Source organism: Hippoglossus stenolepis, chromosome 1 (assembly GCF_022539355.2).
Source record: "Hippoglossus stenolepis isolate QCI-W04-F060 chromosome 1, HSTE1.2, whole genome shotgun sequence".
Classification (NCBI taxonomy): Eukaryota; Metazoa; Chordata; class Actinopteri; order Pleuronectiformes; family Pleuronectidae; genus Hippoglossus; species Hippoglossus stenolepis.
Genome location: NC_061483.1, coordinates 28,412,919 through 28,485,007, shown reverse-complemented (window position 1 = coordinate 28,485,007; position 72,089 = coordinate 28,412,919).

The following is a 72,089-nucleotide window of genomic DNA, read 5'->3' as shown; positions in this document are numbered from 1 at the left end:
CTTGACTCTAGAAATGTGTTTGAGTGACTTGTGTTACAAATGTTCAATTGACCGTATGACCACCAGGGTTTATGTTTTTTTAAGTTACGCTAAACACAGGAGCTGTGTTTTTCACAGATGGAACAGATACGCTTTCATTTCAGCGCTGACACCTAAACCATACTGGACCGATTTCATATGTTTGGGGCCATGGACAAACATATAAGCAGAGGTGAATGAGGGTAATGACATTGTTTTATTTGTACATGCACTCTCAGGTCTGCTCTCCCATCAGAGCAGCCATCTATCAGGGACAGGCAGGTGAAGCATGTCCCTTATCTGTCCCTGTCAGCGTGGGTATTACTCACCCCAGGAAGTTTTCCATGGGAGAGGCTGGGCCAGTGAGGGAGAGGGGCGTCCACTGATGTCAGATGAAATTGGTGATCAATCACCAAATCAACCATCCCCCTCTTCACCCCCCACTAATTACATGCATAACAACAGAGCAGGAGCAAGTAAACGGAAGATGAAATATTTTGGAAATAAAAGGGAAGAAAAAAAAAACAGGATGTGAGGGATGATCTCAGACTGTAGTGATGATGGTTATTCAATTGATGCTTTACAGTATACGTTTCTGGTAAAGGTGGCATATGAGGAGGAGAGCGAAAAGCTGAGGGGAAATGGAGAAAAGGGCCTTAAGCAATGACTTCAGAGGGCACAGCAGAAAAGGGAAAAAAGTGTTCATTCATCATTATTGTCATGGGCTTTGGCAAATGATAACAATTTGTCTTCATCCCTATTTTTAGACAATGAGCCACAATAGCCATTTTGGCCAGATGGGAAAGAGGGCCTCTGTGAGCAATACGCTACATTTTGTTTGATGTCCTCTATATGGAATTTCTTTATTAGGACTCTGCCACTGCTGTGTCTCTGGACTATTATTAATAAAATGCACGCTATTCACTAACACATTAAGATGTATGTATCTATATATAGGGTATAGTAGTCCCATGTCTGCTGCAGCATATTTAGAAGGCAGGTTTATATTGGATGTGTGGTTGATTCTTCCCTGTCTAACTTGGTGATTTGTAGAAGCAAAATTTAAACTGAGTGTTTCTGTGCTGCGAGCAGATGCATCAGTGATGAATGAATCAATGAGTGAATTAATGGATAGGAACAATTGTGCGAATGACAGTTACAGCGGCACACAAAACTATGAATGCTTATAGTAATTGAGTCCCTGGAGCAAACTGATTTCCCAAAAGCATAGAGCATGCCTATAAACAAAAAGCTATGACAGACAGGAGAAAAATGTTGACATGGGACATGTAAGCATTATTAAAAGTCAGGTGTGTGTGTGTGTATGTGTATGTGTGTATGTGTGTGTGTGTGTGTGTGTGTGTGTGTGTGTGTGTTTGTGTGCAGTACATGAAGCCCTGATGTGTTTGTCCCTGCTGGGCCTGTAGGGAGGTCACGGTGTGAACTACGAAGGATGAAGATAAATAGTAGTAGAGCAGGACATATGGAGGAGGTATAATTGACATCTAACATGCACGGTGACCCTATGACTCCCAGGTTACTGCCAGGCCACGGCAAACACACACACACACACACACACACACACACACACACACACACACACACACACACACACACACACACACACACCTCACATTATTTGGCCCAGCTATAGATGCGATTAAATGCCTAATTTCTCAAGACTGTTTTGGCTCGATTGTAAGGACTCCATGTTCCTCTAACAAAAGGCATCAACATTTTAAAATATAGGGTTAAAATACAATTTAATGTGAACAGAACACAATAATTATTGGTTTTAAGTTTGCTTTGTCTTTGTATTAAATGGCATTATTATAATAGCAGCGTGCACAGTTTGTAAATCGCCAGCTGATGCTTTTCATCGCTGATTAGCATTTGTTTGAATGTCTAGAAGATATATTGTGGTAGTCAATCGCATCGGGATCGTAACAATGAAATAAAATGCATTTCTCTATTCTTGTGTTGTTAATATAATACTGCAATCATTTTATTTAAAACACCGTATCTAGAGTAGTTCCACAGGGTGCTTCAGTGACAACCTTGTACTCAGGAAGCAAAAACATAAAAAAAAACATTAAATAATGCAAAAATCAACAGATCCCAAACTTTTACTACATTGAAAAATAAGGATTAAAATGGTTACACATTTAAAAGCACAAAACATAAATGGATTTGAATATGGGGAAAACCTATGGTATACAATCTCAATATAATCAGTTCATGCAGTTTATTTCAGATAGCAGTGGGGGAGAAATATGAACAATCCTTGTCGCTTGTGGGGTTGCACATCTGGAACGTTCATATAGATTTTTCATGAGAAGAGAAGAGAAGAGAAGAGAAGAGAAGAGAAGAGAAGAGAAGAGAAGAGTTAGTCAGCTCTTCATCCAGATTTGTTGTTGTTTTTTAAATGGGGTCTAAACATCCTTAGGACATATTAGTCTAACTATTGTTTTTGTGGATTGGGTTTATTTTGTTTGTAGCAAAGCAGTGAGGTTTAGTGCAGAATAAAGTAAAGATACTGTACACAGACACAGCTTAACACCAATATGCAGAAGTCAGGTGAGTAGATCTCTTAGTAAAGAGATGAAGGACCAACCTGGACTGTACAAGTCCCACAGACTGAACTACCTGCTGACTCTACTACTGCCAACACTGTCACTCTAATCACTGATCTTTTTTCTGTGAAGGTTTTTTTTTTTGCTTTACCCTGTGAAAAGAATCCAGACAATTCACCAACAAATGATAATATTTCTCTTTTTTCCTCAACAGCCATTAATTCCTCAAGCTAGAATTGAAACACCAAGGCCAATTGTTCCCCTCTGAAGACAAATCCATCCTCCCTCCACGCTACAGGAGTGACATATCCCCTGTATCCCACCCCTCTCTCGCCCTCTCTCCGTCTCTGTCCACTTCTCTCTCCTCCAACATTATCCTATCGGCTGTATCGCTCTGACCAGTAATTTATAACACCTCCACTGTAGTCCCCCATTCCACGGATGTACCAAGGGCTCTTAAGATGCTATTGATTTTTATTTGATTAAATGTCCCGCTGGTTTGCAGCAAATTAGCAAGAGTTTAATCAAATCACAATCAATATCTACTTAATAATCCCCCAACACACACCTCACGCAAACTAAGGTAAAAATCACAAGTGAATAATAGGGACAAAAGAGTCAGGATGAAATGACCACGTTTGCATGGATTTAAGGAGCTTGCATGTTAAATAGTGGACATGTGTGCAACTTTATGTTTGATTAAATTACAGTTTAGGTTGATTTTTTAAAAACACCGTTCTAGAGGTCCGGTGCAGTGAATGATAAAATGCAGTAGTGGAATCTGGATGCAAGTAGGAATTGGGATTTTCAACCTACAATCTGTGACATTTTCAACAGGTAAAATCCCCAGCATGATAGAGATAACATTATATGGTAAATATGGTGAGGCTCATATAGCCTCTCAAAGCCTGGCCATCCTATTTCATATTTTATCAATCCAAAATTTTACTAATAATACGAATAACAATATCAGAACAGACTGTGTTGCTGGACCTTTTAAATTGCATTCGACATCATTTAGGGGGATACCTAGCATTTTTATTAAATAATGATTATACAATACACACTGTGAAACTGTTGGTGAATCAAAAGCCTTTGCGGTGGATTCATATTTTCTCCCGGTGACATGGTCAGTTTCATTCTTTAAATTTCCTCTCATGTACCTATTTTGATTCTGCTCAGTCAAATTCAAACATTCACTTAGGTGAAAGAACTACCGGCACACTTGACTCAATCAGTGGGTCAATAAAATGTCAGAAAAATGTCAAAAAAGTCCATTGCAGATTGCTAGAGTCCAAGGCCCTGTCATCAAATGTCTTCAACTAATAATACAAAAACCCAAAGAAATTTGGTGTATGATTGTAGTCCATTATGGAAAACTGCACTAATTCCCACTGGAGAAGCTGGAGAGAGAACGCTGTCACGTTTTTAATAAGAAAAAATGCTAAAAACTAATTGTTTTCATCACTCTCCTATTGATCTGCTTATCGATATATCAACAGCTCTTTGCAGCCTCAGTGCTCGAAGGTGTTCCTGTATCACACAGTGCTGTGTCTTAACCCTACATGAGATTCTAAGTAAATGTTTTAAACACCTTTCAGAGTAAATGCATTCAGTTCGATTCAAGACATCTCCCATTTTCACCTGATAGAAATCACAGGTGGAACCATACACACAGAAAGAAAAACTCTGTAGAAACGTAGATGTGCACACCCACACACACACACACACACACACACACACACACACACACACACACACACACACACACACCCCAACACCCTACCATGAGACCCCCTGTAGGCATCAATCATTTTTATTGGCTATCTGTGAGAAGGCCTTTTTCGAAACAGTGAAGTATCACTTTCGACATCACTACCAAAATAGTACAGGGAGAGAGGCAGTGACTGATGTTTTGGTGTCGGCTGATATGTGCCAATGCTCTTAACAAAAGCCATGTATTCTTGTATTCTTTTAATGCCAAACAGCACGAACATGATCAACCCTTAAAATGCAAAGTGTAGTGTGACGTGATGTGGATTTTTCTCCTTTGCAAGGTGAAATACTGAATATGGAATATTCCACACAACTTGTCAGGATTTCAGTAACTTGACTGTGCGGTTGGTAACATAACCTACTTTATAGGTAGGTGATAACCTACTTTATGAAATGTGTGTGTGTGTGTGTGTGTGTGTGTGTGTGTGTGTGTGTGTGTGTGTGTGTGTGTGTGTGTGTGTGTGTGTGTGTGTGTGTGTGTGCCTGGAATACATACAGACTTAACTTCAATTCAGGAAATACAACAGAACAAAAATCCTTTGTGAATATGTGTGAAACCTGAGGTTGTGTTGATGCACACGAAACAGAGAGGGACTTTGTTGTAATAGAACAACGATATTCAAGGGCACAGGCATTAGGTTCAGTATTTTCATGATTTTAAGAAGGCGAATCTTTATATCATTACATAATAACTATCTGTGCTTCTTTAACACTCTTTCTCTAATTGTCATTTTAAAAAGAGTCCTTTTTTTCCGTCCTTCCACGTTGCTCTGCTCTGCCACAGCTCCCCAGTGTCACACCAGTTCACACTGTAAGCCCATCTTTGTCTCTTATAGCTTGTAAACACAATTCATCATAATCCACAAGAATTCAACACAAGCTGTCTTCAAGGTAATGAAGGTTCAATGAAGCTAATTAAACGTGCTTTGCCCATTCCAGGCACTCTAACTGGAAATAGAGAATATTGATATTGCGATCGACAGATATTATAATGCGTTTGAAATTTGATTTCAGCCCTTGTTTTTTTGTAATTATGGTGCAATCATGTGGTATAATGTGCATTATTGGCTTGTATTTACCAGATTTGTAGGCCTGATAGTAATCAGGTCACCCCTCACCCCAACCAATGAGAATCCAAATGAGGATGGGAATGTTTGTCAAGTGCAACAAATGCACAGGGCGTTTAGTTGTTGAGGGGATGAAGCAGAGACAAAATGTTTGTCTACTCGAAAGGTCTTGAAAGTTGTGAAATAAAAAGAGTTGCAGGACATGCATAAAGAAAGGTCATTGGCAACATGAGAATTTCTGCTCTAAAAGGTCGTGGAATATTTCTTTTTTATAATTTTGTTTTGAGATATAGAATACCTCAGGACCATTTTAAGATAAGTTAAAAAATGAATGAAATGTTATGTAAATGTTACTGTTAAGTCTATCCCTTAAATCTAAGTGACACTGCTTGCATCAAAATTAAACCCCTGTCTTCTGGAAATTGGGCTGAAATGCTTCAGTTTTATTTTCAGCACAGACGACACAGACGTCAAAGGAAGGTGTTCGGGGGGGATGAGCGTAACAAGTGCTGCAATTTGAGAGTTCTGTTTGTAAAAAGCATTAGGAAAACAAAGGGTAGGGAACAATCATGATTTTAAATAATTGTCAATTAACATTTAACCCTATGGCCATTCACTAACCTTTACCCACAAATGCAGCTGTCTAACCATGGCCATACAAAGGTTTAGCAAACCCTTAGATTCTACCAGCAGACATTGTGTTGTAAAATCTCAAATTCTGTCAGAAAATAATTGGAAATACATCAAGTATGTTAGTGACACATTGATAATCAAATTTTTGCCATTTACCAAATCAAAATTAAACTTTATTATTTTGAGTAAAACATGTATTTAAATGTATTTGAGGCGACATAATGTTCCCTTCAAAACATAAGTGATGTTGCAAAATCTCTCTGGGAGACAGGGTTGCAAAAATCCCACTCAGCTCAGGACTGACTGTTGAAATCTGAGCACATAGGCACGATACACAATCTCAGCAACTTACATTCTTTATATCCATTAAAGTGCATAAATCATAGAGAAACAATGTGGTTACAACTACCATCTTTCCTAATAATCAGCATTGCTCAACGTTTTATTTCATTTGTGTCAATGTTATCCAGTAATTCATACTACATACAGTAAATAAACACTGTAATTTTACAATTTATTCTATTAAAAAAAGATTTTTAGAACTTTTACAGTAGGTTATATTAAGTATAACTTAACAAGCAGCCCTCTTGTTACAAAGGTAATATAAGGCATGATTAGCCCAGTCATTCAGGGACTTAAAAGTCAACATTGAGCAAAAAATGTTAGGGTTCAAAAAACAGCAAACAGTAAATTGACTAACTTGAAATGATCATTAAGTGCAGGGGTTGAATTTCAAACACACATATTGACCTGCTTGTTTAAATGTCATGTGTAATACTGACAATGATCCAAAAAAACCTGTGAAACTATAACCATCTGAACAAAATGCATTATGATGAGTGCTTGTGTGTCTTTATGAAGCACCTTGGGTCAATATGTAAATAAACAGTAGGTATGTTTAATTTATCTCAGAATTATACTGTTTTCTTCAGCTCTCACATCAACCTAACCTTCAGCCTTAAACAGCTGGAGTAAATATAGCAGGATAGAGGGGAAGTGCAAGATTTCCTGGTTATATTTCCTCCCTCTCATTTTTTTCCTTCCTCGCCAACAGAAGAAGCCAACCTCAATTTGTGTCAAGTGCCATTTTAAGACCCTGGGATTAAAGCTATAAAGTGGCGTCTGTCAGGGTCTTTGACGCCCTGGGGCCCCCCGCTAACATCGGAGAGCCAACGTGCCGTTGTTCGGTATCATCTCCCATCACATTATGTCAGTGGTGAGGAGACGGGCCGATAAGACAGGCAGCCGTCACAGGAGCTGACAGGGCTGATTCACGTCAAGAGCGCTTCATCCACAGCTGGGGCCAATCGAAGCTGACTTCACGCCTCTCTCAGCCAAAAGTGGATATCCCTCCAAATGTGCATCACCCAAGTGTTGTGGGAGACTGACGCTTGGCAGTTTATGATGGAGACAGGAGGATGTTAAAGAGTCTCAGTGATGGGGATGAGATGAGAAGTGAAATGCGAAAGTATACTCAGAGGTTTGATATCCAGTGACACGCAGAAAATAGTTGCTAAGGAGGAAGTTCACTTCCAATCTGATCCAGCAACAACAGGCTGAAATACCATACAATTAATGGTAATGCATGTAGGAGCCTGAGTGCAAACAGTAGCTTTAGTTGACCACAGTCAATTTTACACTTCTATGGACTAAGTGCTTTTTTTAGCATTAGACATGAGTTTAATTGCCTTTATTTTAATTTACCATCATCACACATTTTAAATGTATGAAGACACAAGAGCAGGTGTCTTCACAGTTTACACTGTGGCCATTCATTGTCAAGCTCATCACAGACAATTGATTCTGCCTGTCAGAGGTTGATCTACATCAGCAGCCTGTACATGCAGCAGGCTAGAGTCACTGTGAGAGAAAACATGGTGATTGGCTCAGTCAGTGCTGAAGCACACTGAGGCACCTGTACTCAAACTGTGGAGCCACACAGCAAAGTGAATCTAGTAGAAGATCAGAAGAGCAAACAGGGTTGCTAAGGCCAGAGAGAGGGATGGAGTCTGAAAGAGAATGAACCTTGGGAAGCTGGACTTTGGAGATTGAATCATGTACCTTTGGTTAAGAAGACAGAGGAAGGGAAAAGATGACAGATGTTGCAAGAACTTCCCGGAGCAACAATGCATAGAATAAAAAAAAAGAATTTGCCTCGCATTATTGATGTAAAATTGACTATTGTTTTTGGAGCCTGTGTTCACCAGAATGTATCAATTATATGGGAGAAGCGTTAGTTGGAGCTAACCACATGCCTTCTGTATGTGTGTGGAGTGTGTATATCCACTGTTTGTGCGACAGGAGCCTCCTCTAATTGATTACAAAACTTACCAGGAACTCCAGATCTTTCAGTTGTTTTCATTTCAGTATGTCTTCTTTTTAAATTCTCTTTATGTTTGAGATGTTTGAGATCTTTATGTTTAAATCTCACACTGAGGCAAGTTTGTGACACCGGACTAAATTGTCTTCCATTTGGTTTGCTTAGCTTGATTTCTTTCTGCAATTACACCATCTCTGAAGTTTGCTTCGCCCTCAGTCTCAATGCACCTACAGAATACATTGACTGATTAAACCTCTAGTTTCCCTTAGAATTACACCGTGTCTCAAAACACTATGGATCAAAAGGAATGATAACAGCCTCAAACTGTTGCAGCAATCTAAGAAGAAAATAAGGATTTTGTCAAACACGTCTAGTTTAGTCAAGCTGTGCATGTGCAGGGGCTTTTAAGTGTCTTTTCTTGCACATTGGATAAGTGACATTGATTGACAGTGAAACAGTCAGATTCCTTGTCTTTCTTTAAGAAAATAAACCTCAGGGATCTTTAAGCTGCAGTGGGAACACAGCCTCAGCTGGACAGAGGGAAAAGACTGACATGTGACAACCGCCACTAGCAGCAGCCACCGCATCACTTCCTCCTCCTGATTTCCCCCCATCCCTATCCATCTCCTGTCTTTTCTCTCAGTGTGTCAGCCGCCCTGGCTCCCCTTATCACTCGAGGGTCTGTTAATTCACCAGCAAGGTTGCACTGATAAGCCTCCCTCCCTCTTTTTCTCTCCCAAGTCTCTCTATCTCTCTGTCCGCAGATGGACAGGTCCCAGTGTCCCCTAACATGTGTCTGTCTGGATGTGACGGTGACACGGGGACCTGAGGGTAACAGCCCAGCTTGGCCTTGAATTAAGGAGCATTACAGATTACAGCTGATAAAGTGACACTGTCGGTGCAGAAAGGGGCATGAATAAAAGAGGAGAGACATGGGCTGAGGAAGCAGCAGAGAGGAGCAGTACTTTGGAGGAGGGATAGGAAACATTCCATGACTGTGACCGATCGGCCACATACACTCCACACAGTCTGTCCATTCAGATTTCTTTCTCTGAAGTATCCCTATATTTTCCTCTTTTCTAGTAGCTGAGTGCAGGACCTAATACTCTGTTCTCTGTGTGTTTGACTGTGCGGGCTTGCGAGAGAGAAAGCCTGCATGTGTTTGTATATGCCTGGGAGCATGTCTGTGTCTGTGACAACAGCCTCAGGCATTTTGTGTGTATTGTCTTAGAAATGGTTTGTTTGTGTGTGTGTGTGTTTGTGTGTGTGAGACTCCTCATGAATAGCACAGGTCTTTTCTGCTCTGTTTCCTTTCTGTTTCCTTCGTTTAGCCAGAGTAAGAAAATCTGTCAAGGTCGCTGCCCTCTGTTACCCAGCAGCTCCTGAATACAATAACAGAAGGTCCTTCTCATGCCGGAAGTCTAATAACATCTTGCACCACAAGATTTGAATACTAATGTCAGGAGAGGAAACTTACTCCCACTTCTATTAATAGTCAAAACATTTTAAGCAGCGGTGAGTATAACCAAACTGGTCCTTAAAGACATATAGTGCACTGAGACCTATACCAAACCTGGACATCCTACAGAAAAGGACTGATTTGCTCTCATGGAATTGACTAAAAGAAAACACATTAGACGACAGCTTGACTATGACTCGAGTTGCACTGCAATGCAACCCTTGAAAGGCACATTTCTGAATCCTTGCCAATGTAGCAAAGGCCGAAACAACGTCTATCAACACTTTTGCTCCAATTTGTGCATGAAAAGGCAAAGTAACAGGAATAATGTAAAAAACAAAATATTGGATGGAGAGATGGAGGCAAATTCTGGAGAGCAGGTCAGTGAACTCAGGTGAGGAGTAAGGCCTCTACACCCCCACTCAAAGCATCTTATTATTGTGTGTCATGTACAGTGTTAACATGTCAGCACTGACAGTCTTGCTGCTCCCTGTCAGCTCAGTGCGATGATGCTCTGACCTCACAGCCTGAGCTCATCTCCTGTGTTAAAGGGATTTTCCATCAGAAAAACAGATGAGTCCAGGGATGTTTTGATGTATCTCAATCTTCGGCAGATACTTCAGACATTAATGTTTAAGAGGACAAGAGGCATCAAATGGATAATAGAATTATAATTAACAATGTTGAATTAGGGCTGCTCCATTATGGCAAAAATCATAATCACCATTGTTTTTGGTCAATATTGTAATCATGATCACGATTACTCATTGACTTTGGAAACATCACGCATTTATTGAACTTTGAAGAAATATAAATCATTATCATGTTAACAGATAAGATTAGTGTCTACACTGTCTGAGTGAGCAGCGGAGAACTACTCTCCTGTCTGCAAGAGTGCTTGTGTGTGTGTGTGTGTGTGTGTGTGTGTGTGTGTGTGTGTGTGTGTGTGTGTGTGTGTGTGTGTGTGTGTGTGTGTGTGTGTGTGTGTGTGTCTGCTCGTTTCTGCCTCTCTTTACACAAACTGATGATCACATTTATAATCAATGATGTCAGATCATGAATCTGTATTCTTTCTGCCACTTTTACCCTGATGTCCTGGCTGTGTGTGTCACATTACATATCATGTTATGCATGTCATTTGAACTGCATGCCTGCAAAAAGCTGGACTTTTTTTCCCAATGCTTTTAAATGTGTCTTATAAACTCTCGAGCGGATCAAACAAACACAAAGTAAACCTACTGTTGAGGTCCTAATAACTTCTGATCAGTGTTTATTGTTAAAGTGTAAAGTGAGCACAGGTCAGCAGGATGGAGGACGGAGGACATGCGGCATTGTAATATGGCACCATACAAGGATACCGAGCCTATAATGTGCATCTGCCACAATCCTGAAGCAGCGGCAGCAATAATTTTGCAGTGGCGGGCCACTGTTGTGTCCTGGCAAATAAATACCGACTACCGAGAGTAAATACTGACTTTTAAATACAGTCGTTATACCAGAAACCTCACATTGTGGCTCCGCTGCAGACACGCAGTGGAAACACTGTCATAAGGCAAGACGTAACGAGAGCCTTGTCGCAAAGCAAAACATATACTTTGGTTTCATAATCATTGGAAGCCATTATCATAATCGTATAATCGTATATTAAATTAAATTAATTTCCCATTCCTATGTAAATTAGCTGTTGGTTCCGTCAAAAAGTGTTGAGTTTGTGTCTGTAAAGTTTAAAATTCTAATTCTGAAACAGGTTAGGAAAACATCTGAGGAGGTAATAGTCAGTGGTGTTTAGGCCTGAGGGACCAAAGTTACAACCCTGGATATTTTATATTTTATTACAGTCATTGGGGTTTTTATTAGGAGAATAACAAAAAATGCCCTGGATCTATTTTCACCGTGCATTAAAGCCCTAGTTGATCAAAAATGTGAGTAAAATGTGGGTCCCCTGTGTGACATTCAGTCAGCAGATCTTCATACTTGGCACATGTGCAAATTGTGTGAGCACAAGAGAGAGAAAGAGCCAGAGACAGAGAGAATCCCTGATTACAGGCCTTGTCATTGTTGGCATTTGGTGGTAGCCAGTGTGCTAATTCACTACGACAAGAAATGAAGCACATGGATATAAGAGGCTTTTTCAAAAAGAAAGCTGGAGGAAGGTGGAGGAGGTGGAGGAAGAGTTACCTCCTGTTGCTGTAGCAGAGGGTTGGTGAGGAAGATGGCTCTTTAGCTCTTTAGCTCTTTAGCTCGCTAGACCTCAGTCATTCTTAAAGCTTTGTGTCTCAAAACACACCTGGAACACAAGACACACCGACTACAGTTTTGTAAATCATCATAATGTGCGACAAATTTATGATATAATTGGCATATTCTGATTGGATCATATTTTATGAGGGGGACAAGAGAGAGCAGTGGGAAACTGGGGGAGAGAAGACAAACAGAGGAGAAACCCAAAGAGAGAGAGTGACTGTGAAGAGGAGGAGAGTGTCAGACAGACAGTTTCTCACATTCCAGGAGCCCTTATTGTACGATAGAAGCAGAAGCTAGGAGACTGTGTTTAGTGAATTTTCAAATCCAAAACAAAGAATTTTGAACATACAATCCACCAAATAACTAATTCATGAACTTCATCATTATTTTTGATTTCATGTTGTGAAAGCCAGCTTATGCACTTGACCAGAGCCTTTTTGAGTGTCTCACACCTTATACTCATTTTACTGTGACATAACCTGAAAGCGACGCAATTATCAGGTCAAAATCTGAAGATTTCTGTGCTGCCCTCAATGTTTCGAGATTCTAACAACTTCTCCACAGTTCTTAGGTTTGAGCACAGGAGTCCGTATGCAGATGGTATTAGACTGACAGCCTTGAGATAAGAAGGTGGAAACGCTTAATCAATAAAGTTTAAAAAGAGCCTCAACTTTACATTTGAGAAACACAGGCCCTTTGTGACAGACGAGATGTTACACACATTACAAAGATGTATATGCTCTCTCCATGAGTGCATCCCTCAGAACATCCATAACTCACTAGCTGAAGCAATCAGATCACTATTCTCATGCAAAGGTAACATTTGCCTTTACAAGGTATTTCTGCCTTTTCATTATATTATTGGGAAACTGAGGCTCCTCTCATCATCGTGCAGATATATAGGTTAACGTCGATGTGGCATTTTAGCGAAAGGCCACCTTGAGTACCCCTCTGCCCCAGTATGAAAAGCTGATATCATACTTCAAGACGCTGCACAGCAGAATGTCACTGCTAATGTAGCATATATATTGTTTTTTCAGATTGGCTACATATGTTAAATTGTGGAAAATAATCCAAATCACAAGTGCCTACAAATCGCAAATAAAATGGAACTTTAAATTGTCTGAACATCACAAAATCCTCATCAGATTAACAGTTGAAATAAAAAAGAAATGTCATCAATGAATCACAGATTGACATGTTACACTTTTAAACCAGTTTTTGAGCTGTATCTGATCATAATTGAATTTATTGTTTATCGGTTCAGACACATTTTACCATGATTCTGATTTAATCATGTGTCTAAAAGAGGGAGTCCCATTCTCATTCATGCTTTTTATCAGGTTCAGAAAAACTGTAAAGTAAGCAGGGAAATTAGTCCCAATCATTGGGACAAATATTTGTCACATGATCTGCAAATGAATACCCTCGGGAAATATAAAACAATTCTACAAAATAAAAATACAACACAACATAGATCTGATAAAAATATCTTCCTATGTTTATGGATGTCTTAAAACGTTGTGGAGTTCTGTTGCATTTATTTACAGGTTGTTAAATGTGTGAGTGGATCATCGGACTCTGAGTCTGACTAATGTACGCTGGCTAAAACCTCTGCTTTGTGGTTTTAGCTCAGTGGTCTGTACTCACAAAGCACACCATTCATGAACACAGGTATTAACCAAGGCACACTTCACATATAATTATAGCTTTCAAATCAACAGCAGATTAATGCTTGATTTCAAAATTGGTAGGTTTCTACTGGACAGGATAGATAGGTTGTCAGTCTGTGATCAGACAATACTAGATATATTTTTATGGAATATTTCAGCGTCATGTGACTTTAACTTTGGCAACTCTACGTTAGCCTTACTCCCCCTGTTGTTTCTGCTGTTATATGGAGCATCCAACGAATGGAATGTGCTGTCACACTAGTTTATGACACAAATCAGTGATCGCTCAGTGTTTACTCACTGCAGAGTCCACCACCCTGCGGTAGCCAGCCAGATAGAGAGATGATAGATGGATCCACTATTTTAAAATTTCTTTTTATATGATATTTTTCATTTTAATTTCTTGTTACAATGTGAATCTCATTTCATCCAATTGTCACCATCTCATGCTATAGTTTCATGTCATATCTGTGTTTATTTAGAGACGGTGTAGTCCAGCATAAAACTTGCTTCATGGCCATTTCTCTCTTTCCACTTTCAGTACTGATGTCCCTTCTTATCCTCAATGACACATCAAAATGAAGGAGAATTGCTGGCTCTGCAGTCGCTGTATACTTTGCCCACATGATTGTTGCATTAGCCTTAATCCCTCTCAGCCTTTCTGCCGTATAGGAGCTCAGCTGGATGTTTCTACTTCTGCGGTCAGTCTATTCCCATCTCATCGCCTGACTGTTTCCCTGTTGCCGCCTCCGCCACCTTTAATGAAGCTTGCTGGCCCCTTTAAGTCCCTCCGCATTTGACAGTAATGTGACACAGTAATATCCAATGATGGGCTCCTCCTCCATCCACAGCCACACATGATAAATAATATATTTATGCCACCTTATAAACATAATACATTAGTTAGAGGAACAGTGTGTGTGTGTTTCTGTGGCAGCTTGCGTGTGCAGATTAATTAAACATGAATATATGCACATTTCTACAATTCTGACTGACACTAAAGGTAAAAATAAATAGGCTATCAATGAATAATTGACTGGAGGATGGGAACATTCATGTCTCAGTCGCCCCGCTCCCCTCGCTGGAAGTGAAGTGTCCGGTAGGTCGTCTCGCTTTGTCTCCGGCAGCCGTGTTGTGCAGATTAAGGGCGAGGGGAGGGGCAGGGGGCAGGAGGGGGGGCATCATTGGGAGTGCTAATAGGCTAAGCAGTGTTTTCCCAGGCAGAAAACTGGATGGAGGAGCCCTCCACGGCACAAACTCACACACCCAGACCGCAAGCCTTCTGGGTGACAGAGGACTCCACACACTCCGCTGACTGGCATTTTGAATCATCCTCAAATACACTCAAGCTTCACGTCACATTTTTAAGGTTGCATTCAGTCTCAATATGGCCCTGTCCACACAAACCCATCCAGAGCACCCACACAGATATACACACACACACACACACACACACACACACACACACACCATTTACTAATGCGACCACACACGCCCAGCAGGGTGAGTTTATCCTTCAGCGTTTGACCGTAGTAAAGAAGCTGCCACTCATTTGTAGAGAAGCTTGTAAATCCACAGGAAGGAGGAAGTAAAAGCAGCCAATTACATCTAGATCTCTGGCCCTCTAATCAGCCTAGTGAGTCACATAAACTTTCACCTTCCAGGACCTCCATCCGTTTTACTGGGACACCTTTTTGTACGTGGAGGTGTTCAATGGAAGAGTGAATGCGTGTGTGCGTGACGGTTGTCTGGCTGCTTATGTATGTTGTCAGATCATCCCCAAGTGTGTTTTCTCCATGCATGTCTGTGGATGATCTATTTTGCGTGTTTGGGTATCTGCGGGTGTCTGTTAAATGTTTCTCCGTGAGTCTCTGTGTGGGTGGCGTGTGTGTGTGTGTGTGTGGTATGTGTGTTGTGAGTCAGACAAGCAGAGCAAAGGTGAATGAGAGAGAGAGCAGTGTGTTTTACTACAAAGTCAATCGCCAAATGAAGGAGGTGAGAGAAATTGTACTGTCAGTCAGAATCAGGCCTATATGCGGTGCAAGTGTGTGTGTGTGTGTGTGTGTGTGTGTGTGTGTGTGTGTGTGTGTGTGTGTGTGTGTGTGTGTGTTTGTGTGTGAGCAGATAGTAATCCCACGGCCCTACAACCCAAGCTTGATCATGACCTTGATGTCCACTTAACTTACTAAGTAACTTCAGGACCCACACTGTGACATGCCCTTTCCCTGATAGATGCTGCAATAGTGTGAGGTGTGTGGATTTATCTTTGCTCAGAATTCCACTCTTTATCTTTTGAGTAAAATGTATAATCGATTCCATTATGGGTCAAATATTTAGATAAAACATTTATTATTGTTCTTTATTCTTGAAAGGAGCAAAGACACAATTGCTGCATCAAAGAATCTGAAGGAGCAGACCATTAGCAATGGCCACTGCAACTTTAAGGTTAATTACAACCTCAACATTCAAAAATAGTTTTGCAATAAATTGAATTAACATTTAGCTTAAAAATATGATTCCACACATGTTGTATTTTTTTCAATGCACAATCCAGTGGCCTGGGCGCCATCCACAAAGTATTGCATTGGAATTTTGCATGTTCCTGACCATGCACCACTCCAATTATACACTGGTTCTCTCAAAAAGCAAAATGTAACGGGAAACATTTCAACATAGTGAAGAAGATCTCATTAACACCACACTGCAAACACTGGATCTATCTAGACTTTGCTCGAAAACATGACTACAAAATAAAAACATGTCGGTTGAAAGAAAGCACGGGACTGCGCCTTGAATATTGCATAAATAAAAAGGTATAGCAAACAGTATAGAGTATACAGCAATAATCCATGTTGCTTTACTCATCCATTACAATAGAGGCAGACAGTCTACATTGTTGGCTTTTCTTCGTAGGGGACACTGAACAGCAGCTCTCGTGGGCACCACAATTTTTCATGACTTTTACATGAAATTAGCACTTCATTAAGAAATCCAATTTCCTAGACACATTTCAGGGACATTCAAAAAGCCTGGTTTGAATTGCTGTTTTGGTTAATCAAGTGAACTGCTTTGTAACATGAATGGTATGTTATTTTTCAATCACACAGGAGGATCAATACTGTGCATCACACTGCTAAAAACTCTTTTGCAGTGTGAAATAGTCCGATAATCCATCATAGTCACTCTATCACTAATGTATCTGAATAATTTAAATAAATAACACAAGTAAGCGTTAATTTAGCTGCATCCATCAAACTGTTAACTTGATGCGGCTAAAATAGTCATCTACATGCATATTCGTCTAATCGTTCTGGCAACGATGAAGTTGTACATGAGAGTAAGTAGATTACAACAAGACTGAAAACAAATGGAGCACCGACAACATCTTTGACATTGACACATCACACAACAAAATGGACCAACAAGCTCCTGGCCACAGACTCCTTCTCCTCACCCAAACCCCTGGCCCGGCTCACTGAGTTCAAAGAAGAGAGCGGAAGGAATGAAATCTGAGTGCTTTTGACGCACAGCCCATCCATATCGCTGCTCTGTCACTGCCTTTCCACTCCTATTCTCATTAGAGTAATGTGATTTTACAAAGTGGCAGTAAGGAGGGGAGATGAGGCGACAAACCGAGTGGCTGCTTGACGTCTCGCCGCATCGCGACAACTCATCCCGGCGCCGGATCCCTGATTGGCGGTCCCACTGAACGCTACTGAGTCGTGAGGAAACGTGTCATTTCCGAAACATCATCTCTTGCAGTAATGTCGACTCTGTCACCCAAATACACACACACATACACACACACACACACACGTAGACACACTTATACGTACATGCTTACAAGCCAAGAAGAAGACAGCAACGGGAAAAGAATGGACACCATGTGAGAAACAGCTGCATGGAAATGCATCTAAAATTAGAAATTGAATGAAGCAGCCTTGGCGAGGTGGAATGAAATCATATGTGAAAAATAGAGAGCAGAGACTAACACACTCGAAAGGGCTTGTTTAACCTTTGCCCTTTGTTATCCCTCTGGAGGAAATGAATGCATGTAGGACTTGTAGCCGAGCCAAGTCATCTCTCCCTTGCTATCTGCTGACCTGCAGGGCTGTCAGTGTGTCTAGTATCATTTTCCAGGAAAAACTTTACAGCTTTCTCACTTGACTGGACTGCTTTTGCTCTAGATTTCACCACGGTTGTTGAATACTGTTCTGGGATCGTACAGAATCACTCAAGCGAAAATGTGTTACATCATTAGACATCGTATCTTAAAAAACGTTTATTTTATTTATACATTTAATGCGTCACTACATGATAATGGTAGTCATGCATGGCAATGACAGTCAGTCCACCGCTTTGATCCAGACTAAAATATTTAAACTATTGGATGGATTGGCTTAAAGATTTGTACTGACATTCATGATCCATCAGGTATAATTTACTTTGGTAATCCCCAACCATGAGGTTGACATTTGTGGAGTAATGTCTAGAAATCTACAGCATCGATTTTAGTTTCTAAATTCATTTCCCCATCAGGATGGATTTGCATAAACTTGCGTTGTATATTTTTCACGATTCTTTGCTGTACTTGTTTGGTAGTAATGAGCAAATTAACAAGCTAGCATGCTAATATGCCAAACTATGAGATTGAACAAGGTATACCTGCTAAACTTCAGCATGTTAGCATGCTGACTAAAGCATTTATCTCAAAGCACAGCTGTGCTTAAGTGACTGTCCTGCCATAAAAACATCCCATAGTTCATTTGTACAAGCAGATTTTATTACAACCTGATTATTAAGCAGTGTTGAACGCTGTGTTTGTGTGTCGTTTAGACAAATGCCCTGACAAAGCCATCTGGTAGTTGGAGTATTAATGACAGAGGTAAGAGGAAAGTCGGCTAACGTTGTTATAGAGCAACATTTAAAGACCAAATAGGGAAGCCAAGCCTTAACTGGAGCCTTGTCACATCAGAAAGTGGTTTATTGTTTATTTTTCAAATGGCGATTTAAACATTTAATCTGTGGCAAGTCTACTGCTGCCAAGAGGATCACTAGTTCAGGAAACACTTGAAAGATGAAAAAACCACCTATATGGTTGTTTAGGCTGGAGGACTGTGGTCCCAGTACAGCTTCAAACAACCCCTATAATGGCGGACTCTTAGTCATGGTATTTTAAGACTCATAAGACTGACACAGCAGATATTCACTATTTGTAAGATGATATTCTGACAGTTTCAGCCCGATAATGTGCTGCCATGTATTTGGGTTTATTTGTTACACAGCCACATATGGTACACATACGGTATCAATAACTACTGCTTACATCGATATATCCCTATCAAAAGTATTTATTTACTGTACAAAAACATGCCTCTTTTAGAAAATTACATGCTTATCAGGTATTATTACAAATAATTCCTCATGAAAATTGCTGTTGCTCGTATTGATGTTACTTTCACTGGGACTATTCAGGCAAAAATCACAAAAATAGGAAATGCTAGATTATGACTTCAATTGTTATGATGAAAAAGTAAATAATTTGATATGACTTTGAAACCAGATAATGAAATGAGAGACTGCATTGTCCCAACAAAAACAATAACACTATAGTGAACCCCCTAAAACCCAACAGCAGTTTCATACACTTTTAATCATGACAGACGGGACAGAGCACACGCAGCTTTGACAGCAGCGTTCGCTAATTGACAAAGACATTAAAGAAAGGATATACTAATACAGCCTGTATGTGTCCGCCATTCCGTGGGGTGCTGTGTATGTGTGCTGACGTATGGATGCATTCTGTCAGCGCTGCAGCCGTGAAAACAAAACAAACACACACACACATACACACACAAAGATGAACATGTGGACAAGCATCAAAATGTGTTGTCTCCAACCCGGGTTGACAGCCGATGTTCGAATCGCTGCGAGCGTTTCCACATCGCTTTGTGTGCATTGCAGCACAAATCTGTGCACGCTGTTGGTTTAACTTTTAATGCTTTGTCCATCAGTGAGCACCCACACCCCGCCTCCATCCCAGCCCAGCCCCCTCCCACTGCCTCCACCACCTCCCTCAAATTAATTAGGGGAGACGTTTCACAAATTAACTTTATTCATATTGTCTGTTGACAGAATGAAGTAATTTAAAAAAAAAGACCCCATGTATTTTTATGGCGCCGCTGTTCGTGCTAACAATGGCTGTCACAAAGTGGATTCTTTTTTATAATACATACACATACACACGAATACTCCAACTCCACCCCTCTGTTTTCGGGAAGGAAAGTAAGTGGTGATGCTGAGGCTGGAGCTTGACTTTGCTAATCGTCAGACGACAGCTTAACAGCTTGTGCAACTGTAATTAACGCTGCTTGAAATAAACGTGACAGTTTGCAGAGTGCATGTGTGTGTGTGTGTGTGTGTGTGTGTGTTGGATGAGGTTGAGGGGGGAAATGGCAGAGTGGATGAGGTGGGTAAAAAAACAATGTGGCAGTTGTAAGAAGTTGAAGAGAATCAAATAAATAATTCAGACAAAATGCCATCTCAGGTGCAGGGCCCACCTGACTAGCGCCGCGCTCCTCTCCCTCCCTCCTCTTCCCTCTCCTTCTTTGCTGAATAATTCACGTAACCAAAGAGGCAAACGGTGACTTATAAAAGCCATTATTATGTTTAATGATGACTAATACATGTCTAAAGCAGGGACTGTGAGTGGAGGGGGGCTGTGTTTGTCAGGGCAGGGAGGCCTCTCAGACTGAGCCGAATGGACTGATGAGTGTTAGGAACGAGCTTTGTGTTTCAGCGTACAGTATAGAGCCGTCCTATGCATATTCATCGGCTGCCGTCACATTTCACAACTGCACATTGCTCTACTTTGAGAAGGTGATTCAAAACAAGGGACACTGGCTGGACACTTGGCGTTGTTTGGAGTGACACATTGATTTGATGCATTCAGGAGGACAGAGTTTAAAGAAGAAAGGGAAGATATGTAACTGGAATGTGTGACTGTCCAAAGCTAGTGTATAGGGATTGTAGCCAGTGTATTGGGATTGTCCAGGAGGGGTTCAAATGAGCCATTATTGTGATTATCATGATCATTAAGGCAAGGGAAAAAATCCCTGATAAAATTCTTGATTGACCAGCATATTGGGTGGACAGTCCTGAGATTTCTTGGTGCTTCTATTGATACAACATAAGCTTAGCCTCACATAAGATACCTCACAAGCAAAATATTAAATATAATATACAAGTCTATATCATATAAAATAATTATATAAAACACCATTATACACCATTTTCTATCTTAACAATCCAGTCCAACCTGATCCCCGAAATAACAGTCTTATATTTACAAGGAATAAAAAAACATTCCCTGAGATTATAATGTCATATATTACTTGCAAGAAACTCAGAAATCATCTAAGTCACAAATTCTGTCAAGAAACCACATTGCTTCATTTTGCAAGGTTGGATCAAACACATCACACCATAGATGCTTGCCATGTATTATGCCCTTAGTAGATGACCTCATCATATTCTACTTTGCAAGCTATAGCCAAATACTTCTGATTTCAGCCCAGAATCATCATATTATCATAAACTCTAAAATATGACAAAGGTTAAATGGAGACTGTAAAAGTGCCTGTAGGTGTGAATGTGAAAGGTTGTTTGTCTCTGTATGTTGGCCCTGTGACACAGTGGCGACCTGTCCAGAGTTTACCCAGCCTCTCACCAAATGTCATCTGGGATTGGCTCAAGCTCTCTCCATGACCTTAAAAGGATAAGAGGCTTAGATAATGGATGGATGGATGGATTATCCAACTGGTGGATCATAATAAATAACAACATTTTATAACAGTGGTTGTTTAAAAATACCTGTTTTGCTTTTGGATCATTGTTGAAGACCTAGAATTGCAGCTTCAGGTCTTTCCCACCTCTGTACCAGGGTTAAACGGGTACATGTGCTCTATTTGTTCTGGTGCAGCATGACACCAGAACATGTGCGTGCTGCAACTAATGACGGTTGGGACTTATACAAGAAAGAAAGAAAGAAAGATGATAAAAGGTATCTATAGTATACTTTAGCATATAAATAAACCAATTCATCAAAGGTCTTTTCTACAAGAATAAACACTAATTTTCCTGACAGTGACCCTGACAAATGGCTGCAGTTACAGTGAAGTTACAGTCTGGTCATTCCAGCGATGCCACACTGCTCAGCTAACCAGCCAAACGGTAAGAACGACACCCCCCTCTTTCGCTCTCTTATTCCTTGCCCTTCATTCTCTCTCTTTCTCTTTCTTTTCTCTAACCGTCGCAGAGCTAATAAACGGCCTGTGTCAAAAGTGCTGTCAGTCCATTCTTTGCTTGTTTGGGTTCATCTGGACTCGTAGGGGGTGTGAGGAGGGATGGGGGATGAAGGGAGAAGGAAAGAGGGGTTGGAGGGAGAAAAGGCTACATGGGGGGGTAGTGACAGAGAGAGATGCGGGGAGAAAAGAAAGTGATAGGGTGGTGGAAGTAGAAGAGGAGGAGAGAGAGGAGGAGGATTATGGGTGCAGCGCAGCTCAGCTCGGCAGCCCGTCTCTCTGGGATGGACTGGCGGGACCCATCGGCCCATCACTGGCACTTTATTGATTTCTACCCAGTGTGCTCTTTGTCAAAAATCAGATACAGTGCGAGCCCTCTGGACCTCCTCACCTTTTAAAAGCACACAGAGAGCCTTTTATGTGCTGAACCGAGGCGTTAGTGTGCATGTAATGGTGTGCGATTGTGTGTTGTGCTCTTTGTCTGGGGGTCAGAGGGGTGCATGATGGACCAAGAGAAGAGAGATGAGAGGAGCCTTGCCTGCTGCGCTTGTTATTGCACTGTGAGCAGATTTGTTATCGAGACAAATATGTTTTGATGCTCCTTCATAGCCAGCAGTGTAATTGTTTCACTTTGGCTGGATCCAGCGTGGGCTCACACATACACAATGATCAGATAGACATAATGTCTTGGAGTGAGGAGAGTATAGTTTGTATAGTCAGAAGTCAGAAGTGGCAGAGTTAAAGTCAACAAGCCATCAATTAAAGGTGGTACAAATTAGAGAACTACTGATTGATACTGATTAAGACATTCAGACAAGAAGAAGTTCTAATAAAGATCATGTTTGGATACTTGGATGTGAACTGAAGATGACAAAATATATCTCCTCAAAGTAATGTATCAACAACAATCAGTGCCATGGCACTAATGGTCTTATGATAGCTCCTTGGGTCTCTGGATGCAGAAGATTAGATGTTGGATAGGAAGGAAACTGGGAAGGGGGTCAAATCAGTGAGAGGTAAACTGGAGGAACAGGGGTGTTGAAGGAAGCTGGGGTCCACTACCCAACAACCACTCAACCCCCAACACCCCTACTGCCCCTCCACCCTCAACACTGACAAAAAAATATTATGCAGCAGCCCGGCTCCCATTGAATCCCAGTGATTCATTGCCCAATTTTAAACTGCCACGCTGTTAAATTGCATCAGGTCTGCCAAAATTCATTCCAGGACTATGGAGGAGATATGAAAAATTAAATGTCATCTCAGGTACAGTGGGAAACTTTTACCTCTCGTCCTGGTGGGGGCAAGAATATGCTAGATTCTGTTATGATCGATGGCCAAGCAGGACTACACTTAACCTGCTTAGTGATGTCATGTTAGGCCACAGCACCTGTTTACTTTTAGCAACATGACAGGAAGGCTTACATTTTTTTCCCCAATACTTTGTTTATTGGCTTTTTTTTTCATTTTTATATTAAAAAACAGCTAATATTGATTTAAAAGAACTCTTCATTCTTAGGAAAAGGAAAACCTAATAAACATGACATTGAATATAATGAGTCGGTGACAAGGGGGGAAAGAAGAATAAATAAAGAAATAATTGAAATTAACAAAATTATAATAATTAAATTACACAAGCAGAAACAATTATAAAAAAAGACGTATACGATCTAGTCATCATTTTGTTGTGTCTTCTTATTGCAGCCACACTCTGTGGTTGTGTTGCTGCACAAGTCTTTGTCCAACCCCAGGCATGTGCACATTCAGGTCTTTTATAAAATGTGAGGAAAGAACATGCATCTTGTTAAACTCTTATGATTTCTTCTTAATCCATTGTCTAGAATTAGGGTCCATATATCCGTCCATTTTAAAGCAATTACACGTTTGGCTTGTAACAGACAGAAACTAATTAGTTTCCGTTTCATTACATTTGCCAGGAAATCTTCAGGGTATACGAGTAATAAACGTATTTTTACCTTCACTTTGCGTCAATGTAGAACCTTTCACCAGAAAATGTGAGGATTTTTGATGTCCCTACATACAATGAAACGGGGCACCATTTCAGTACACATGATACAATTGGGAATAATATCAGGATTCAAATGGTGTCATTTAAAAGGTGTAATATGAGTCCGGAGAAGCAATATCTGTTCAACAACAGTTATAGTTTGGGTTTTGGCTTGAAGACATGCCTTCCCCAAGAAATGTCTAACAGAGGATAGTCTTTCCATGCAGGTAAATATAAAATGGAGTTATCTTTGAATTATCATAAAACACGGACAACTGACACTCATTGAAATGGTTTGCTGTGATTTGCTGAATGGTAGAGAGCAGGGGGCCCAAGGTAGATTTAATATGGCATATAGATTATTTAGTAATTGTAGGAATGACATTAGAGTAGTAGTATTATCTTTTATTTAGCTTGGTTTACCTCCAAGGCTCTAGACTAACCTTTTCCACTAGTAACAAAATGTAGGTGCACTAGGACCACGTACAACAACATGCAAGCAACACATTCATATGTTTTCCCATCTTAACTGTTTTACTGATACATGTTTAGGTAATAAGACAATTTACAAAATAAAGAAATGTTCTGTTTTATTTTAAATTAAAGTCACAAATTGAAGTAGTGCTAAAGGGGTACTTTAAGTGCTGAGAAAAAACTCATGAAGTTAAATGGTGCTTTTTGGTGCTGTCAAATATTATTCTGAAATTAGCTATTCTGCACTTTTACTTGTGTTACTTAAAGTACATGTTGATTAGTGTTGAGTATCGCCATTGATTTCCCAAATCAATTTGATTACAAATTGATTGATTGATTGACAGAAATGTGACTAAATGGTCGCAGTCTGAAGCCCTGTCCTCTCTGCATCCAGTGTTACCATATCATGCCTCATATATACCTATATATACATACCTTGGTCTGAAAGTATCATTTCCCAAAATAGATATGAAATATGCTGATTGCTAATCTTAGTCTTCTACACATTATTAATTTATCCACTCATAGATTAGTTTACAATTTGTGTTTCAAGCATGTATGAATGTTTATGCATGTTTGAGACAAATTGTGATTTGTGAATATGGGTTATACAAATACAATTTGATTGAGCAATTTGATTTAATGTAATTTTTTTAACATTGTTTTACATCTGTATTATTTAGTATATTTCATTCTGAACTTCAACATTTTTGTAAATTTTTTTAAATAAATGTTGATGAGTTCCATTTAAAAAGGTGCTTGCCATGTGCCAGAATAATATAGTGTTTCATTGTGTTATTTTCTATTTTTCTCCAAGCTGGAAACTATGTGGTAAGAAAATATGATATGGCAGCATGAAGTTGGACGGCCCAATAATAGAGTTTCATATTAAATAAATTGTTTGGTGGACTCTTCCCTCAGTGAGTGAATCGCATACAGTACATCACTCTTTGATTGGCCCGCTAGCATTAGCATTGTCTTGGTCTTCATTAGCATAATTGCTAGTATTGAAAGTGACAATTCTTGTTGTATTGTTTTGACCCATGCCATGGGTGATTACATAATATGTATACAGTTCTAAAAGTCATTGTTTATTTAAAAATTCCGCATTGAGCCAAGTTTTTGCAACTTGTCAGCAGCACTCGATAACCAGAAGTCCAAAGATATAAACTTTTTCAGCCAATGACACCAAAGTCCCTTCCAGTCTCTCAAGTATTTGTCTCTCTCCAATTATTCTCTTTTCTTCATCTCCACCTTTTTGTTGTTTCCTAGACACATGACCCTAGTCCTCTCTCAGCCACTCTTCTGCATTAGGCAATGACAAAAATAGATAAAAGTGAAAAAGTGGCGAATAAGGGAAAAAAAAGAGGAGAATGTGTGTCCATGTAAACTTAATATCCTGTTTTAGTACCTTTCATACACTTACCAGAAACCTTCTGTAAATCGTTTCCCCATTTTGCCCGACCACAGACAGTGAGAATAGTTTATAGAAAAATACACTTTTCTCCCTGATTATCTCCTTTGTTTTTTATTTAGATGAAACTTTTTCATAACCAGTTAAAAACTCCTTGTTTAACAAGACAGGCGCTCTTTTAAAAATTCTGATATGTTTTTTTTCTCTGAAATGCTACCTGACGCGAGCCGTCTCCATGAACACCACACTATAAACACTGGAACTGTCTCTCCCACTCTCAGTCTCCTTTGCGGCTCCTGTACGCACTGTGAGCTGGTGATATTTATTATTACGAATATCATTTGTATTAATCATCAGGATAAATGACTGGTTTGGCTATCTGAGTGCCTCATTTAGAGAAACTTGGCTCCCATGTCATGGTTATAAATTGCAGGCAGGTCTGTGTTTCACCTGAGGCTCTCTCTCCTCCCTCGTCGCCACTCCAGTCTCCTGCATCTACACACGCACTTTGGCTGTTCGTGCATTTCCCATTTTCCAACACACAGACATCCGTGGTGTCATCCTGATGCAGGTGACATCAGTTCAAGGGGCAGTGATATGTGCATGCTGACATACCCCCACTCACTAATTGTTTTACAGACACACAATTCTGCAACGGAGTCCCCAATATCCAAGGAATGTGGTGCCATTATGATGATACATCATTAGTTGAAGTGGTACATTTTCTGATTTCCTCCTTAATGTATGGTATCCTCTTAATCCTGAGTATATGTGTTCTGTGTGTCAACACTTTTCATTTCTGTAGCCTTAAATCACAAGTTTGTCTCAACCCTGAATTGCATATACTTCAAGCCTTCAGGACAAACCAGCTGATCTGTTTTGTCCTGCACATGTCTTGCCTTGTATCTAGTCTTATAGACTAGTGTGTCAGGTCATTTACTTTGTTAAAGCACTAATGCAAGTCTGAGGACAGAAATCTAACAAAAAACTTTTCTTTTTTTTTAATAACAACAAAAAGTGATGGGGAAAGGGTAATTGCTTGTAATAGTATGTTCATTCATAACTCAGTCTGTGTTAAATATGTAACAGCCAGAAACCTGTTCTGGGGACCAACACTATCGAGGGATGTGTGGGACATAATTACAATATTGTTATTGACAATATTCCCCAACTAAACATTTCCCACTAACACAATCCATCCACCGATCGTGTTTCCTACTCCTGTTTTTGCTGTTGCAGTTTAGTTAAATAGAAACATAATATCTATACGACTTGTTCAGATATATGAGAAACCCCCACCCCCCAAATACAGGGAGAAAACCCATGCAAGTAAAAGTACCATATTAAAGTATAGAAGTATTAAGTGTAAAGAAATATTACAAAGGTAAAACTAGAACTAAGGTTTTAGAGCATCATCAGTGTTTGTGCTCAGCAAATCTGATCCACAAACACACAAACAACACACACACACACACACACACACACACACACACACACACACACACACACACACACACACACACACACACACACACACAGAGAGAGAGAGAGAGAGAGTGTGCTCCTCACATATTTGTAAGAGCGTGTTTTTAAGACGTGTATCTCCCCCGCCCCCCGCATTCCATATCTCCATGTGATTAAATTATTCAGTGGTACAAACTACAATTATGCTTTATTAAAAATTATTAAAAATTCTTGCCTGGCTCTGCAGATGTGAAAGAATTTATTGCCTCCTTATTTTTCTAATTTGCATCATTGATTCTGGTGGTGTTTGAAAAGCAATGATGCTCCCTGTAAGTCCTCGCGCTCCCTCTCTCTTTGATCGGGAAGACGTGCGTTAGTTCATATGAGGGAGGTGTGGGGGGGCAGGATGATGGCCGTTTTCCTCCGTCAATTGATGTGCAAGAGTCTGACTCGTGGAAATGTGTTGTTGAGTAATTCATATCTATTTATTTGACTTTTTGTGATGTATTGGTTATTTATCAGACCAGAAAGTCATACAGGACAGCTACAAGCCTCAATGCCCCCACCAATATGAAGACTACTCCAAATGAAATGACGCACACTAAAATAAGGGATCAAACTCTTATCTGCCATTTTGCTTAAAGATGGCATTTCCATGCATTAAATATAGATGTGGAATTTACACTTCAAAGTTAGGCCCATTATGTGAGCCATTCGTTATTCTTGTAACCGCAGATCCCTATGGCCAGGTTATGAATGATTAAACAGTGAGTTAGTGTAAACTTGATTACATTTTCGTTCAAAGCAGCGATCTCTGCAGCATTTTGGAAAAAAACGGGCGGTGGGGGGTGAGGGGGGGTGGGGGGTGTCGTGTGAGAGACGGACAGACTTTTAAAAGGATAAAATAGGGAAGGGATGACACAGACAGAGTTACAGAGACAGAGAGGAGAGACAGACAGAGAGAAAGTGTATTGCCCCACTCCCTCTCATTGCGCCCTGAATCCTGAGCAATGACTGGCTACTTTAGCAATTAAAATCCGGGGCAAAGACACAGCAGCTTGCTTTGGCCCAGAGACTGGCCCATTCATCATCCCAACTGCCATAAAATAGCACTAGATGGATTCTTTGATTTTAGCTTTGGAAGAACATAAATCAAAATCTAAACCATGGCCTGTCACAAGCATCACCAGAATTATCCATTTGAGAGAGAGAGAGAGAGAGAGAGAGAGAGAGAGAGAGAGAGAGAGAGCAGGGCCTAGTCTCATTGTTTCTCCTCCTCTTCGCAGACAAACCCTCACACCCACTACCTATCCCCCAGTGTGACACCCTGGGTAATCTATAAGTGTCTCGTAATGAGGCTTTTTCTACAGTTCAAACCCAGCGTTCATCAAACATTACAGAGTGGAAACCTCGTCTGGGGGGCTCTGTCTTTTTTTGTTCTCTGTCGGGTTTTTTTTTTGCGAACCTGTATAAGACAAATAATGAATGCCAGTTATTAAAGGGATGATGCACATCACCAAAACATTGCTGCATTGTCAGTGATCCGATAGTTTAAAAGTGTTGCATGTATTTTTGGGGGGTTTCAGTGTTTTGTTATCTCAACTAAACCGCAGCAAATATCAACCAAACTAAATCAACCTTAACTAAAAAACACATTGTCATTATATTAAATATTGTCAATAGCAAACAGGTTCAAGCCTGAATAGTATAGAGACAGATTGAGATGGATGGATCCAAGTGGAACATGTGGGACAAAGAATGACTATGAAATGAGGTGGATTTTATGCTGTGGCCTTCACATGTCAGCAGTTACCAACTCAATTCAGCACCAAGCCACCTATAAATACTCTTTCTTACAACTGATGGCCCATACTGCTTTTACATTTACAAACAACCTTTATATGCTCAGGCAAAGTTAAAGAGTTTTGGACTACACAGCACAATATAAAGACTCACATGCTTGCTCACTGTTGTTGGTGTTGTCCCAAATCAAACATGGCAGTCATTACTTTGCTGTGTGTGTCCCCTATGCCACATGAAAATGACACAGCTCTCAGAGAGGAAGACATGTCCTCCTTCCTCAGCCATCATTTCACAAACAAATCTGAAAATCTGGTCCCTCCTCTCCTGCTACTCATCATTGAGGACGAGACATGTCCATCATTTCACACTCAGCTTTTAGAGAGATCTGAAAACTTAACGTTGCATTACCTGTTGGTGTGAACACATGTATGTACTCACCCTCGATCCAAAAATACTTTCTAAAGTATTATATTCTTTACTTTAACCAATATCTACATTCATTTAGAAAGCAGTTTTCTGTGAACACAATCCAGGTCAGTCACTTCTCCCCATGATGTGGTGCGAGCAGAAGGGAGACAGGATTTTTAAAGTCTGTTTACAAACCCACATTTTTTTCAGGTTGATATGAAGACAAAATCAAATTTGTGGTTAGGACTCAAATCCTTTTTATTTCATATTTAGGAGACAAAGATTTGGAGATTTTGGTGGCATTAGATCTACAACAAAGAAAAGTGGACTGTTCTGTTAAGGTGGAACAACACCTTACCGGACCACAAAGTTGTTTCTATTTTGTTTATCATCTGTATACAAGTGATGGTTTTTAAATTTTCTCTAATATTTTCCACACCAGTGAATCTTGTGATTTTAGTAAATCGAAATCTTTCTACCGCTGTTAAATCCACCAGATTAAAGGTATCATCAATTTTTAACAGTGGTTGTCATTGTCCAAATTTATCAGTAGAAGAAACAAAACTGTATAAGAAACAATACATCATCATCATTAGCTTCACTGGTGAAAAGGATGAGGTTCTGAAGCCTTGCTGATCTGATGCGGCTGGAAGTGCGACCAAAATAGATCAAACCATGTGGCTGTTTGAAAGCGGTCTGATGTGATTCTCTTAGGAATGTAGGTCGCTCCATCAAGTGATATTGTAAGTGAAATCAAAGAGGGAGACATTCTGACACAAAATGATCTCAGACTTCTGTTTAATTAAAGATGACTATATCTGCTATAGTTTACTGTAAAGAAGAAAAAAAAACCTCTACTGACCTGATACTGAGTGTTGCATCAGATTCTCATCAGGCATCCTGAACGTCCACCTTCTGCTTCATAGTTATTCCTTTTTTCTATTACTATTACATTAAACATTTGTAACCTCCAGCTCACAAAATATCACCTGGTGTGACATCGTAGACAGAAGGTCAAGGTCTGAATGTGAGGGGATGAATGAAGGAGACATTTCTCATCTCTTTCATTGCTTTTCAGAAACCTTTTAGTGTCTGTCGTTTGTTCTACTTCTCTGTACTTGTCAATTTACTACAATAAAGTAAATGTGTGTCTGTAAAGGTCTGAATGGACCATGTTATTAGCCTCAATGTCCGCTGTTCTCTTCAGCCCAGAGCTCTCGCCTCTACGCTCTCGCCCGTGAGGCACGTGACGATCTTGTGAGCGTGGTGTCAATGATGAAGTTTCCTGTCGAATATGAATGTCGCAGCTTACCGACACTTGGATGACACCACAGGAGCAGTATGGAGGCATGTTAGGTTTTTTCTGTTGTTTTTTACGTTTGAAGAAGTGGTCACCATTGGATTTGGCCGCAACTCTGTTTACCCCTGAAACTCCAAAAGTGTTTTGTGGACTCAAACACTTCACCCACCGCCTCCATCGGCATAGTGCTGAGTAGAAAATTAGGGAATTTCAAATTTTGTCGAACTATCCCTTTAAGTACTTATCTTTTAAAAAATAATCTATTTAAATCTTTTTTCCCTACTCATTTTGACTAAAGCATGACGATTATGTTGAGAAAGATCACATGTTGGAATGGTGAACAGTGGCACGAGACAGAGCATGTTAATGTTTTCACTTTTTAACCAAAGCCATTCCCCTCGACGTGAAGTGATTCAGTATCATAAACCGACACACAGGACATGAAGCTCGGTCTCTAACGTCCACCTCAACCTCAACCTGTGACTTCTGGGTAGTATGTAACACTTTGTCCACCGGAGGGGGAAAAAAGTGAACATGAATATTTCCTTAGGAGCAAGTGTTGCTATTTGCTGAATCAAATTCCCACTGATAGGGTCAAATGTAAACCAGTAAGTGTGAAGGGTGTCCTGAGCTTTAAGGTTGGATCACCAGTATCTATTATTTCACTTCTCATTGTGACACTGTGCGCCGTCTGTTTCGCCGCTCAGCAACACTCTTCCCTCATGAGCAAATGCCGATCCGTTTAATATCTGATCCTGAAGTGCTCGGTATTGATACAGTTTATCAAAGTCGAAAGATCCATCCGCCTCCATCAGTCCACAGTCCTGCCAATTGTGTCTGCATGCCTGCCGGGGCCCAGGATTAATCTTTGAGGGATTTGTTTGATTTGTGGTCCTCATTTGTATGTCTGTCTGTGAGCAAATGGAGGACAGCTGTCAATGCAGAGGCATTTGTCTCTGTCATCTCCTCCCCTCCTCCAACCCAGGCCCTCTCCCTCACCTCCATTCGTCTCTTTCTCTCCCCCTCGTCCCTCGTTTTCCTCTCTCTCTCTCTCTGTCCCTTTTTCAATTCTCAGCCGCCGAGCACTCACGAGGCAACAAAAAAAAAGATAATTCTACTGTCTCAACCACTTAAGAGCAGATTCAATCAAAAATAAAGCAACACATAAAATGACCTATTTTAATTCCCCCAATGCGATGGGGACATTCAATTATGTCCTCGGAAAGGTGCGTTTTTCATGGTGGCGACAATTAAAGTCTTATTTAATGTTGAAAGCATATTACTTTCTTTTATTACAGATCTCATAACAAAGTCAGCAGCCATCAAGGTGCAAAAAGCCCCCCTATCCTTTTGTTTTGCATTTTATTGCAAAAGCTCATCAAAGTGGGAGACAAAGGGAGGTATGGACCGAGTGAAGCGTGCGTGCGTGTGCATATATGTGTGTGTATGTGTGCGTGTGTGTGAATGGAAGAGGAAGGGAGATGCAGCGGTTATGAGGTACTATCAAATGTTTCTACTTCTCCATCCTCTCGTCTTTTTCCCAGCATCTTTTTAAGTGTCTCATTTCAGTGAAATGTGTAATCTCCAGACAGTTATATATGGAATGTAAGATTATTAACATTTATGCAAGCCAAACTCTATTCACCTTATTGTACTTTACATTTGTTTGCACATTTGCTTCAGAATATACAGGCGTAGGGTGAAAATGTGAATTTGAATGAAAAATTCACAACATTAAAACTTAACATGTCTTACAATTTATTAGCATAATAATAACATCTGCAAAGATTTTTGAGAAAAGATTTAATTTAAATTGTAAGGTGTTCAATTAATGTATGGGTTCAAGTCTTACTCAAGTAATCAATCGAAAATTACAAAACAATAAAGGGAAAATGGCAACTGCTGCGTTAAAGACCACAGAGAGTGGACAGCGCAATAATAATCCTAAACCTTCTAGTCAGATATAATCTATTATGAATCTGATCTATTAATTGTAAAACTAATGATAAAGTAAAGTATGTAAATAAAACCAAAGAACACATGATATAGACTATTTCATGAGCAGGAGCAGAGCCGAATTCAGAAGAAAATAGTCCCACAGTTACAAACACCTTTGTGTAGGATAATGTGCTCCTCTTTGTGTTGTTGCTTTGTGAAGCAGGTGTCACGACACAGTGTGAAACATCACATTGTCCTACGGAGGCCATGCAGAAGTCAACCAAATACACCTGAGACTATTGCTGTTACCCTGGTTAGAGCAATATGTAAACAATATTCTGAAAGGGGAAAAAAGATTCAAATCAATCGGTGATGGTTATACAGGCGGTGTTGTGAAATCACTGTATGGCTGCTTGTTTCTGCTGCAATGTTGCCTTTAACTTTCGATCCTTTGTGTGACATTAAACATGAAGTACTTGTCTTTTCCCTCCACAGCTGTGAAACTGCAGTATTTCAACAAAACAAGAACATGTTTGCTTTTGTTTTTGAGCAGAAGTCCCATCTTCCCTCTGCCCTGAGAGCAAAGCTGTGCCGGGCCACTGTGGCTAGTGAGCACCACTCACTTCATTGGCCCAATGAAATACAGTGTTCATTAGGCCATTGATCAACTAGTCTCATCCTGTCACAAGATTACAGCTGGGCAGCGCACTCACCTACACACACACACAGACACACACGCACCTCTGCGGTGAGACACAGGGCTGGTAAGTGGGGTCAGAGGTTGCTTGTAGTAATCCATCTAACCAGCGTGACAGCGGCAGCTAATAAATCACTTATTCATCGTTTAATCCATCGTCTGTCGCCGCCAAACTCTCAGAAAACAAAGCCTTTACAAAACGCACTCGGTGCTGCAATGCAACCCTGTATCCATACAGACAGGTGCCCCACAGCTCTGGGACCGCAGCAGCCATAGAGGCACAGAGAGGTGTTCAAAAGCACCTTATTTATTTATTCTGTTGACTTTCTAAATCAATCACATTAAGTGCCTGAATCAAATCACCTCATGCTCATGCAGCTAACATGACATAAATGAATGTTAATTTGTAATGAAGAGATTTTTCAGTAGTACACTGTCTTCAATGGGCCATAAATCTGCCTTGTTTTTATGTCATCAGAAGCTAAATACCAGTTGAGAGCAGTTTTCAAATCTGCTTCACTGTGGATTTCCACACTATCATGATAAACACAAACAACACTTGTTTGTGGTGATGTTGAGGATTTCTGCCGTCTGTTAAATGCTCTCTAGGATGTTATAGATAATTGCAAACAGATGCATTTTTTTCCTTTGAAATTACGACAATAAATCCCAAACCAAACCAAAACCAAAATACTGTCAGAGCTGACACAAGTGGCTCACAAGCAAGGAGAATGGTGCACCGCAAATGTGTGCAGTCGGTTTTATTGAATGTGCGATCGGTGTGTGCATACTGTGCACCTGATTTAAAGCTGCAATATATAAAGTTTATTACATAAATAAAACCATAACAAACCAGAGACAGATGGACTTATTTATCATTTTATTTATATTAAGCTAATGATAGATAGCGAGAGAGAGAGAGAGAGAGAGAGAGAGAGAGAGAGAGAGAGAGAGAGAGAGCAGTACAGTGCAGCAGGTGAAGGTGGTTGGATAGATGTCAGTAGTTAACTACTGTGCATAAGTACGCTTTTGCAGTACTAGTATTTTACTTGAGTATTTCTATTTAAAGTCACATTATACTTCCACTACATTTCGGAGGGAAATATTGCACTTTCAACTCCACCACATTCATATAACAGTGCGAAGCTGCTTTCAGACAAACTGAACTCCGCAGATCCTCCTAATTTTCTCCAGAGAAGGCGCATGTGTGAACGCAAATGTCTGAGAGAGGCGCTCCACAGTTACTGCAGACTTTCTCCACCTGGCCTCCTAGTACAAAGTCTGTAGAAAGTCAGGAGAATCCAATGTGTGAACACAGCAGGGGATGCCCCGCTGGATTCACCGCGAGCAAGTGAGGAGGTTGATAATTCTTTTAACACGCAACAGATGAAAAAATAAAAAACAAAACAAAATCAAAACAAATATTTCTGGATGAAAAGCGGTGTCATGAATGTAGAAGACACCAGCGAAGATATCGAGAGTCTGTGGTTTGTAGTTGAAGACGGTGTCGGGTGATCACGTGATTTTCACTTCCTGTCTCTATCTGCTGCACCCGGCTGCTCCACCTCTCACCTGAATAATGCAGATTTTTTTGCTCTTGTGAACACGTCTGTGCAGGGAACTTCCCGCTGATTTGTGCACGTGTAAAACAAAATTTCTGGGAAGGTCCGGGCCCAGTTCTCTGGACTTTAGCCGCAGGTCATGTCTGAAAATGACTTTAGTGACTTTCAAGAAGATGAGTTAAAGTGATGAGTAATCAGGTTTTTTGGCCTCTGAAGTCTCATAAACAGATGTGAGTAGTCGGGGTCACATGTCAGATGTCTATTAGATGCTAACAGCTCCACCTTATAGTTATTTTTCACTTCAATAAATGTTCAACAATCCACTATCTCAGCAGGAAATAAAGGATTAGAGAAAAGGTCTAAACTCTGAAAACAGATATGAGAATTAATACTTGTGGGTTGTTCTTTTGTTCATTATTCATCAGACGGCCCCTCAGATTTGTCTGGTGACTGTGTATGATACTGTAGTTCAAACCAGCTCCACCTGCAGCAGTTAACACAGCAACATGCTCCTCACTCCCCAATGCTTCAGTATTAATAATACAATGATGTAATATATGAATATAACGTCAAATACACATTTATTAAAGAAACACCACAATCGTCACCAAAATAATTTGAAAAAATCTGTAACAGATTGCTTTCAATTTATATGTTGGGCTGGGTTTGCATTTGTTTCTTTGTTTTTGTTATCTCTGGATGTACTGTACACTTATTTCTCTTCCTACAGCGTCACTTGCGGCTCGTGTGAATCCCATCTCCTGCATGTTAGTGTCTCTTTTTCAGAGATAAAGATTTACTGTTAAAGGGATAGTTCACCCAAAATTCACCTATTATCTATACTCACCATTATGCCGAGGGAGGGGTGGGTGAAGTATTTGAGTCCACAAAACACTTTTGGAGTTTCAGGGGTAAACAGCGTTGCAGCCAAATCCAATACAATTGAAGTAAATGGTGACTCCTTATTCGAACGTAAAAAACAATGGAAAAAAATAAAACCCCTCCATACTGCTCCTGTGGTGTCATCCAAGTGTCCGTACACCCCAACATTCCAATCCGACTCAAAACAAAGGTCATTTACACCATTTGGGCCTAAAAACGTGTTGTAAATGCCCTTTTGAGTTGATTTTGATTGTCTTTCATTGTATTGGATTCTGCTACATCGCTGTTTACCCCTGAAACTCCAAAAGTGTTCTGTGGACTCAAACACTCCACCCACCCCTCCATCGGCATAGTGGTGAGTAGATACTAAGTGCATTTTCATTTTGGGGTGAACTATCACTTTAAGTCGTTTTGCATAAATTGAGTTAATCCAGTGAAATCAACTTGTCTCCACAAATGATCGGGGTAATCCTGACCTAAATATACGTACAATAAAGTGAAAGATGATTCTTGCAAACTGTGCCACATTTCAGTCTGAAAAAAAGTCTCAGTAAATGTGGACCACTGTGTTGCTGTACTGGTGAATAAATGGCTTGCAGGAATTATGTTAAATTTAGTGAGACTTCACTGTAACTTACTTCCCACACGGTTCACTCATGTGTATATAAAGTCCTTGTGTCCAGTCTTTTGAATCAAAGCTGCATTCAAACCCGAGCGCTCTGCTCCAACTTTAAAAAAAAAACTCTCATTCCAGCAGCCTTAATTTGGTCTTCCTTTCTTCGTCTTTGCCCATCGCTCCTCTTAATTCACGCTTTTCCAAAGCATGTTGTCTCACCTGACAAGAGAGAGAAAGGGGAGAACGAACGAACTGGCGGGCGGACTGAACGAGAAAAGAAAAGAGCGGGAGGGAGGGAAAGAGGAAAAGGAAGGGTCTGATCGTACAGTTTAATTACCAGCCCTGACTTGTAAGTGCTCTGGTGGGGAACTATACACGACCCAGCTACAAGAGACAGCTCCGCTCCATCCCATTAGAGTGGGAACAGAAGGATACATCGCTGCCTGTTTCCTCCTGCTGTCCTACAGTCCTTCACTCCTCTCTGGCCTCCCTTTCTTTGCATTTCCTGAAACTTGCCTCCGTCTCTTTGCCTCGCCACTCCCATTTCTATCACTTACCATTGTTTAACAGGCATGTGGAGTACATAAAATAATTGTTTGCGAGATAAGGTCTCTCTGTGGCATCCCCTTGTCTTTATGATTGAAAGTGGCTGGGTTAAGAACATGAGTAAGAGGTTAACGGTAATAAAAATAGCTATTAAGCATATATTCTCTTCCGACGTGTCACTCCAAGAAAAAGAGAGAGGGAAGGAGAGAGAGAAGGAGGGAGGGATACTGGCACCTAATTACAAGGAGCGCACTTGGCTGCTTTTATCAGTAATTGGACTATATAGCCCTTCATTATAATTTACTTTCTCCCCCAAACTGTGATAATGCAGACAAGCAGAACTGAGTGGGCCTGTTAGTGGCCCAGAAACTGACACCAGTTAATGGTTAATTATAATGACTAAATTAAAGGAGTGACGGTGAGAGGCCACTGGATAAAGCCCAGGCACTTAATTTAACAGGATCACTATCAGAGAAAACTCATGAGTTCAAGATTGGAAATAGAAGAGGTGAAGTTAAGATAAAAAAAAATGTTCAAAGGGAAACAACAGAGAATTTGTTTTTGTATTTGGTTGTTTCTTTTACCATATTGTTATAGAGCTGCAGATGTGAATGTGTGTCCAGGGATTAAGTGACCATTAACTGTCCCACTCTGATTGATAGGCTGAAAACAGATTTTTATTTAGGAGTCCATCCGACAGAATGTGTCTCGCTTTCAGCAATTACGGCTCGTGACAATGTAACACACAGACAGACAAAGCCATGCTCGTGTGGCGGTGGCAGGACGGCAATAAAACCACGGCAAAATCTGAATTTATTTGAACCATTTGGACCTTGGGCTGTTACAGAGTGTTTTCTTCCATATTGTATGGCTACTGAGCCATTGTTGAATAGAACTTTGATGTCAATAAGTAATGTGATTACATGACCTACAACAGGTATTTTAAATATTACAATCAAATCATAATTATTAAATTCAGTAAATAGAAGGTTCCCAGAGTGCATATCTCCACCAGGGCCCAACAGTGCCCCTGGGAAACCACATCTAAATTCAACATATCGTGATTTTTATTTGGATCTGCACTGAATTGCACACAAACATGAATTTGTCCCCTTAACATGTCATATTATTTTCCATCAAGATCCAAAGATCTGCACTGAATTGAAAATAAATCCTGGATCTGTCCCCTGATCCTGAGGGAAATCTCTTCAGTCATTCTTGTGTAATCTTGCTTGAAAACATGGACAGGGTGGAAAACATAACCTCCATGGCGGTCCAGACTGGGTGTCAACTTTTTAAACACTACATATAAGGTGCAACATGTGTGTGCGGTGGATTAGGAGTCAACGGTCAAAGTGTAACCGGAGTACTTCATCTGACCTGTTGGCCATCTGGACGTCATGCTCAGCAGTAGAAGAAACTGCATTAAAGGGATTCAATGATAAAACCCTGGACATGAAAACAATGAACGCAGGTGGTCTGAGTTTTACAATGCTTATATAATATGTTATAATTCTGTTGTTTAATTTTATTTACATTAAACTGATGACTTCCTTAATGGACAGAGATCAAGTTGGTTTTGGTTATAAACCCTTGGACTGCTTTTTGTTTGTATGAATGTTTTGCAGCCACAGAGGAGACAACACAGGGGTGATGAGACAAGGCCCCGAGGGAGCACAGAGACATTGAGTTGAATTTTTTCAAATAGTAATTGACAAATGATGTTGTTTTTTGTTTTGTTTTTAGTGGATTTTTTCTTAAACCATTGTCCTGCATTAAGACTCAGCTGCTTTACCTCCTCGGACATCTATTCTCTGTCCAGTGGGCCATAAGGAATCACAATTGATACTTAAGAAAACATCCAATTTAAAAGATCATGAGATGAATCAGTTCTAATTATGAGGAGTTTCTGTACAACGTTATTTTTCAGTAGATTCATGTTAATTTATCTCAACGAAATCCGAGAAACTGCTGGAAATATAAGGGTCACACTGCTTCCTGAGTTTGTGTTTCACGTTGTGTGACAGAGTTGTAAACTACAAAAGTCTAAATCAAAGTCAGTTGTTGGCAGATCAGCACAGAGTGCTCCAGATCGCAGCTGAACTGCCTCCTTTTGTGGAGGCAAAGTGCTTCATTACTACTGCTGCATGAAATAAACCATCAGCATGCACATGAGCGGGCACCAAGTCTCCCTCTCTCACAGCCGCGCACGTGCATGTGCAAATGTTACTGTATTTCCGCGAGTCAATAGGAATCAGAACTGTCAGAGGTCTGACAGGAATTTTACCAACAACCTCGCAGTTGATAGTGCCGCACTCAAACACGACTCACTGTCACATGCAGAATATCAACTAAGATGACACTTGATGTGTATTATCATAATCGTGCGATTACATGTGTATTTCAGATTTTCCCGCTTCAAATGTGAAGCGTGTGCAAGTGTGTGACACCGTTAGACTCTCCTTCCTCCTCCACACACACACACACACACACACACACACGCACACACACACACACACACACACACCACACACACACACACACACACACACACACACACACACACACACAGTAAATCCGTGGCTTTGTGTCGCTGTCTCTTTCGGTCCCTCTGGCTTTGCAGTAGCAGAGTGGCTGCCCCACTGATCCCTTGGCACCACACATCTTTGGCACACTCTGCGCACTAAGGTAATCATCATCATCATCTTCAGCACCATCATCTTCATCATTAAGCTGGATCAGAATCATCATCTTACCCCCCTCTGAAAAAGCAGCCCTCCTGGTGGCATCCACCCACCCACACACACACACTCACACACACACACACACACACACAAACATTCCTGTTCACACACACAGTGGCAGATCATCGCTGCAGCTCTGTGGCTCTTCTCTAAAATCCCCTGCACCATCAAAGGGAAAGGCCTGTCTGTCAGTCATGTGGGTGATTATGGGACTGAGTGACAGCGGACGACTGACACTAAGCAGCCGGGTTGAATGCACCTCAGTCAGGCCTGGCAGGTTTGGGTGACACCGGGGGCTGGGCCGCGTCCCTCACGTACAGGGATTAGCCTCGCCAGCTGCCATCTCAGCGCCACTCTGCTCTCACTCACACTAAGTGGCAAACACACACTCACAGGCAACACATGAGGTGAAGAGTATACATACAGTACAAAAAAGCCGACATGTTTTGCTGTATGGACACACGGAACCATTAGAAAATTTGCAAACCACGTGCACCTACGCACACAAATAGAAAGTAGCGCACAGGCAACACACAGGCGATGTAATGTATTGGTCCATCTCAGCCCAAAAAGTATTGTCAAACTGTCGCAGTCACATCTTCTCCTCATAATCCTGCACATACGCACGCAGACTTTATAGGTGCATCAGCATCAAAGCATCAACCATTTCTAAAGGTGTTCAACACCAGGTTGTCGACATGCGTTAATGCAACTAGAGCAAAGATAGAACACAACTGAACACAACATGCATTCTCACTGCACGAGCATGTTAAGGGTAAAAAAAACCAGATATGCATAAATACACTATGTGCTATTTAAAATGTGTGCATGCAACAGTAACACACACACTGCATTACTTGCACTGGGATCTCCCAAGGAACATGTCTCAAGTCACACACTGACTTCACTGCAGGATGACTTGGTTCAAGAGGTGGGATTCAGACATGGGAACCTTCGTGCAACTCGCTGACATTTAAATAACACTAAATTAATAGGCTGGGCGGTAAATCAGTCTGTGTGCGTAATGTGCGGCAGGTTTTTGTTTTAATGGATAGTACCAGAGAGCAGATACAAGTTACAGTAAAAACAGTATGAGTGAATGTGCATAAGTGAAACATGAAAAAAAAAGGTTTTATGTTTGACTGTAATAAAAATGTGTCAAAACAGAGAAGCTGCAATAAAAAATGATGGAAACAGATTTTTTTTAATACCTCCTGCTTCTTCTGCTGCAGATGTGCGACCACATCTGTCGCATGCCACAGAGTCTGGATTTTTAAAAACCACACAGTGCATGGGTTTCAGCCGGGATGTGTGTAACTGCAGTGTGCCCAGGTTATGATGGCGTTTTCTTTTTGTGCGTCACCTTTCTTTTGTGTAGGTACAGCCACTGATGATAATATCACCTTACTCAGGTGAATCAGAAATGGTAAATGTCTTTGGCAATAACACAAACGCCATCTAGGCAAAATAGAGAAGAAATACACTGTTTTTTTTCAATTTGAGACTTTCAATGTGTCGCATGTCATCGATAACGATCGATTGGTCTTGATATTTCCCATGAGTGATTAAAAATACAGCAAAAGGATCTTTCACCTCATCCCTTTTTCACTAATGAAGGTAACAAACCGTTCTCGTGTTAAATGGAAGCTGCTGCGGTTGTTTTTCCTCTCACCGGGTCACGCTCAATACCGGCTGGAGGGTTGCAGAAGACATTTTTCTTTGAATGTTACATTATCCTCTTCAGTGACATTTGGGTGCCACTCAAAGGAACTCTGGAGAGTGCTTGAGAATTGTTAATGGAGTTGATGAAGGGTTTTTCCCCCCGTCTTTTCGCCTTTTCTGTCATGTTCCACTTCGACAAGGACGATACCTTCCACACCAAGCCATCAGCAAGCCTCATTTCACCTCTCGATGAGACAGACCGTAATGAGCAGGGCTGAAACCCAGATCACTCATCACCTCCCTCCCCCTCTCTCTTTCTCCATCCGCACTCTGCCCGCTGCTTTTCCGCTGCATACACCTCACTTCCCTCATTAACACCCACACCATACACAGCGATCTCTCCTCCCTTCTCCCCACCCATCCATAACCTCTCTAACCTGGCAGGCTGCACACCTTGGGCTTATTCAGCAGAGTCAAATGCCACCCTCTTTCTCTCCGGCAGCCACTCTTCTGCTCCCGTGCGCTCACATTCACGCCTCGCCTGCCTCTTGGAAATGGGATTGTCTGGGAATCCGACTCTGCCTTTCCCCAACAGGATAATTGAAAATGGGACTGCAAGGGCAAATATAAAAAGAGAGAGAAGAGAAATGCCACATTCTTTTGCAGCTCCTCCTGACTCACACCCGGCCTGTTGATATATAAATGAGACCCGAGCGGGAGTTTCAGGGAGTTTAGTTTATCTAAAACTCAAGTCCTCTGTATTTGAAACTCTAATCCAAATAAGGAAAAATCAGGTTCATGTAAACACAATCCAAACACATCACGTATTTGATCTTTTACACCTGTAGACCTCTACTTACACGTTTACATTTCTCTTGGTAGTAGCTGTAAAAGCTACCACATGTATGTCGACAATGGATCACTACTGCGGGTTGCTCCTACTAACAAACCCACAGAGAATTATTCCCTGACTCTGCACTTATTCTCATCTCTACGGTGTGTTCACTGTGCAATGGACGGTTGTTCTCAGTGGAGAGGCTCTGGAAAACCAGTGTGCACAGCCTGCGCAGCCACAGTTAGTGAGAGACCAGCTGGTGAACAGAGAGGAGCATCTTCCAGGAGTTAGTGGAGACCAAAACATCAGACTTAACATTCATCAGGTGGCCAGAAACGCAACTTTAACCAAATGTTCCAAAGTGTGCAATATAATGCTTAGTTACAGACATAATGTAGTGTCAAGAAATCCTAACACCTCCTCTTGACATCTCAAGCTGCTCGTCAAAATGCTTGACCCAGGATGTACCATGTTTGTTGACAAATCTTTCTACACCCACATCATTTGCATATTAAAGTGTTGTCATAATGTAGGCAGAGGCAACAAAACAGGAATGCTCAGAATACCAGGTGTAAATGCAAAGGTGCAGGATCAGATGTCCTTATCCACATAGTGCACACATACTGTATATATGATAACACCAGGTGTAAATGGAGTTCAACTGGCCTGTTTTCCGATGTGAATATGCAGATTTAGCCGAGGGATGGGGAGCAAAAATTAGCAGATATTTCAATTTGTTCATTCCGGGCGGCTTTTGATTTATATCAATTTCATGCCTCCCATCAGGTGCCATATCATAGACGAAGGTAATAACCCAGAAATAACCTCGTTATGGAGACAGCACTGCGGTCTGGGCACAATGAACTCAGAGCTGAAGAATTAGTGACCTGGAAAGTGGCAGGGAGAGTTAATGGCATTAGCTACATCAGACACACAGCGAGAGAGGGAGAAAAAAGGAAAAAACAGGGGGAGCAGGAATCATTGCCACTGCAGCAAAGGAAGGACGCATAAAAATTAAAATTAAAATAAAAGGAAGGATCCTCTGATGGCTCATTGTTCTTCTCCCCCTCAACATGGCGCCTTTTGATATCAAGAACACAGCATTGTTATGAGTATTTTACCATCAGCATTATTATTATGATAGCTGTTTGAAATAGAAATGCAGCTATTCTTATTGTCTTTGAGTCTAATTAGCTGGAAATGGGAGAAAAAAATGTAAAGTAGGCCGTTAATGAATTATTTCCTTTCATGTATTTTATAGTGCATCTTTTGTTGTTTGTGGATCTGACGTGCACGCACGCTGTGCATGTACAACAGCCTCTGTTACCTGCTGACAAGACGTGCATGCTGTGTAAGTGTGTGTGTGTGTGTGTGTGTATAAGTCCACATATGTGCTGTGCAACTAAGTGACAAGAAACTAGGGAGAGCACGTTTGTTTGCTTGTTTGTTCACGAGTCCCTCGTACATTAACGAGGGCTTACAAGTTGCTCTTGCTAATGTGTGAGCCTACATTTCAACATGAAAAGACAAAACTGGAATAAAAACTGATACAACAATCTGGGGGAAAAATGAGGCAAATGGATTATCTGTTTATCAGCAGCTGCTGGTCCGGAAAAAGAGAAGGAAAACAAAGAGAAAACTAAAAAAAACGTCCACTGTGTAATCACTCCTGAAATGCTTTTGGACCAGGACGAGGACAATTAACAGCGAAAAATTCTGGATGTTCCTAAGTAATCACCTCTTTGATATCCAACATCAATACAACTTTGGACACTTTGATATATGAGCCTGCCTTGATGAGCCCAGTGAATACATTAAAAATATGTTTAATTAGCATTTCAAATCAGCGGCACTCAACTAAAAAAGAATATACAATAAAGGAGAAATATGGCTAAGGAGTGTTTATGTGTGTGTGTGTGTGTGTGTGTGTGTGTGTGTGTGTGTGTGTGTGTGTGTGTGTGTGTGGGTGCGGGTGAACAAATTAGTCGTGGGTTTGATGAACAAAGAGACTGGCCTCAGAACAAAGCACATGTTTTAGCCTTGTGCCTTTCACCTTCTCTGTTTATTTAGAGGCCAGCCAAATCAAAATGATCCTCCGGGCCTCCCTGTTTTTTTTTTTTTCTTTCTGATTTCTCCATCACGCTCATGCAAGAAAATATCCTGTCTCTAATTAATATGACCTTATGAATTTTTAATGGAGCTACATCTTAGCTTTTGAAAGTGCAGTGGGGAGCCTTGAAGTACATGTGTCAGTATTTGCACTTATCTATGTGGAAGAAAGTGAAGAAAATATGACTTTGGTTGAACTAGTTTGTGATGAATAACTGATGTACATTTTAACCTATTTACTTCATTTTGATTTTCTTCACTCAGCGCACTTGTGCGTCCTCAGATCACTGGAGATGATTGACAGATCAAGACTGCTGGGGTAAAATGATTGCTATGCCCTTTTTTTATTTATTTTTTCCAAGATGTGATGCCATGCCAAAAAGGAAGTTAAGATTTCAAACTGTTCAAAGTGAATTTCAGATGAGGTGTAATTCAATGGAAAATATAAAATGTCAGTCTCGATCCTGCACTGTGGGAAGAGAGGGGCTCTCAACACTCCGCTGGCTTGCACGCGCTCGCACCCAGCTCAGGCTGCGCTGAGGCTTCACTCTCTTCTTTTCCTGTACGTTTTTTCCTGTGTGGGTCGGGCAGTGGGAGGTTATTACATTGACTTATAGGACAGTCCACTCATCCCATTGGTCGAATGCCAGTTTAAACAGAAGTGTTGTACAACTTATAATAATAATACATTGCATTTATATAGCACTTTTCAAAGCTCTCAAAGACGCTTTACATAGTGAAGGATAAAATAAGGAAACAATCAATATACTCTTTAAAAAAAGAAAAAGATAAGAATGAGGTACACTGAGACAAATACAAACTGAATAAAAACATGGGGTGGGGGGATTTAGCTGAGAAAGGCAAGTCTGAAGAGGTGGGTTTTGAGGGACTTTTTGAATGATAGCAGTGTGGGGGTATTTTTGATGTGGGGTGGTAATGAGTTCCACAGAGAGTGGGCAGTGACTGAAAACGCCCTGTCACCCCAGGTTCGGCACTTGGTCCCAGGGACCTGAAGGAGGTTGGCATCAGCAGATCTGAGGTGTGCTGGTGGGGGAGTGCTGGTGGAGGAGGTGCGAGAGGTAGGGGGGAGCCAGGTTGTTGAGGGTCTTGTAGGTGGTGAGTAGAACTTTCCTGAGATACTTCTCCATGTAAAATCTGTCAGGCAGGTTTATTCAAAAAAGGATTCTGCATCTCTCAGCTCTAAACTCAGTTGGTTGTTGTTGTTGTGTTATGTGTATACACCGAAACAGGAGTTTTTAAAAATCTTGACTTTGCATGTGGACAAGAGGCCCAAACACAGAGGAACAATTTTATTTTGCAAAATATCCACATAAGTGTGGACATAGTTTTCACTCTTACCCAGTTGTCTTTAACTGAAGCACTTTAAACAGATTATCCCTCATTGAATTCAAGGAAATTTTAATTTGCTGTATTTACATACAAAACACTTAAAAATCAGTCACCATCAGTCTATACTGGTTAATTAGTCAATGGTATAGAAAAAACAATTTCATAGACAGCCCCATTAAACAGCTGATTTACTGTTAATTACCTTTAACTGGTTTCACAAACTGCAAACATAAATCCAGTTATTCAGTTGTACAACGCTCCTGTGTAATTTTGTATTTGTCTCAGGAATATTTCATATTCTCAGTTATGTGGAGATAGTTTGTTACAGTTGAGGTCTGTGTCTCATGGGTAGGGCCGCTTGGAGAGCGCAGGAGAAGACAGAGAAACAAACACAGCTACACAGAGGTCTCTACAAAGTTTTCATTTATCACTACTCATCAGCTTGACCATGACCGGCTGGATGGCTACTGTCTTGTCATGCGGGAGTAAAGCTGTGGCCACACGTGCCTCTAAGCATCATTCAACATGGTGTGTCCAAAGAGAAGTGCATGAATGTAGTGTGTCGTTTTCTTTGCAGCAGTGATTTGCTTTAAGAGACAATATGACTCTGTACTCACTAACTCTGGTCCCCTAGTGCATTTACCGCTAATTAAACACCACCAACTGACATAATACGGACATTACATGACATGGGACAAACAATCTGGGCAAAAAATTACCACAAAGGGATGGATTATGAGCTTGGAAGAATATACCCGGAAAGCAGGGTATGAAATTCGAGAACTGATAGCAGGATAGCAGCTACAGCCCATCGTAAAATATTGATCATCAACACAATAAACATGCAGGTTTGGTTATTAGACTGACTGGGTTTGGTTTGGTACGGGCATGGGAACTACCTGGTTAGTTTTAGGAAAATGGGTGTTTTCAGATAACATAAGTTCTTCATTCAAGCTAGGGTGAGTAATCCTGGAAAAAGCTAGTAAGAGCAGGATACACTTTGAAATTGTTCAAACGATATCGCATCAGATACGCCCCCAAATCACATGAATGTGCACTGACTGAAAACTGCTAGGAGACGACTTTTCTGGGACTCGCTTGCTAACTTCTGGTGTCATGCGCAGGCTGCACGCAGGCAGGCAGGTGGTTTAGTGACAGACAGGTGTGCCAGCCAATCATTTCATTAGGTCTGAAAGAAATGGTTGGTCATGTTTCTTACAATCCTGCGAGGGCCGCAGACATCAGCTTTTTCCTCTTTTTTCATACTTCATTTATAGATGGCTATCGGGAATGTGAAGAGGATTTCAACAAATGACAACACACACACAACAGCACAGTCTAGAACACTAAGCCAGGCACAGTGACAGTTGAAAGTCTCCAAATAACAGACATTATGTATTACATATTATGATCAGAGGCTCACTATATGTCAGCGCATACTTTGTAGATATAGATATCAAAGAATGATGGGGCACACATCAAAGGGCAGGTGAAGGGCATCTTTAAAACTGCAAGGATGAGGAGCCACAAGCCACCAACCAGATGTTCTATTCTGACAGGTCTTTTATCTATTATTTCCATCTTGTGATGTACAGATCATTTCTCAATCTTAATTGGAGAGTTAATCTTTCCATCTCGTGAATCTCTATAACGATTTCGAGCCAATTATCTACTGTGGATGGGTCGGGTTTCAGCCATTTATGTGTGATAGCTTTTTTAGCTGCTACAGTTAATATTTTCAAGAGATATTTATTGTGTCCAGTTATTCCTTCTGGCAGGTCACCCAAAAAAAGTGACATGCATTCCAGTGGAATATGTCTGCCAAGAACATGTAGCATGTTTCTCTAAACATTTCCTCTAAAGCATTGTATCTTTGGGCAATTCCAAAAAAACATGGTGGTGATTTGGCTCCCCATCCCCACACCTTCTCCAACATTTAAGTCTTTATTAGGTATATTTTCATTTTAGGAGTGATAAAAAACAGAGCAGGTTCTTCCAGTAAAATTCTCGCGAATACATGGAACACCCTAAGTCTTGTTAAATTAGTTTTTATGTCCGACAGGTATGTACGTTTACGTTTTGTTATTTTAAAAGCTCTAAAATGCCACCTTTGTAATTAAACTGTAGAAGTTTAGCGTACACAGAGTCGCAGGTAAATATTCTCTGCTTCAATATTGTACTAGTGTAGAAGTTTTTCACTTGGGAATTATTTGTTGACTTATTTATAATTTCACATAGTGAACTACACAAAATCATAGACACACAATACTGTCTCCGCTTCCACATTAATTATTATGTGCAATATATTCACACCTTTAATTGGCTTTTTCAGATAAACACTTTTGGTATGCAGCTGTCACACTGGCTTTGTGCATAGATTAGTGTAGTTTTTGTTTGTACTGTGTGTGTGTGTTTGTGTGTGTGTGTGTGTGTGTGTGTGTGTGTGTGTGTGTGTGTGTGTGTGTGTGTGTGTGTGTGTGTGTGTGTGTGTGTGTGTGTGTGTTTGTGTATACAGACTGTCACATAAAACTGGAACCTGCCAAACTGTACTACTGTAAAGTAACCTCCAACTAAACAAAACTTGTATTTTTTGTTCTCTCAATGTAAAAGGGTGACCGTTGAAGCTTGTGTGGTCTCTGTCTTTATTTATAGTTGTTTTCACGCAAACAAGTATGTTCAGATGTGGTGTATATAACTGGGCGGGTGTGGGAATCAATGTAAGATATTTTTTATGGCAGCATTACAACATTTGTTTTTTGAAAACAGAAAAAAGTTAAGAATGTGTGTTATTAGAAAGCTTTTAAAAATGCACTCTCTTTTTTTCCTCTCTATTTTTCTTTGCAAGTTGACACTAATGGTCTCCTACAGCGGCAGAGAGTGTGTGGGGAGACTTGGAGCTCTGAGAGTCTGTTAAGACAGCTGTCTTTTAAAACCGAAAAAACATTAGTAATAGCTACTAAAACTCTGCTATTAATCTGCGGCCGGGCTCCAGTGTGGCTGCCTTGGCTAATGAACATAGTGCTTGGCTTTATCTGTCTGTCTCTCTACCAGCCCTGTCAGGAAGGGGCCAGAGGTCAAATGGCTTAATGCTGCTTGTGTGGGAGGTGTGTACGGGGGCATCTGTCTGAAGAGCCGATCAGGGAGGGAGAGTGGACAAAGATGGAGGGAAGAAGTTAAGATTTAGAGGTGCTGTTGGTTTACAGCATCTAGCTCTAAATCTTCTTTAAACATCTGAAAACAATGGAGAAACATTTGTCTGTAAATTTGTTAACTTGTCACTGATTGACTCATGTAACCTGTGTTATATGTGTTCTCATTAGTTGATACTGCTGGACAGGATTGCAGTTGGCACTATTTACTGTTAAAGTTCAGCCTGTTGGGGTTAATTCAAAATCAGTTTCCTTCACATGGTGTCTGGGTTCACCTTCAGGACAGGGCTGAGAAGCTTGGACGCCTGTAAATTCATATTTTACTTTTACATTGTTTTCTAGAGCAATGCAATGTACTTTGCACAACTGTACAGCAAAATAAGATTTTAGTCATTTGGAAAAAAAGGAAATCAACATAAGATGGTCAATGTTGATATCGTGGTGGTCGTGATCAAACTGTAGCGGGCCAGTGTCGGCCCTTCGATGTGGCCCAGGACACATTTGTGTTGAGATTCCATTAAGAATGTGGCCATGTGCATCCCTGACAACCTCTGAATGTGATCTGAGGGATTGGATCTCAAAGAGTCCTCAATGCATCCTGACACCTCCACTGTCCACTTGTGATCAGATCAGCAGAGAACACTAGGTCTCAATGCCAGGTCTTAGAATACCAGGTCTTGGATTAATTGCACCTTCTTTTTAAGGGTATGGTAAAGACATCTTTCAGGATATCTGTCCCTCTGTAGAACCAGACATCTCCTGGTACAGATTAATTCATCATTAACATCTTTATAATTGTATTGCATCATAATCAGGGAGCTAGTTATTTTCATACACATACCCTAGTCCTCTGTACATGGACCTAGCTTCCTTGCAATTTCTTTTCTGTAACCAAAGGAAAACGTCAGTAAGGTCTACAGTATGTGAGTCTGCCCCCATCCTTGCATGCAGAGCTACAACACCCATCATGACACATCAGAGCTTTTTGTTGTAAAAATGGGTACAAACGACGAGACAGCTTGGCACAGCTGGAATGGCACACCCACCCGCACAGCCATCATCACCCGCTCGCCCCTCTCTGGCACTCTCTCCGAGGGTTTGTAATTGATTTAGGGGGCAGGCAATAATGATCGATGTCAGTCCGCCTCAGCTGCGACACCAAGAGAGTCGCAGTGGCAATATGTGACGGAAGACACCAGCCTATTACGGAGGCGCAATCAAATATTTGTAAGATCAGGACACACTCGTTATTTATTCATGCTAATACAAGTATATTAAAGAAGCTAAACAGGGTTAGTGCTCCATCACTCACAGGGGGAATCAGCCAGAGCATTTATCAGGACCTTGGGTACGACTCCCCTCGGCCAAGTCTCCCATCATATGCGGCATGCTAACTGACAGACTGAGGTGGATAATGGGGCCCTGATTTGTATGCATGGGGCTGCCATTGTCATTTCTTTATGGTTGGTTTGCAAATAATGCATGATTTCAGCGTCGAGAGGAGACTCTGCCGGCATGTACTGTTGCCTGACTGTTGAACACACGTACCAAGGCGTACACACCACACACATGCACTACCACGCGCACACTGACACAGGCGCACCCCTACTATAATTCCGCTGCAGGTTTTTGACTGTCAACGATGACACACGCAGACAGTGAGAGAGAGAGAGAGAGAGAGAGCGTCTTCATTAGGCAAACACTGATGCTGATGTGTCTGATGGATATTTGTAACTATGAGTGTGTGAACAGGAGCAGCCACCATTTCTCAACTGTTTTACATCATTAACAGTGCCTCCCCACCCTTTGTCAGCCCATAAAACCTAGACTTCAGATATATTATGTTTTAATACCCGCTTATAAAGGAAAACATAAAAATGCAAAATGCAATATCCAGGAGCTGTCACTTTGATAAACAAAGCTGAATATTGATCTGTCTCTAAATTGGAGGGCGGGGGGGAAAACAATAATGTTAGATTTCCAGTAACATGAAATTACATGCTGAAACAGAGTGTGTTCTGCTTTGGCCTGTCACCATCCAGCAGCACAGCAGTTTCTCAAAGAGAGTAAACCAGCGTCTCACCCAGCCAAAAGGAAGCTGCAGAATGACTTACGCTGGAGAGCAGACAGTAGTTTCCTCCAGAACAATCCCGAGATGAAGGAGAAAAAGTGTGTGCTGGTTAACGAAGTGTGAAACTGACGTGCATGTCAAGTCAATCAGTTCACCAAAAGATCATTTATAATCAGTGATCATAACAGTGTTTGCTCATAGGGACGGGAGTAGAATGTGCAAAATGTGTAGACAAGGGAAGCAGCAATATAAGTTTTGAGAACGACACACATGTTTAGACACTCTCAGTTCATATTGGTGGTGTTTTGAAAATATCGACCACATTTATGAGGCACCATTTAGGAAACTACCTCCTCTAACAACCAATATCCATTATGGGACTGTCACAACAGGAATTTGATGAGTCGAAAATTACACGACCATAAAATGGCCGGCACCATGTGGACCCCTGCATGTTATTCCTATATGTGATTGTCTCACATTTATTCTTCATGGTGTGGCCATTAGTGTGTGGCTACAACAGCCTCACATCATCTGCTTTCAGAAGATTTTGGAACCTGGTCAGACTCACACTTGGAATTCCTGTTCATCTCAGAGGCGTTGGACGGTTTTCAGTTAGAATGGAGACGTTTACTTACCAGACCTTCGTTGGCTGCCGCTCAATTCAGCTTGAAGCTATCAGCTTCACCATTACACACCCCAAAACATGCACTGACAGCTAAACTGTGACGTATTGTCCTGTATTGTTGGTAACGTAGGCACCGGTTTGCAAGAAGGATGCAAGAATAAAAAAAGACAATACATATATGGTTCTGCTGCATTAGCTTTGATTGGTTTTAACTGTCCATTTGTTAGATTTAGTCGAGCACTGCCCAATTTTAGTTCCATGAATGTGTCTGCACATTTGCAGAGATCAGGTTTGCTGGAGCTTGGATATTTTAAGATGTTTATTACTTGACCATTATGTGACCAAAAAGCAAGCTGGTACCAGATCGGTCAGTTCCTAAAATTATAACGTTTTTAAGTGTGGTGCATATGCAATTAACCTCATCTTACACCCATCCATCCATCATGACTGTCCCTTTGTCATTTGGGTCGCAGGGGGCTGGAGCCTATCCCAGGGTTCGGACACATGCTGGACAGATCTAGAGACAGACAACCTTTCACTCCCATTTTGTACTCAGTTTAGAATAGCCACCCAACCTGCATGCTTTTGGACCATGTGGGCAGAGGGAGAGCATACAAACTCCACATAAAAAGGCCCCAGCCAACCATCACAATCAATGCCAATCATTCTCCTAATGGTATATGGATAACACACCAGTTTGTGTGTTGTCATTATTTTCATGTTTTTAGTGTCATTTTACACAAAGTCATTGTTGTATAGAGTTCCCCCTAACGCTATAAAAACTTGAAATTCAGAGACATGACAGTCCCTGAAGGTGGCATGTTATTTTAACACAATCCAATGAGATTCCCTTAAAGGGATAGTTCACCGAAAAATTAAAATGCACTCATTATCTACTCACCACTATGCCGATGGAGAGGTGGGTGAAGGGTTTGAGTCCATAAAACACTTCTGGAGTCTGAACTTTGTTGCAGCAGAATCAATACAATTGAAGTAACCGGCGACTTATACTTCAGACGTGATAAAACAACAGTAAAAACATACTCTGCCTCCATACTGCTAGTGTGGTGTCATCCAAGTGTCCGTAAAGCCCAGACATTCATATTCCATATCGGCTGCAACAAACTTTACCCCTGAAACTCCAGAAGTGTTTTGTGGAGTCAAACACTTCACCCACCCCTCCATCAGCATAGTGCTGAGTAGATGATGAGTGAATTTTCATTTTTCGGTGAACTATCCCTTTAAGGCGTGTGTGGCGTTACAGAAGGATCCATCCCAAAAAGAATATTAGGTTTACACGGGATGATAAGTGTGCTACAGTTTACAATTTCACTGTGGCAATTCAACAGCTTTTCATTCATCATGTGTCGATGATATACTGTACATGCATCAGTATGTCCAAGCAGCGAGTTACACTGATAGCGCTGATGGATTGGTCTTCTCCTTTAATCCATTTGCTAGACACCCGTTTTTGAAACGTCTTGTTCTGCCAGACCGTTTGATGGCTGTCAGAGTTGATTTGTCAGAAACATGAAGCGATAACAAACTACATGCTAACTCCCATATTCCCAATCCCCTACCTTCTCCATCCGCCTGCTCCCTTGCATGAAAAAAATCGCTCTCTCCCTCTCTCCCTCTCTCTCTAACAAGGCGTACAGGCCCTTACCTAGAGAGTTAGCGCTTCACGTCTTCAACAAATGGACTTACACCTCTCCCTCCATCTCCCGCTGTAGAAGAGCTCAAGGAAGGCAGGCACCCGTCTACTTCCCTCCGACTCTCTCTATATTAGATCGACCAATCAGGGGATGTCAGTCATGCATCCCAGCTCGCGGCTGACAAGTTGGCAGTTGCGATGCAAGAGCGGTTCATTCATTCCGATGACACTCTGCCAATATCTGTATGGTGGAAGCCGCACGCCTTTGCCTGTTTTTTGCTCTTAGTCAGTGGAAACAGATTCACAGGCAGACAGGGAGGGAGAGAGAGGGGCATCGAACCGAGCAGAATTAAAAGCTTTGACTGTAAGTTTTCAGATCTTGGGGTGTCTGGCTTGCCAGTTTGAAGTGTGACTGATAACGCAGGAGGAAAGTTTACAGAGGAAACAGCTCGTCTTCCTGCCAGCAGAGCTCAATCTTTAATGTCTGCGGTTGCAGGTCTTACGGATAGCAAAGAGTAATGGCGTGCTTCTGTGCTTTGACTTGGTGTAGAAAGTTGGGGGTATATTGATGTAGCCGGGAGGGTGCTGAGCCAGAGCAAGGGCTGCTCACTGGGCTTGAACTGTTACCGAAGGGGGTCCTTTGGGACATCAGAGCATCACCAATAATCACAAACACAACCACCATGACATCAACTATTTTAAATTCAAGGATAAACAGGCATCTTTTACTCGATTATGCTTGTTCTAGACCCTTTTGCTACCATATTTAATGGCAAAGAGATAGTGAACAACAACAGTGATCATGATTAAAAAAAGGACAGTCAGAATGATTCAAGTAAGTAAAATATAGAGATATCAGAAAAGATGTCTTCTGCCCACGTCTGTTAAGCAGAAAGTAAACTCTAAACGTTGACAGCCAGTTAAACCACTCGAGAGTCCAGGGAGTATTACAGTTAAATTGTGCAATAAAAAAGCCAAACAACACCTATTCTTAAACGTAAGCCTCTAAATACTGATAATTGTGTTTTTCAGCACAGTGTGTTTTTTTGAATCCATGATGAGTTCTGATGCTTTGCATTTAATGAGAGACCTGTCCCAAGTGGGTCAAAGCATTCTGGGTAAAACAGCTAATTAAGTGGCAATTAACCAGTGCTGTCTGCCAGAGAACTAAACATAGTCTGGGCAATTTAGTTGGAACGTGCCCAAATGGCTGCTTGTTAGTCCAACCACAACAGCATTGGCTAAAAAAAATCAAACACGGAGATTCTTTTATTCTATCGTGAAGCAAGATTAGAAAATTACAAACAGCATTGATCTCTGACTTTGCTCCTCTGAAATGATAAATGATTATGAGTCAGGTCAAACGAGGACAGGGCAGAAAGGGAAAGAGAGAAAGAAAGGGATTGGATGCGGAGAATGCAATGCATGAGATGCATGTTTTGTCTTAAGTGGGATACATATGGGCCTTAACACTGGGTGACAGAGTGTGTGATGTTTTCCTATCTTTCATTATCAGGCGGCCTGCCTGGCTGCCAGGCATTACCTGTTGATGACGGAGTGGACCGCCGACCTGATGGACAGATGGATGGGATCGTTGATGAATGTGTGGCAGGTGCTTTGTCAGTCTGGAAGGCAATCTAAAACGCAGAGAGAGGGGAGAAACCATTTAGACTCTAGGGACACCTTCTATGCTCTTACACAACTCAAAATCCCACCTGCCCCCCACCTCTCCCAAACCCCCACTTGCAATCAAATTACAGCATTGCACTTGGTATTAATGAGGCTGCTTTACAATGCTTTTGTCACCTACAATGGCAGGCTATGTCGCTCCAATATCAGCTGGGTCTAATTTAGAAAAATGCCCATAGAGGAGGTCAATCTCCTCTCTCATACACGATGACTGATAGATCCAATACCTCTGGAATCAGATAAAACTTTGACAAATGGCCCAGTGCCGGCCTGAGCGGTGTTGGGGAGGACGTAAGGGAGCCGGAGAGCTGCTGTGTCCAAGACCAGCCCTGTCCCTCTATCCCATCACACCAGCACTGGCTTTGATCAATGGGGCCACAGTTCAGACACACACACATACTGAGACAGGTCCTAGGTCCGTCATTACATGATTAAAAGGCCTAGAGGATATTGCTTTCCCACCATTCACCCAACCAAAAAGAAAAAGAAAAAAAAACTTGATAAAACTAACAGCATCTTCCGCTCACTTTTCCCTCTCTCCCTTGTTTCCCCCCTTTTCCTCTCTGCTTGCAAATTTCGATTGATTAAAAAGTAACATTAAGTAATATGAGATAGATTTCACCTTCCTCCTACTCTTCCTCGCCCTCTCCTACTGAGCAAAGGGAGAAGAATCCTTCGCTTCTACTTGTTATTGCTGTTTTCCATCTACTTCCAGCAACAGGACACCACTCGCCCTAACCTTGCATTAATCACAATCCAGCTCATAAATCGACCGGCCGATTAGCATGATAGATAGCCTAAAATGTAAACACTGCTGCACTTAATTGGCCTCCTCTACCTGGAGTCACATCTGTAGTTGCTCTTTCGGCGTGGAGGATAACTTTGGCCTGGCGGGCACAGCTCTCGATCATTAAAGAGATGTAGAGTTATCATCTGTTTGTGAATCTCTCTCCTTGTACGATTTCTCTTTCGATTTTTTTTCCTCTCTGTCCCCTTGTGTATGCTGATTTATACGTTGCGTTTCTGAGGAAAGAAGGCGTAGATATGTTAACAGGGATACATGAAAACACACACTTGCACGCACAGGCACACACCTGCACGCTGTCTGTTATAACAGATAGTATGGAAGGTAGTTAAGGGGCTAAAATGCTATTGATCAGCCAGGGAAATCAATTGACAACGCATACACCACAAAACCACAGAGCTGCATCTGAGTACACACTGCAAACAGCATAACACACACACTGCACACACACACACACACACACACACACACACACACACACACACACACACACACACACACACACACAACAATTATATAAGACCTTGCGTGGCTGTTTGCATGTTTAGATTTAGAGTAAGGTAACATCAGTTTAGCTGCTCCACAAACTGAAGGTGTGTGTGTGTGTGTGTGTGTGTGTGTGTGTGTGTGTGTGTGTGTGTGTGTGTGTGTGTGTGTGTGTGTGTGTGTGTGTATGCCTGTGTTGGAGGGCGTATGAGAGGATCAAGTGTCTCTAGTTTCATTTCCTCTCCCCCATGTTTGCTCTGCCAAAGAAAACAACGCTTCATAAAGTCACTCTGAGCTCGGCAGAGGAAATCTCTCACTCTGGTTTGGCAGTACACAAGTTATAAAGTTCACAACCTTTTGGTGCTGGATATAAAAGTCCCTGCTATGAGCCTCTGAGGTGGGTGAAAATGAAATAAGTGAAAAAAGCAAGGTGGATATTACAGCAACATCAGATATTTCGGTGGAAAACAAACCCATTGTCAGTGAACATTTTACTGATGCATTAACTCTCAACCAATGTATAACATGTCCAATTTAACAAATAAAACATATCCTAATTATGTTAGTAGAAAACATAATTTTGTCCTAATTAGATGACCTTCCAAATGTATTGTACCAATCCAGGCTGCAAATGTGTTTGACTTGTGGCTTTTTTGGAGAGATGACATGTCCAGCATTTCTGCCCGTCCCCAGCCACAGCAGCAGTTCAATTCTCCATGTATTGCAGCCTAGCGAGGAAGCTCTTGTCTGTGACCACTGTATGCAAAACGTGGCATTAGTCACCAGCTAGCCTCCGCTGACATGCCTGCAGTGTGAGGGAGATTAATGCCTACCAGGGACACTTTATTATTCTCTCTCTACATTTCTCTTTTCCTCAGTCTCTCTCTCACACTGTCTCTCAGTCTCTCTGCCTCTCCACCCGGCCTCACAATTAATTGTCTGCTGCGTGCCTCCCTTCTCTCCTTCCATTGCTCTGTCCCTCCCTCCCTCTTTCTCTTGCCAGAGTGACGGATGTGGAGAGGTACATGATGTGGAGGGGTAGCGGGTGTGAGTCAAAGTGTGTGTCGGTGGAGGTGGGTGTGGGTGGGTGGAGCAGAGCAGGAACCCATGCTTTTGGCCTTGACAAGCACCTCCCATCCTTGGCCTACCCTTTACTGCCAGCATACTCACACATAGCACACACACACACACACACACACACACACACACAGTACACTAACTGAAGCTGTCCCTACAGGCTAAAGCTTTAGTTTTAGGAGAAGATAGTTTCAATGAACGATCAATCTTATGATTGTGGTAAACTGATGATGAGGTGTTTTTAATGGACAGTAGATGTGAATTTTACATGACTTTGTATTATTGTTCTTTTGTATAATTTTGCATTAAAATAAGTTTGTTTTTTACAATAGATATACATTTGCAATATTTATGTTTTATTTCATATGTGAAGAGATTGTCCATTGCGGCAAGCACCCAGATCAGTGGTTCCCAACTTTATGGACAAGACACAAGACAAATGTGAGAATTCCCCTGGTGGTATTCATTAAACCCCAACTAAGTCATTGCTGCTACTCAAAATTATTTAATCTAGAATTTAGACGTTTTAGCCAAAGCTTGTTTAACTACTGCCTCATTTACTATTGGCACATCAACCGAATGCTTAAATTAGCGCCCCCCACCCCCCTGAGTTGCTCACCTGCAGCCCGGACTCTGCATATCTCTGTGGTCTTCGGTTTTCATAGCTATTGTACAATGGAAAGTGGTAATTTAGCAGTAATTCAGCATGTTTGAACCAAAGTATTAATAATGAAGTACAAGAAGAGTGAATTGTACTGGGTCACCAAAGTTGATGTATCAGATTGGTTTTGTATTTCATGTATCGCTCCATAGAAATGTAACAATAGTAGATAAAATGGTCCTTTAGCCTGACTGCACTGTCAAACAGCTAGTAATATGTTTTAGATGAACCATGGTCCTGTCACCAGCTCAGACTGAGCTACCTAAGCTAAATTAGCTTGTCAAACACTGATAGTTTGCTACACAATGGCTTCATCCCTGACTTTCTATCTAGTGCAAGTAGATGGTCACAGTTTCCACTTATCCATGGAAACATCTCACCATTTAACACACAGATTAGTAAAACATTTAGCACAAATATTCATCATTCAAAGATTGTCTACTTCCTTGACTTTTCAGCTTGCATCACTAGTAGATTGAGGTTTTTTAGTCAAAATGAATTTTCCCTCAGTGTGCTGTTAACAACAACATGTGATCTCTGTAAAGAAATTCATACCCTATGTCCTGCCTCCTGCATGCACTACCCAGGCACCACCCCTAGCTCGAACCGTCATCCTGTTGAACGCGTCTGACTTAGAATCTCCTGCTGCAATGTATATATGTAAATGTAACATTCCAGAGAATGACGGAACCCAATTATCCAAACTTTTTCTGGAATTAATATCTGAACATGGCATTTCAGGTGGATTGTTGTTTATATGTTTGTTTGCATTGGGTTTAAATTCATTATAGTGCATGGAAGTATTTACCCACCTATGGCCATGGCTGAGCTGCTTTTAAGTTATGAAGGTGATGTTTAAGTGTCAGGTTGGCTATAGGCTCTGTATAGTTTTCACTTGTCTTGGAAGGTTTACAAAGTCCTCTGATGTAGAGGTTTGGAATGAGATACCAGTGTTTGCCTTCATTTGTTAACCCCACACACACTTAACGTACTTATGTCTGTGTAGAAGATATGTTATGTCAAGTGGTTTGGTGCACAGACGAGACTAAGAGGGGGTAGAAGAAAAAGGGAGTTTAAAAAGTAGCAATGTAGAAGCTGACAGGCCACGACACAAACGGTTAGTTATGAAAGACTTTAAATGACTTAATGTTTTCACAAGGAGATGTTGAACAGATGTTGGTGAACTCTACTTACACACCTACACACACACCACTCAGAAAACATGACAATTTTATTTCAGCCACAGGGAAAAAAAAGAGACAGAGAGAGAGAGAGCAAACATCCTTTAAAAGTTGACATTAGGTATTCAGACGCCAGAGAGCAAACTGCCGGCAATTAAACCAATCAATCTTGTTGTTACTTTGGAGCCAACATCTGGTCCAGTGGTCCTGGTGGACCACTGTCTAGGGGTGGGTTGTGGGGGTTTGGGGTGGACAGGCACTTTGAGCTGTCCTTCAGTGATCTCTGTCAAATACACACACAAAACAACACAGAAATACATACACACTCTCACAAGTAGAGTTATGTTAGAAAAAAATGCTCATATACACTCACACATCCCCCCCGTCCCAAGTCCTCACAGGCCTGATGTCAGCTGGTTCTGCTGTGTTGTTTCCTTTGTTATAAATAACAACAGACCACCTGGACTCCTCGAGCCCGTTACCACAACCCTAGTGTGTGTGTGTGTGTGTGTGTGTGTGTGTGTGTGGCGACAAGGCTTTAATGATCCCCCAGGCAAGCCAGGCTGAGCTGAGGCTCAAAGCAGAGCAGAGCACCTCATCCCGGGCTAATGGGACAATAGAGGATTGCATGTGTGTGTGTGTGTGTGTGTGTGTGTGTGTGTGTGTGTGTGTGTGTGTGTGTGTGTGTGTGTGTGTGTGTGTGTGTGTGTGTTTGCATGTGTGTGCTTCTCTGCGTGAGTATGTGTATGCATGTGTGTTTTTTTGCACATAAACACGTAAGCTGTACATACAAAAATGTGTGTTTGTGTGTATGTGGGTGTGTGTGTGTTAATGGGACGGTGGAGGATTGGTTGGAGGACTGACTGGTGGCAGAGACGGATGGCCTAGGACAGAGACTGTGCTGACAACCAGTGAATACGGGGCAACGTTGCAGAAAGGTCAACACCGCGCACACACACACACACACACACACACACACACACACACACACACACACACGCGCGCACACACACGCACACACTCAAAATAATGTCAGTAGAGGAAAAATAGGGGAGGTGTAAAAAGTGTGTGTGCCTCCTCCCTGCTTATGTGACTTTCAAAGTTTGGTCACTGTGTTTTTAAATTGTAAGTGTTTTGGTGCATATTTGAAGGAAGGAATATGTTCTATTCAATTTTCACAGCATTGATCGTAACTGACAAACTGAGATAATTTAACTCATGAGTAAATATATTTTCAATGATTTTCAATGTATTTAAAAATCCATTTCACAAAAGACCCTTGAACAGTTCACATTTAAATTGATAGAGGGGAGAGAGTTTAAAGTAAAACCTGAATAAGCGAGTGGAGAAGAACAAATGCAAATGCATCAAAGGTCACTGAAGGGTTGGGATCACATGGTCAATGCAGGAAGCTTATTATTACCTGTAGTTCCATTTTATTTCTGGACGACCTAGCACCTTGATATAAGACAAGAGCAAGGCAGGAAGACAGGTGATTTAGTACATGGTGCGACAGAGTCTACGATTGGAAGAGGTTGGGTTCGATGAATGGTTCAATAAAACTGAAGACCTGCCCAAATAAAACCACCATGTGTTTCCCACGTGAAACCGCTAATCATCTTTTCCATGACCTTCTCACAACTTTAACTATGTGTTTATCATGGTAACTACGATGACTAAGATCCGAAGTAGCCTACTTGTTTTAGCTCAAAGAGATCTTTTCCTAAAGCTAACTAAGTCGTTTTTGTGACTAAATGTTTTTATTGTTACCATGACGATTTAGGACTGGTACGGCTGCTGCACGTACGCTCTTGCAGGTCGTATCTGAGGGTAAAGGGCAAGTGACCTACAATGTCTGATCGTTAAGATGGCTGGACTAGTTCTCAGCTGATTCACAGCTTCAAGGTAAGGCCCAATCAGGCTCTGTCGACCGCCCCAACCTCCACTTCATGCAGTGTCCTGTGTGTCTGACTAAGATTTATGTTCATGTATGTGTTTATTAATAGGGATTAGCTCTCTCAGCAGAATCCCCGTCATGCTCAGTTTCTTTGAGAGCTTCTGAAAATAGTAGACTGTATCCCGCCTATTCCACCTGTGAAAGCATTTGCTATAAAGGGCCTTTTTTTACAAGATGTTACTCAGTCATTAATTTAGTCTCATAGATTAAGGTTTTTGGAGGGATTGTAAGATTAATGTATCTTCATATAGCATAGCAAAGTAATAACCCTAGTGCTCAGTATTGTTTAGATATATTTGACTTTTTTCACAGTTCTGTAAAGCACCACAGTCTCAGTTAGACTGTCTTCAACCCTACATTTAAAACTGTTGAGTTGAATTGTTTTTTGTATCTTAAACAATACAGTGTCACCCTGGCTGTGTAGTTTTGTATACAGCCATTGTCGCACTGTATGGTTAGCTTCCTAAAGGTTTACGGTTATGTTAGATTTCTGACAACTCTGACAAAACATTTTTTTGTCACCTTAGTTTTAAATATAGTTCTGTTTATACAATTTCTAGCCCTGATACAACTACATTTGGTAGATTGCTTGTGTGTCACCTACACTCTTCTACTTTGAAACACTACATGTGATAACCCTGACATCACATGACTGTGCTGTTCATTGATTTGAAAATGGAACCAGTTTGGCAATATGAAGGTGTCAGCCTTAAGGGAAGGCCGATTTTCGTGATCATTTTTTTGTTTTTGTGAGGCTGTGAGTGCCAAGGGGAAGTCCCGGTGGTCTGTAACATATGCCTGGCCACGCTAAAGTCACAGGGTTAAGTAGGATTCAGACCAGGGAATACACTGCTACAGATCTGACACTAATACAGCAGTGCACTACCCCATGCATGAGTGCACAGTAGCACAGAGGTATCACAGGCAGTTTAGGCCATACATTACCACATTAAGGTCATACTTGTGCTCAGACCATGACACTATTTCACATTTACTGTACCCAAAACAGTGGGGTGTATGATAAATAATTATGTGGTCCATGCTGTTGTGAGTGTGAGTGGAAACCTAAGAAAAAAGCTTATTTTTGTGTTAAATGGATACAAATACCATTTAGACCATCAATCAACCATCAATCAGTAACTCATACTGACAAAATGAAAACATGCTTTTAAAGTCTGAAACTCTTATTTACAAAAATATTCAGATCCTTTTCCTTTGAGATCTACATTGACTGGACAGAGTGTAAAAAGGTGCAGTCCTGTGTATAAAAGGTCCCAAAATTCACACTTCATCTGGGCAAAAACCAAGCCATGAAATCCAAAGAACTCTCCGTAGACGCCGGCAATAAAATTGTGGCGAGGCACGCATCAGGGCAAGAGTATAAAACCCTTTCTAAAGCTTTGAGTGATGCAAGGGGGTAATAATTGAGAATTGGAAGAAGATTGGAGCCACCAGGGCTCTTCCATGAGCTGACTGTCGGTCCAACCTGTACCAGCCAGGAAGGACGGTGGTCAGGGCAGTGGCCAAGGCTGAGCCTTTTAGGCAGAACTGTTAACATTATGTCTGTCTAGGCTAATACATTCCTGTTGTTGATGCATGGTGGTGCCAGCATCATGCTGTAGGTCTGCATTGAGTACAGGATGAATGCAGCCGAATACAGAGAGGTCCTTGAAGAAAAACCTGCTCTGGAGTTCTTCAAACTGAAAGGAGAAGCTTCAGGCGGTGGTTCACCTTTCGGCATGACAATGACCAGAAGCACACAGCAAAGACAATACTGGCATGGCTTCAGGACTGTCCTTGAGTGGTCCAGCCAAAGCCCAGAGGATAAATAAAGCACATGAAATATCTGTGGAGAGACCTGATGAGGGCAGTTAATGGGTCACAGATGCTGCTCATCCAATAGGACAAAAGCTGAGATGAGAGGATTTAAGTGTGGATACCTATCCAAAGCCGGGTTTGGACAAACATTTTAAAATGATATTTGGTATTATGTTGAGTTCTGTCATGTTGGCTGGGCTCTAACTCTATATTTTATTCTGCACATGCCTGTAATTGGGGAAACGTTGGCTCGGGTTGGGCTTGGTTACTTTTCTCTTTGTATCAGAAGGTTCAGACAGAAGCTTGCGGCCCCGGTCATACTGAAGTTAAGCTTGTAGCAACTTACACAAGTGGAATTCTACAAAAAACTGCATGAACCCAATAAATGGGTCTGAAAACTTTCTGGAGCCACATTTTTGTGTTTTATTAATTTAGTATATCTATGAATATATGGGTTGCAATATGATGATGTGTAGTTAAAGGATGTGTACAGGCTGTTTGAATGATAAAGGACAATGTATGAGACTTTCTTCGTCTTGAGACTTTCTTCGTCTTGCCCTCTAGTATAAAGTCTGCAGAAAATCTGCAGAAGTCAATGTGAGAACACAGCAGGGGATGCCCCGGTGGATTTACCACGAGCAAGTGGGGGGGTTAGTGACGATCCTAATACAGAAAAAGAAAAAATGAAAAAAGAAAACAAATATCTCTGGGTGAAAAAGCCACGTCACGTAGAAGACACCAACGAAGATGTCAAGAGAATTTGTGGTGATAAGAGCCGACGCCATTGTCGATGTGCTGTAAACAAATTCACGTGACCACCGCAGCGGAATGGCGACATTACGTCCTGCCTCTGTCCGCTGCTCCACCCCTCACCTGGATCCTGCGGATTATTTGTTGCTGTTGTGAACAGGTCTGAGCAGAGAAGCCCCCTCTGACATGTCTGAAAAGGAGGAAACAGTGAAAACAAGCCTTGTATCTGTTAGGTGGCACTGCAGCTACAGAACGTTTAGGGTTCAAGGAATATCTAACAATGTAGAATCTGATGTTTTGTTATTGTTTTAGTGATTGAGATTATTTAACTACACTTTCCTTTCATAGGGTAGTAAACCAGTTTGGTAAGAAAATATTTAAAGCAGCATTTATTGATTTTTTAAAACCCCTTTGGGATTGGCAGCAAGCTGTTTTGTGTTACTTGTTATGGCTAAAATATTAGGAAATATTGCCTGAGAACTGAGAACCGGAGTCTGTTTAGGACAACAAGGTGGTGAATATAACAAAGTACAATTGTGCGTAGTGTTTGGAACAATAGTGCTGTACAATATGCACATGGTTCTGATGCTGTGTTTGAGAGCAGGTATGATTTATGTCCTAAACGGCCTGTCACGCACATGGCTGGACAGGCGCATGGAAGTGCCCACACACACCTGCATATGAGTTATGTGTAAAAACATAATTATTGTCCTGCTTCACCTGCTAAATGATAAAATAAAGGAATAAAGGAACGCACATGAGGGCAGGAAGGTCCTGGGTGCTTGGAGTTACCCCTGCCTTAACGTCTGGGTCCAGCTGGGTCAGTGTTCATCCTCATGCTCCAGCCCCTGGGCAGTGACACCCAGACCCTTGATCTCCATTTCTTTCTGCCATACCAACACATTTTCTGCACCCTGCAATAGATGATGATTGTAATCTAAAATAAATGAAAGGGAAAAAACACACAGGGGAGGGGAGGACGGAGAGCGTAGAAACAGAACCAGAAGGGAGAGAGACAGAGAGCATTATCACCTTGGCCGAGCATCAGGAGTTAGAAAAAAAAAACAAAAGAGTGGGAGAGAGAAAAGAAGGTCCATGGGCAAATTCATCTTCCCCTGCTACAATCAATCTCTGGCCAAAAGAAATACACAATAACTAGGCAGGAAGAGGCCAAGATTAATGGGCCACCGACATCTCCACTGACCAGCATCCACCTCCACCCAGTACTACCTCTCTCTCTCTCTCTCTCTCTCTCTCTCTCTCTCTCTCTCTCTCTCTCTCTCTCTCCATGCCCTCCTTCTCTCTGCAGCCTCTCTCTCACCCCATCCCTCTTTCGCCCCTCACACTATTGCTCTCCCTTATCCCAGAAAAGCCCCCAACCCCCCCCCCTACATTTTTTTCTCCCCAATGCACACCGCCTCGGCCCCTCCCTCCGCACCACACACACCTTGTCTCGGCCACATGCAGTGATCTATTGTTTCTGCTGACTGTTTTACAAGCGCATTACCAAGCTTTAATGAGAGCGGCTAGTCACTGAGCAAATGCATGCAAGGGCAAACAAGGCCAGGCATGCCCAGTCCCAGTTGAACACAGTGTGGTGGCCTAGGGTGATCACGAGTGAAGCCCGATTGAAGACAAATGCAAGACACAACTCAAAACCCTGACATCATGGACACGGGCATAGGAAGGCCTTATTCGCCCCAACACTGACCAATGCAACTCACGTGCCAATGCAAAATATAAATATATAACATGAATGGCCTGCATGAGGACTACATGCTTAACCATTACATGGCATGTCTAAAAAATTATTGCAGAACTCAGGGCATGTCAAAGTTATCTTGGAGCAAAGTGAAAAATTGATTTCTGTCAATATTGAGAATCATCTTTTGGACTGCATTTAACTTTTAATGTTTATCTGTCTGGATATACACGTTAACTGTCAAATTTACATTTTTATTTTGAAATGATCTAGGAAAATAATAAGAAAAAGAAAAACTTGAATATTTAAAGGGAAAAAAATCCTATTCAATCTTTGATTAGAAATTACATTATCAAATTTTTTGTCTTTCGTTTGTCTTTTCTTTTTTATTGTTATTATTCTAAAGTAAAGAGATGAAAGGAAAGAGAGAAATGAGGGGTCACATGCAACAAAGGTCCTTCTCCGGTCAAACATGGGACAGTGCAGCTCATAACAGGCACCTTCAGGTCATAAGGGGACTTTTTGTCTTTGAGTCACATCAAAACAAAGAGAGAAAACATAAATATATACAGCGCTCCTATCTAATACTCCTATGGCTAACTGCAGCAACTTACCTGATGACCTAATCACGCTGCATATTCATTTGCACATATCAGTTTGTTTACATGCATGAGATTGACTTTAAATGTGTTTATAATGTCAGATCTCACACACAGATAGTTAAAAAATGAACTGGCAGAAAAGACTGTCTGTCAAACAAATAAGAAAAAGATGATGCGAATAAAAATAAAAACAAATTTATGTAGAAGAATGTGGGGGACCTAGCAGCAGTTAACCCTAGCACCTGGTTGGACGTATTACTTGACCCACGACGATCCAACATTGATAATATTAGCTGAGAGGAAAATTGTTGGTCTGCTCTAGACAGTTTGTTCAGTGAACTTCAGTCACCTGCAGAGTCACCAGATGGGATGTGGTAGAACAGGAGATTGGCAGCATGAACGTGCAGCCGACAAATCTCCAGAAATGATGTGATTAAGCCATGACAACCTGACAAGACATGACAAGACAGTTCTCTTTGCCGTGGACTCAACATGTCATGAGGCCGTTTTAGAGCAAAGGGAGGAACTGCCCTGTATGTGCTCACATCACTGATGCATTAATCTGTAAGCAGCTTTTTGCTGTTGTGGTTGGCCAAGGTGGAGTGAATTTAACTTTATGGTGTACAAGGCAAGGCAGTTTGACTTGCTAAACCCCTTGTCTAATGCGGAAAAGAGGTATAAAACAAATATCCCCAAAAACAAATTTACATAAACTTTAAAAAAAGAAATATACAGATTTAAATGATTTAAGAAGATTTTTTTATTTTCACTAATATTCTTTCTATTTTCGTGGCTGGTTACTTAATATTTGTAATGAAAGAATCTGCTAATCATGAAGATGTGTTATTGCATTGATTATAATAGAGCCAGTGAATTAATATTGTATCACTTTTGGGTTTAAAATGGTTCCAGTGACTGTGTAGCAAAAAGTTAAGAAACATAGGTGAATTGTTATTTAATGGCAATGGCATGACATTTTTTTTAAATAAATTACTAAACACAAATTATTAGCTTTCGTAAAAACACAAAATTATACTATGTTATACTGTGAAGCTTATCTTCAGAGAGCTAGCACCGCTGTCTGTGATGCACGCCATAGATCCAGGTCATGATGATTTATGCCAGCCTAAAAAGACCCGTAAACTCCACTCCTGCATATAAAAAGGTGTGAAAACCGAGTCTCACCAAGTTTGGCCCCCATCTTTACCAGGAATAAAAGTACCGGAGATAACAAGGATAATAAATGAATCTGTTTGAAATCTGTACCTTATCAATATGATGGGGAAGCAGAACATTCAGACATACAGTGGGGAAGACTTTGGTTGCAGCAAGTGTATCATTATATACACTGTATATCAGAGTAATCATATCTGCCTTATTGTTTTACACTGCATGCAGCCAGTTCTCATATAAGTAACTGGTCATACTCAGGTGATAACAGCAAACAGCCCCAGCTGCCCAATGGGAGAGAATAACAAGTGTGCTCCTGGCCACATTTGTTATCTCTGTTTTTGGATTTTATGTGTCTGTGTGCATACACAGTGTGCAAGTGTGTGTGAGTGTGTTTTTTCCATGGGCCCAAGAGATCACAGAGGATGCAAGGACCGAGCGAGAGAGCAGGGCCCCAGCCCACAGAGGTAAAAATTCATTTCTTGAGAGCCATATATCAACGGGCATTTGTTTAATGAGCGCCAGAGTGGAAAGATGTATAGAACATGTCAGGCGTCCACTTGCAATGCGTTGTGGGTAGCAGATAGCATCACAGAGTGTGACCGCTCACTCTATCTCCCTGCTCGCCTCTTTTATCTCCAGCCTCCCTCTCCCCATTATAAATGAGAGACGGAGGGGAACAAGAGGCAAAAATAATGCAGAAAAAAGAGGAGAAGAAAAAAGAAAACATATAGAAAGACAAAGTCTGTCTCGCAACAGCACTCAAATGTCTGCACAAATTAGCGAAAAACACACACTGCAGGTTGCACATATTGTGAATGTGAATATTCAAACATGATGTAAAACAAGATTTAACAGCAGCAAAGAGAAAAAAAAGAGTCAGGTGTACACATGATGTGTGGAAGTGGAAAGAAATGTGAAGTTTTGGAGGGAACACATTTTCTATAGCAATCTGTCTTAGCCAGGTATCAGCAGCTGATCTGCATTCATTTGTTTTTTTATCAGTCACATCACAGCATGAGTCTTACACAAACACATAAGCTCATGCACACACACACATGTACACACACATCGGCATGCTCCCTGGCATGCCTAACTAACCTGTATTTCTGCTCCTGGCAGATCCTCCTGCCTTTGTTAAGATATGTAAATGGCATGCATGGGGAGGACATGTGGGTAATTAATTGTAACTGGGGGGATAATGTTGCGCTGTCAGAGATGTCTCTGGTTTGTGTAACATTTTTTAAGAGTAATGTGGTTAAACTGGGAGTGTCTGTTAGCGCTCAGTCTTAATTGCGCCGTGCTGGGAATGCTAAGGCTTAGCTCGCCTCTCCATCCCCGGTTCATGGATGAGTGTGTGTGTGTTCCAGCAGGCTCCACACTGAGAGGGAGAGATATACCATCCCAACTTTGTGTGCAAACAAACAGAATTCTTTGTCCGATGTGAAATAAATATAGTTTTTATGAAACAAGCAAGTTTAGGTGGAAAATATTTGACTGCAAAAATCCCAATGTTCTATTCAGGTAACAGAGGCCATGTTGATTTACCTATAGGCCACAGATCTAATTTAAGGTTTCAAATGATGCAAGTTAAAATTTAAGATGACACTTCCTTATTTTCATAATTCTCATTCTTCCATTTGGATCAATATCTGTGGTGGAGACATTTACTCACTTACTGTTCTGAATTAGCATTACTTTTTCTTTTTGATTTTACTTTAATTTGTATCAATACATTTCAGAGGTATTGGACTTTATCGTACAGTTCTCCGCTTTTAAACGCCCCCAGTGATCCTGTCAGTGTCTGAGCGTCAGAATGATGTATTTACAGTATATATGGACATGCCGAAGTGTCCTTGGGCAAGATGCTGAACCCCGAATGGCCCCTCATAGAAAAAGAGCTGCCCATAGATTCACTGTATGAATGTGTGTGTGACTGGGTGAATGGCAAAACTGTACTGTAAAGCACTTTGAGTGGACATCAAGACTAGAAAAGCTCTATAGAAATACAAACCATTTACCATTCACCATTTAGAACTTTGAGAGTGAACAAAAACTCGAATCTTTTAGGTTTTTTTTTTTAGGTTTTTAACACCTTAAAAACATTTAGAAATATCCCATAATCAACAGTGATAATTCTTGACGTAGCCTAACCCTATCACACACACACACACACACACACACACACACACACACACACACACACACACACTCATACACACAAACACATGTATATATACATATGGACAAAAAGTGCAACACAGCTTTGTTTTGAATTTTTTTGGTGTGAGCTGTTTTTTCCTGTGTTCACAAAGTTAAAGTTAAACTTTGCTAAAATCATGAATGTTTAAATTTCATACGTGACAAGTGAATGTGGATTTGTGTGGAAAACAACCTTTAGGAACATGTTTGATAGTTTCACTAATATCAATGACAGAAACTAGTGGAACAGGGACCTTATGAGTTCAGTTGTCTCTAAGTAGCGCACAGACATTGAGATTGAACATGCAGACAGAAAACTATTGTAAACAATGAATGGGTGAGACAACCGTCTCCATCTCATGCAACTTTTTCACAAACAATAGCACTTTCTTCCTATCCCAGCACATCAAGCACAACATGCTTTCTCTCTCACTCTCAATCCGTCTTTCCCTCCCTCTCACACACATCAGTTCACACTGTTGTCTGAAGCATGTTCACTCCAGCAACTTTACCAGGGTGTGAAAGTCCATCAGTGTATGTAGCCTCTACAAAGTCAGAGCGTGACAAAAGAAATGACAGTGAATACTGCACTCACACATAATGTACACGCACAAACACATTGTGTAGACTGTATTACATTGGAGCTAAAAGCTTATTGTGGTTCATATTCCTTGAAATTTGACATTTGAGTCAAAGTTGCCCTCAGCCCCCCTGCTCCTATGAACATGACACTGTACACCATTTGTGAAAGTCAAGAAAAGAGTAGTGGTAAAACTGGAACAGGAATTTGTTGTCTAATTCTCCTTTCGCTCTCCCTTTTAATATGTTCATTATTATATACGTTTATTTTGTTGTTTGTTAACTTTTACTTTGATTAACTTAAAGGGATAGTTCACCCAAAAATGAACATTCACTCAATATCTACTAACCACTATGCCGATGGAGGGGTGAGGGAAGTGTTTGAGTCCACCTATCCCTTTAGCATAGGGGATAGGTGTGTGTGTGTGTGTGTGTGTGTGTGTGTGTGTGTGTGTGTGTGTGTGTGTGTGTGTGTGTGTGTGTGTGTGTGTACACCAGTCTTTCCAAACAATCACCTAGACTGGCTGCCCACCATAGTCTAACATAAAAGATCTCTGTTTAGCCCAACTCTCTCTCTGTTTCTCTGTCATGCCACTGTAGCGGTGGCTCATCAAAATATCCATAAACATTTTACCATCCTCTACATCGGCCTATACCACTTGAGCCACAACAAGGATAACCACACCCCAAGGCTCTTTTTCAAACAAAAAAAAAACAAAAAATCTCCCTGAAGGGCTCATTTGTTTGCAGTTGCTTAAGTAAATATTTTGGCGTGGTGAAAAATTCACAGCCAGTAGAATTGTACATATCCATTTATCAGGACTGAGATATGAAGAACAAACACTGTCATGTTTCTGCTCTTTTGAAAGACAAATGAATGAAGCCCATGTATTATGGGAAAATACCCAGTGTGGCCAAAGTAGTAGAACATAGGCCAGCTTGAAAACCTGAGAGCTGACGTCATCACTCAATAACCCTGAGATGTGGACAGAGTTAAGCAGTCAGCACTAAGAGGCTGCGTTTAGTTCACCTGTCTGTCAAAACCCTGCCATCCAGAAGGACCCCCTCCCTATTCCTGTCATCTCTATTACACTACTCTGCCTTCTCACTTTCTTCTGTTTTGATGTGTCCAGTCTAAACCCTTTAATACGTGTGAAAGTGCCAGGGCCAGTCGTGTCATGCTCACATCTACTTCCTGTGCCCGCGACGTCTCCCTGTCTCACTTGGTGTCTCAACTTCCTTGATGTTCTTCACTGTCACCCCCGTCTCCCGCTGCTGCCAGTTTGACTCCGTTAACGTCCCCTGGAGATGATGGCAATGAGGGGTGATAGAACATAAGGTGACAAGAAGGAGCAGTGTGTGTGTGTGTGTGTGTGTGTGTGTGTGTGTGTGTGTGTGTGTGTGTGTGTGTGTGTGTGTGTGTGTGTGTGTGTGGGAGAATACAGTGCTCCCTTCCTAAGTAGTGGCCGGTCAGCCAGTGTGGTGGCCTGAGCGCAGCAGGAGCTGTCCTCAGTCTGACTCGTCTTCTTTCACTCTTTCATGTGCAGGCGTCCTTCACCCCGGGGGACAGCTGGGAGAGAGATGAAAGGGACGGGATGAAGAAAGGCTGAGGAGAGAAGGAGGGGAGGTGAATTTACCTAAATAGGTTAAGTGAACTTAGATGATATCAGGGTGTTCACTGGTAGGAGCAGTGGAGGAAATGTGCTCAGTGAAGTTAGGTCTTTTTGTCTCTACACTGCTGTATGCTCAGTAAATCAGAAGTGTGGCAGGTAACTAAGCATGTTGTAAGAGAGAATGTGTAGATTGATGGATCTTTAAAGGATTATTCCTGCACATTAAAACTTTTATGTCAGTTATGATTACATTTTACTCAAAGTAATTACTAAGAACTGGGAACGCTGTGACATTGCTACAATAACATCCAGCAGAGCGCAAGAAAATACAGCTTCAGACCATCAGGCAGGTTTTAAACACGCAATTATGAAAAGCACTTTATTTGGAGGTATAAATGAAAATAGGAGCACCTGGTG